The 71,930-nt window shown below is 44.1% G+C and overlaps 4 protein-coding genes across 4 annotated transcripts; 3 read left to right on the top strand and 1 right to left on the bottom strand.

Annotated features, from left to right (window-relative positions):
• Positions 1–2,588: 2,588 nt before the first annotated feature.
• LOC120380033 (olfactory receptor 12-like) lies at positions 2,589–3,536 on the top strand. The gene has a single exon (XM_039497537.1). It carries the CDS (start codon positions 2,589–2,591, stop codon positions 3,534–3,536), a length of 948 nt encoding a protein of 315 aa, XP_039353471.1.
• A 13,769-nt stretch (positions 3,537–17,305) lies between these two features.
• LOC120380652 (olfactory receptor 14A16-like) lies at positions 17,306–18,262 on the top strand. The gene has a single exon (XM_039498568.1). The coding sequence runs from the start codon at positions 17,306–17,308 to the stop codon at positions 18,260–18,262; it is 957 nt and encodes a 318-aa protein (XP_039354502.1).
• A 16,603-nt stretch (positions 18,263–34,865) lies between these two features.
• LOC120380034 (olfactory receptor 5V1-like) lies at positions 34,866–35,801 on the bottom strand. Its single transcript, XM_039497538.1, has one exon. It carries the CDS (start codon positions 35,796–35,798, stop codon positions 34,866–34,868), a length of 933 nt encoding a protein of 310 aa, XP_039353472.1. The 5' UTR covers positions 35,799–35,801.
• A 22,900-nt stretch (positions 35,802–58,701) lies between these two features.
• Positions 58,702–59,649, top strand: LOC120380035 (olfactory receptor 12-like). The gene has a single exon (XM_039497539.1). It carries the CDS (start codon positions 58,702–58,704, stop codon positions 59,647–59,649), a length of 948 nt encoding a protein of 315 aa, XP_039353473.1.
• Positions 59,650–71,930: the final 12,281 nt, after the last annotated feature.

The raw sequence follows: 71,930 nt of genomic DNA on the forward strand, positions 1-71,930 counted from the left end.
ACATGTTATGTTCTGTCTCTATGTTGAAATGTAAGGCTCATTTTGTCAAGAGTTTGTGGCCCATAGTCCTTCTCAAAGCTTCTTTTACATCCTGGTTCCTAAGGCTGTAGATGAAGGGATTCAACATGGGGGTGACAAAGGTGTAAAACAAGGACACCACTTTTCTTCGGTACAGAGAAGATAGCCTAGTGGACTGGGCATACATCAAAGCATGGGCCCATAAAATAAAGTCACAACCATCATGTGGGAGGTGCAGATGGAGAAGGCTCTGCACCTGCCAGTGGAAGAGTGAATCCTGAGGATGGTGGAGATGACATAGACATAGGAGATGAGCACAATCATGGCAGTGGTCACTATGATGAGGCCGCAGAAGGTAAACAACACAAGATAATTGACGTACGTGTCACTGCAGGAGAGACTAATCAGTGGAGGGCTGTTACCGAAGAAATGATCCATCTCATTAGGGCCACAATAGTTCAGTGTAAAGGAGAAGCCTGTTTGCACGATGGCATGCACGCAGCCGCTGATATATGACCCCACCACCAGCTGAAGGCAAACCTAGCAAGTTAAAAATGTATGGATTGGATGAAGGAACTATAAGGCGGATAGAAAGCTGTCTAGATTGTCAGGCTCAACAGGTAGTGATCAACGGCTAAATGTCTAGTTGGCAGCTGGTATCAAGCGGAGTGCCACAGGGGTATGTCCTGGGGCTGGTTTTGCTCAACATCTTTATTAATGATCTGGATGATGGGATGACTTGCACCCTCAGCAAGTTCAAGGATGACACTAAGCTGCGGGGAGAGGTAGATGTGCTGGAGGGTAGGAATAGGGTCCAGAGTGACCTAGACAAATTGGAGGATTGGGCGAAAAGAAATCTGATGAGGTTCAACAAGGACAAGTGCAGAATCCTGTTGCAGCACCCTTACCTTGCTGGCAGCACAGAGCTCAGCTGGGCTGCCCAGCTGCTGGCCATGCTGCGGATCTTCGTGGTGGGGGAAGCGGGGGAGGGCCCGGGGAAGAGATCCTCGTGAGGCCAGGGGCCCCTGCAAGGCCTGGGCCAATTGCCCCACTTGCCCCCTCCCCTCCCCTCTGGCCAGCCCTGGAGCTTGCAGCAGGACCCACCCCCCCCACCAACACACCTTTCCGGGTCTCTCAAAAAGCGGCAGCAGGATGACTCTGGAGCTCAGCTGAGCTGCCCAGCTGATGCCGGTGGCTGGCCACGCTGCAGCTGGGGGGAAGCAGGGGAAGGGCCGGGGGAGCCTCAGCATCCCCAGCTGGGAATCCTGGGAGCAACAGGATGGTCTGGCCCGCGGACCGGAGTTCTTTGCCCACTCCCTGGCCCTTTAACCACCGGTTCTCCACGGAGGTCTAATTTTAGCAACCGGTTCTTGGGAACCTGTGGGAACTGGCTCCAGCTCACCACTGGGTCAGATACCAAATGGTTCAATTGGTTTTGCTTGCCAGGCTTTAGTCAAAATATTGAAAATTTCAGGGTATAGACTTTCTAAAAGTAGGGTGTGAATTGTTTCATCTGTTGCTTTCACACCTACTCTACCCCTCACCCAGACATTAGAAAAATTGGGAAATGCTTTGTAATATATGGAGATATACCTATCTCATAGAGCTGGAAAAGAACCTTAAAAGGCCATTAAGTCCAGCCCCCTGCCTTCATAACCAGGACTAAGTACTGATTTTGCCCCAGCCCCCTAAGTGACCCCCTCAAGGATTGAACTCACAACCCTAGGTTTAGCAAGCCAATGCTCAAACCACTGAGCTATCCCTCTGTAGGGCTCAAGATGCAACTTGGAAGAATTTTCTGGATATCTATAGGTTGTTGACCTAGTTTCCAGTGACCAGAGCCCAACAGCCCTCCCTCTGATGGAAAAGATTCAAATCTAGGGTGATTAGCCATGAATACACGTACTTGTAAGGTTAATTATCAAACAGTTGAAATGAACAATCCATTGTTATCAAGAAGGTTACACGGGAAAGAAGGTACTACTGAATGTGACTAAGGGTGGCAGAATCAGACACTTCACACACAAGCCAGCTAAAGTAGAAGTAACTTGTAGTCAAAAGCAAATACTGAGTCCTTACATTCATACTCAGACTTTCCTCATCAATACTCATGCAAAACTCCCATTGGATGTTCCTGAGTAAGGGTATTTTGTACAGAGGTTAAAGCTCTCAGCTAGAACCATTGCAATCTGTCAGGAGCAGAAATTATAATTAATTACATCATAGATAGATAGTCCTATCTCTACAACCCTTTTATAAATCAGTGGTGTTACTCATGGAGGATTTTGCCAACATCTTAATCAGCCAAGAAGAGTCATGAATCACAATTGTAGGAGAAAGTTGATTAATCTAGACTTCATAGTAATTTTTTCTAAAACAAACAAACAAAAAAACAAAAAAACAGAGGCCAGATTTTTAAAGATATTTAGGAACCTACTGGGAATTTCCAAAGCATCTAAGTGAATAACCCCAATTGAGTTGAAGAACATTTAGGAAAAGCTTCAATGTATCTTCTGTATTTGACCTTTTTAATTTTTACCTTGTTCTTTTTTCTAAAGGAAATGTCAGCCATGGAGCCAGTAAGAAAAGTAAACCACACAGGAGTGAAAGAATTCATCCTGCTGGGGTTTGGAAGAGGTCTGTGGTTCCAGATTGTCCCCTTTGTGATGTTCCTGGTGATTTACATCATAACCGTGCTGGGAAACACCATCCTGGTCCTCATCATTAGAGCTGACTCTCACCTTCATACCCCCATGTACTTCTTCCTCAAGAATCTGTCCTTCTTAGACTTCTGCTGCTCTTCCTCTGTTGCCCCCAGTGCCATGGTGAGCTTCCTAGCAGGGAGTAAAGCCATTTCCTACAATGGATGTGCCACCCAATTCTTCTTCATCACTGTCTTCCTCACCACCAAAGCATTTCTGCTTACAGTGATGGCGTATGATAGATACTCCGCCATCTGCAACCCACTCTTGTATCCCGTCACCATGTCCAAGTGGGTTTGCATTCAGCTGGTTGCAGGGTCATATATCTGCGGCTGTGTGAATTCAATGGTGCAAACAGGTTTCACCTTTACATTGAACCATTGTGGGTCTAATGAGATTGATAATTTCTTCTGTGATGGCCCTCCCTTGATTAGTCTCTCCTGTAGTGACACGTATGTCAATTATCTTGTGATGTTTACCTTCTGTGGCCTCATCATAGTGAGCACTGCCCTGATTGTGCTCATCTCCTATATCTATATCATCTCCACCATCCTCAGGATTCGCTCTGCTGAAGGCAGACACAGAGCCTTCTCCACCTGCACCTCCCATATGATGGTTGTGACTTTATTTTATGGGTCCACTGCTTTGATGTACGCCCAACCCAGTAAGCTAGCTTCTCTGTTCCCAAGGAAAGCGATGTCTGTGTTTTATACGCTTTTTGTTCCCATGTTGAATCCCTTCATCTACAGCCTTAGAAACAAGGAAGTGAAAGATTCTTTAAGAAGGATTGTGGGCAAGAAATGTTTGAAAAAATGAACAGTCTTTGAACATAGAGATGAAACACAGTGGGTCAAGGTATCGTGCACAGCAATGACAAATTCTGACCAAATATTTATTTTTTATTGGGCATAGTTTTTGTGCAAGTACAAACAGATTAATCATTGCAATCCACAGTATCTATCTATCTATCTATCTATCTATCTATCTATCTATCTATCTTTTTTCTGCAAAAATAACAGGAGTACTTGTGGCACCTTAGAGAATAACAAATTTATTTCAGCATGAGCTTTCGTGAGCTACAGCTCACTTCTTTGGATGCATAGAATGGAACACACAGACAGGAGATATTTATACATACAGAGAACATGAAAAGGTGGAATTATGCATACCAACAGGAAGAGTCTAATCAATTGAGATGAGCTATCATCAGCAGGAGGAAAAAAACTTTTGAAGTGATAATTAAGATGACCCATAGAAGGTGTGAGGAGAACTTAACATAGGGAAATAGATTCAATTAGTGTAAGGACCCAACTATTCCCAGTCTCTGTTTAAGCCTGAGTTAATTGTATCTAATTTGCATATTAATTCGAGTTCAGCAGTCTCTCTTTGGAGTCTGTTTTTGAAGTTTTTTTGTTGCAAAATTGCCACCTTCAAGTCTGTCACTTAGTGGTTAGAGAGGTTGAAGTGTTCTCCCACTGGTTTTTGAATGTTATGATTCCTGATGTCAGATTTGTGTCCATTTATTCTTTTGCGTAGAGACTGTCTGGTCTGGCCAATGTACATTGCAGAGGGGCATTCCTGGCACATGATGGCATATATCACGTTGGTAGATGTGCAGGTGAACGAGCCCCTGATGGCATGTCTGATGTGATTAGGTCCTATGATGGTGTCACTGGAATAGATACTGGAAAATACTGTTTATGTTGTATGGTGTGTGGTTGCTGGTGAGTATTTGCTTCAGGTTGGGAGGCTGTCTATAAGCGAGGACTGGCCTGTCTCCCAAGATCTGTGAATTTTGTCATTGATTACAAATGTAAGAAGAGTATCAGTTATTACAAACTATTATTCACACAGGTCAATTCCATATCTTACTATCAGAGACAACAGAAATTGGGCCAGTGTCCTAGATGTGGAGAGTCAGTCCTAGTGGTTGTAGCAGTGGCAGTTGGGCCTAGTGATCAGTAGGGAGGCAGCTGGGACAGGAACTGGGGCCAAAAGTAAGAGCTGGAGTCAGGAGTAAGTTTGGAACAAAGCAAGAATGGGCCTGGGAGCCAGGCTGGAACAGGAGCCGGGCTTGGAGCAGGGCTGGAGCAGGCTAAGGCCTGTGGAGTCTGTCACCACTAACAGGCAGGGGAGAGTCCCAAGCCATGAAGTTGGGCAGACTGAGCTGCTGTTCCTCCTGTGGGGCTTATATACCAGCCCAGCTCCTGGCTTGTGGATTGGCTGGAGCCTAGCACAGGAATGACTCCTCACCACATGGGGCTTCATGAGGCTCTAGTTCAGGAATGACTCCTCACCTCACAGCCAGGTTCCGGCCCCTTGGCCTAAGCCAAAGCCCACTGAAATCAATGGGAGTCTGTTCATTGACTGTACAGGGCCCTAGATGGAGCCTTCCCCTCCACCATGTTGTATGCAGTTTGAGTCTTTGTGAAACATAGACTATCACTTCTGACTATCCAGCCTACAGTAACAGATTGGGAGATAGAAGTGTTACCAGACGAATGGAGTCCTGTGTCTAAAGGGAAATGAGATTGGTGAGTTCATTGCATGCAGTTTCCTGCTTCTGAGGGACAGTTTCAAAAAGGGAGCTAGATGGGCTGATGCCAAGTGTCCCTGTCCCTGTGTTTTAGGTTCCTAGAACATCAGTGGGATTCACTGGGGCTCCCTATGCAATGAGTGGAGGGAGAAATAGGCACCTCAGAATGGGGTTCACTAAAACCAGCATGCTAAGCAGGGAGCTGCCTCACCAATGGGAGATGCCAAGAAGGGGAGTTTAGGGCCTCAATCCAGGATGTAGGGAAGCATCTCCCACTGCTTGGGATTCTCATCTGGGAACCCATTCCTGGAGTGAGGCACCCACACCATTTTTGCAAGAATCTGCAGAGGGGAAGCTCCCTAATAACTTTTAGCCCAGTGGTCAGGACACTCACCTGGTTCAAGTCCCTCTCTCCACCTGAGGTGGAAACAGGGATTTGAATGTAAATCTGCCATTCTGAGCTGAGGGTCTGACCCACTGAGCTTTGGGATAGTGTGGTGTGGGCCTCCCTCAATGTCTCTTGTTGAAACTGTCCCAGTTTGGATCAAATTATTAAAGAGACACTGAGCCAGAAAGAGAGAGAGAGTGCAAGCATGAGAATGACTCTATAGCTTGGTGGTTGGAGCAGATACCCGGGATCCAGTCAATTTCCTCCAATGACTCTTTAATTAGTTATCCAAAGTGGAACAGCTTCACCAGTAGTCCAACATTAGACTATCCCATAGCCCAGTGGCTAGGGATCTTACTTGAGAGATAACAGATTCCTGTTTAAAACCCTCCTCCCCACCAGGAGGCTAGGAGAGGGGACTTGGATTAGGGGGTCTCCCACATCCCAGGTGAGTACCTCAGACACTGGGATAAATATTATATAATGAGTGAACTCCTCCTCTTCCTGCTACCCTGTAGGCTGTTTTATTCGGAGTTAGGTGTGGTCTGAGAATGTTTCATGGATCAGGCCCTGCAGGGAAGTTAGGCAAAGGAATTCTTATCTTCTCCTGATTTGTGCATGTCTCTGGGGTTGAGGAATTCAGATGCCTAGAGCGAGGTAGCAGCCCACATGCTCAGGAGAAAAAAAACATAGACGGCTAGAGAGCATTGACTGCAAAAACTTAGGTACCAAGTGCTTTAGGGGCCTTCTGGGTTAGGCGGCAGCTGAGCAGGGTTTTGTGAATACTGGTGTTGCCTAATGCTGAGATTTAGACACCTAAATCCCTTTGTGAATCTATCCCTGTGGGTTCAACAAGAGATAAGATGTGACTGTGCAGCTTGAAAACCAATCTGTCCAGTCATTTTTTTCTTTCTCTTACATTCATATATTCCAAGGTCAGAAGGGAGAATTATAATAATCTTTTCTAACCTTCTGTAGAACTCAGGAGAGAGAAAATTCCCGTAATTCCTAAAGAAGATATTTAGAAAAATTTCCAGTCTTGTTTTTAAAAATTGACAGTGGAGAATCCACCATGATCCTTGGTAAATTGTTCCAATGGCTAATTACTCTCAGTATAAAAAAAACTATACGTTTTTTGCAGTCTGAGTTTGTATAGCTTCAACATCCACCCATTGCATCATGTTATATCTTTCTCTGCTATATTGAAGAGCCCATTATTGAATATTTGTTCCCCATGCAGATATTTTAGACTGTAATCAAGTCACTTCTTAACATTCTCTTTGTTAAATTAAATAATATAGTGTCAGATGCCCCATTAGGACATTTGCATAAGTGAAATAATAATAAGTCCTAATAGTACTCAGCGATCAACAAATAGTATTCAAAGAATAATTTAGTTAGCATAGTTTTGTGTTTACAGGTTGGCATCTGCTTATATTTATTCCTATTTCAAAAATAAGTCCTATGAGTAATTCACAGACTGTAGACAATGTGAGAAGTTTACATTGAAGTTTGAGACATCTTTGATAGGTTTTATTGCTCATCAGGTGGGGTTTGGGGGAGAATGAATATAGGTTTTTTACATCTTTGAGGAATACCCTGACCACTAGGTTTATGAGGCTTATGAGGGAACATCCTACCACTACCATCATAGTTTTCACCTCCTGTGGTTTTGGAAATATTTTATTTTGCTTTTGGCAAAATGCCTGAAAGTCTAAATAAAAATTTCCAGGTTGCTACAAAACCAACTTTGCTTTGACATTACCACTGTTTTGAGGTCAAAACATCTTTGACTTTTCAATCTCCAAGAAATGTTTTTAATGTTATTTTCAGTTTGGCCTTAGTTTAAATTTTACATTAAACATTAGTTTAATTTGTTTTAATAGCTAATGAACCAAAAAAGTTCACTATTCACCCAACTCTACCCATAATGACTTGGCCAGTCAGAATCCTACAGGTTAGATCTCTATTCTATTCTATTCTATTCTATTCTATTCTATTCAAGCACTAAAAAAAGACACCATTACCGTTGCTACTTGAAATGCCTGATAAAATTGGGTAGAAGGATGTTTTAATTGAGATGTTTATACCTCATTGACATACTAAGGTGTCCCCAGGTGTCTACTGAATCTCAGTATTGACATTTCAGGTCTCTGATTGTGTATTGGCTGCCGAGTTTGAAAGCCAACCAACTTTGGACTTTGATCTTTTTTTGTATTGTATCTCACCAAATGTTATCAGTCCTTTCAGTAGAGCTCTTAGACAATATATATTAAATGAGCCAAGAGGGACCCCAAAATACAATTACCTCCTCTTCTAATCATTGAGACCGCTTCCCATCTAGAATTGGCATGGAACCGAGAAGCCCTGAATTTTTTCTGAGGCTATCTTCTTCTTTGTGCTGGATATTCTTCCCCGCTGCCCAGGACTGCAGTGATGAGCTCTGAGGTTTGACTTCCCCATGTCATCCTTTGGAGGCAGCCGGTTCTGAGGTCACAGACATGGCAGGTCATGTAAGGGTATGGACTTTTGATTCAAATGGTGTGCACTGTGATAGCAGGGAGAGATATTGTTATTGTAAGGAGGGCAGATGCTCAGAGACCCCACTGATAAAGAAAAAACGATCTGGTCAGGGGGATAGTATTTAGCACTCACAGAGTGAATACTTCTCTAAAGAAGTCTACAGATGTTACCTGAAATTCCAGAGGAGTCTGAGTGAGTTAGGAGGAAGAACAGATCACAGACACATTGCTACCAGGGTCGTGTGAGGTCTTCCTGTGCCTGTCTCTCTCAGACCAGGTTTCTTCCATAGCAGGGCTTTTAGAGGCTCAAATCTGAGAGAGATGTCACAGGGGCAGGGTGGAAGTGTGAATGAAACTGAGAAAGAACCCAGGGAAATGTCCAGATGTGCAGATAAAACCAGAATGAGATTCTCACCGTGGGCGTCTTGTCTTTAGAACAGCTTACACTTTTTGATCTGTCTAGTAGCTTTAGTCTGGGATTTCAAAGCTCCCAAAATTTCAGTGGGAGCTGGGCACCTAACTCCTTTCATCTCTTTGGAAACTTCCCACCTAAAAGTGCCCAACATGTTCAAAAGCCACTTGTCTATCAGGGATCAAGATGCATCCCATGCTATCGCAGTGTGCATCTTTGTCCCTTTGATTGACTTCGGCATGGACAGAGATTTATGGGTCTCCTACAGCAGCTGACCTAGCAGCTGCAGTCACTTAGTTCAGCCAGTAATAAATAAAAATTGGGACTTGAATAGCAATGAAATGAACGTTAACATTTTTTCTCATTTCAAAAAAAAATCCCTGTGAAAAAAGTTTGAAACAAAAATATCAGTTTTTCCCTTTGAAAGATTTTCCTGGAAATAACGTCTTTTTTCAAGCAACTCTAAAGATTTTCTAAAATTTTAATGGAAATTGGGTGTCCATATCCTCTGGGTGCTAAGCACATCCATGGAAATCATTATGCATTCACAATTTTTAAATCCTGGTATTTAAAGTTCAGCAGCAGAATCCATAGGCAACGAAACACAGTGACCCAACTTTACCGAGGTGACCACCTGCTTTTGCGAGATCAGTCAGTGAGATGGAACCTCTTTGGTTGATGAGCTACTATAAGGGGGTCCAGCCCTGTCAAGGCATCCCCCCTACTCTGAAGTTTAGGGTATAGCTAGGGGGAGGGATAGCTCAGTGGTTTGAGTATTGGTCTGCTAAACCCAGCATTGTGAGTTCAATCCTTGAGGGGGCCACTTAGAGATCTCAGGCAAAAAATTGGTCCTGCAAGTGAGGGGGGCTGGACTTAATGACATAAGGTCCCTTCCAGTTCTAGGAGATTGGTAGATCTCATATTATTATTATTATATTTTATTATTATGAATAACCCCTAAGCTTATTTTTACCAGCTTAGGTAAAACAGTCACTGCCACCACCAAATGTTTCAAAAAAACATTTGAGGGAGAGCCATTTGGGAACTCTGCTTTCCCTCAAATATTTCCCCCGGCCTTATCCCCCTTTTCCTGGCAGGATTTGACTAATGTCCCTCCCCCAAGTCTCTATACCCTTTTTCCTGGGTAGACTCAAGAAAATTCCCCCCACCAATTCCTGGTGAGCCCAGATCCAAAATCCTTAGATCTTAAAACAAGGAAAAATCAATCAGGTTCTTAAAAGAAGACTTGTAATTAAAGGAAAAAAAAGGTGAAAGGAATACCTCTGTGAGCTAAGAAAAGATAATCCCACAGACAACAGATTCAAAACACAGAGGATTTCCCTCTGGGCAAAACTTTAAAGTTACACAGAAACCCAGTTTGATTCTCCCTCTATTTTGCAAAAGAAATTACAAATAGAAATAAAAGTAATTTAATACATTCCTTCTCTAATTACTCACTACCCTGTTAGGAGTGTGATGGTTCCTTCTCCTTGTCTGGCAAAAGCCCACACAGCACAGACCAAAGACTTTTCCCCTCCTCCCTCTTTGAAAGTATCTTATCTTCTTATTGGTCCTTCTGGTCAGGTGTCAGCTAGGTTATGCGAGCTTCTTAACCCTTTAAAGGTAAAAGAGGAATTAACCCTTAACTGTCTGTTTATGACACGCCCCCCAAATCATAGACAGTGCTGGACCACACTGGCTGTGATTTCTTCCTAGAACTTTAGGAGAAAACAGATTAATAAAACACATGCACCTTTACATATACTACTGATTATGTAAAAACTAACAATATTTTTCACATTTCAAGGACTACTTAACTATCAACTATTTAAACCAGTTGATTCTGGGAAACTAGCCACTTGGTTAGAAGCTCCTGAAATGCGTTGTATTTCAAAATCAAAATCTTGGAGAGCTAAACTCCACCGAAGAAGTTTTTTGTTATTTCCCCTGGCAATATGAAGCCACTTTAGTGCAACATGGTTGGTTTGTAGTTGGAAATGCCGTCCCCAAATGTATGACCGGTGAATTCACAGCTGTCATTCTCAGCAATCTCTGTAATTCATCCACTCATCAGGACCTCTCCATTGCATGGTACAGGGCAGCAAAAGGAAAGTGGGGTAGAGAGCTACAGCTCAGGAACCCCATGGTGCAATGACCCGAGATTTAAATCACTAGCACTGCCCTATCCCACCATGAGGCACACCAAACTTGAAAACAATCTGAGTGACCATTTGGATTTTAGGGCACTTACAAGAGTTAAGCTTTAAAGCACACAACATGGCTGGAATGGAAAGCCGTGGCCCTTTCTCTGTGCTGGTGCACATGGATGGCTCAAAGTGTACCTTTCCTTAAATACAGTTAGGGATCCAAAGCCTGAGTGAATAAACTGGGAAGATTGAGGCTTTTTTGACCCGTATCACATTAATGGTCTGAGCTCCAGCACTGTGCACAAAAAATGCCCTAGAAACTTTTTCTCTCTGCAAACCCCTTAGCTTAAATAACGTTTTTTAAAAATGCTTTTTCCCCCGGGACTTTTATCTGTGTGACTCTAGCTCAAATGACCCTAAATTTGGGTCACTCAGCCTACCCTGAACCCAGCTGAAGACCACCAAATGTGAAAGCATGAAGTTAAAAAAAGCATGTCAATGATAGTGTTCTTAGAATGGTCAACTTTTAAAGTTGACGCATACTGGCACTGCTGTACCACCATATTAATCAGTTCATTTACCAGCTGGATACACAGCTCGCAGATTTCTGCCTGTTATCCATAATCTTGGAATATTAAACCAGGATTTTAGTGTTAAAGAATGAGAACTCAGATGGAGGAATAAACATCAAACTAGGTTTCACAGTTCAGATATTCAGCTCATGTAAATTGGTCCATCTGCACAACAGTATGCCATTTTACACTATCTGGGGATCTGGGCTTGTCATAAACAGACAGTTAAGGATTAATTCCTCTTTTACCTGTAAAGGGTTAAGAAGTTCACATAGCCTAGCTGACACCTGACCAGAGGAACCAATGGGAGGAGAAGATGTTTTCAAAGAGGGAGGAGGGAAATCAGTCTTTTGTCTGTTCAGAAAAGTTTGTGCCAGAGTGAAGGATCCAGCAATCAGCCATCTAACATTTATTAAAAGTAGTACGTTTTTAGAGAAGGAATGTATTAGATTATGTTTATTTTCTTTTGCGACTTCGTTTTGCATAAGAGGGAGAATCAAATTGGGTTTCTTTGTGTAACTTTAAGGTTTTTGCACGGAGGGACATCCTTTGTGTTTTGCACCTGTTTCTGTGAGAGTAGCTTGCATGCTAATCTCACAGAGGTATTCCTTTCACCCTTTTTCTTTAATTAAAAGTCTTCTTTTAAGAACCTGATTGATTTTTCCTTGTTTTAAGATCCAAGGGTTTTTTGGATCTGGGGTCACCAGGAATTGGTGGGAGGTGAATCAGTCTCAATCCTGCCAGGAAAAGGGGGATAAAGACTGTGGAAATATTTTGGGGGAAGACAGAGTTTCCAAATGACTCTCCCATAAACGGCTGTTTAAACTATTTGGTGGTGGCAGCTACTAGATCTAAGCTGGTAAATAAGCTTAGGGGTTATTTCATGCAGGTCCCCACATCTGTACCCTAAAGTTTAGAGTGGGGGTGACACCTTGACAGGACTTTTATGTTTGTTTAGCATCTCTGACATACCAGCAACCGGTATGAATTTAACATTTTAAAATGTCATGCAACATTCCACCTGCAGCCTAATGAGCTCTCAGGGTTGTTTGAGGTAAGAAAAAAATGCAATTGCTGACAAAAGAAGCAAGCAAGAAAGAGAAGTTGGATCATTCATCCCCAGACAAACTGAAGATCAGCCAGAGAAAAGCTTAGCAACTCTGAATTCCTCCAAATTTCTGCCCTGGTGGGAATGAATCATGGCATAACCTTTAAAAGTTATGTTCTTGTAATTGATCCCATGGGACAAAGAACTAGAGAATGCACAAACGGGTTCAGTACTTGTGTCTCAACTTTGGTTTAAACTCACAGGCAAAGAATATGGATTTAAAACTGTGCAATAGGCGAGTTTCTCAGTTGGTTTAAATCAGCCATTGCTCCATCAGAAACAAAAGGGCAGATCCCCAGTTGTGAAAGACAGTGGAACTTTATCAATACACACCAGCTGAGGATCTGGTCCTTAGTTTTTAGTACGTGCTTCTGGGTTCATCTTAATAGCCTAATTCAACCAGCCAGGGCAGGCTGAGTTGATGGCTGTGTTCCTCTGATGGCTGCATCCCAAGAGCTGTTGATGCAATGCAAGGGAACAACATCTCTGCTCTGTCAGTGGTAATGATGTGGCATTAATGAAGGAACAGGCTATTCCAGGACAGCTGTGTTTCTGGTGCCACTCGGCTCTGAGCTATTCCAGGTCACATGATGGTACCATAAATATATGTTTTTATTCTGCCAACCCCTTGGGACACCCTTTGTGCCTCAGCCCTGCCTTGTTTTTAACCAAGGGTCCTTCCAGGGGTGCTACCACTGTGTGAGATCCAGGGCAGGTGCTGTTCCCCTCTTGGGGATTGGGCTCAGCTAGGGCCCGTTGTCAGGGTGGTTTGCTCCAGAGGTGAGAGCAGAGCTGGGTTCACAGCCCTGAAGACCATATTCATACATTTAGCCCCAGAGCAGGGACACACTGGGCTGTGACCATCTCTGGAGCCTGCACAAGCTGCGATCAGCTGTAGAGATAGGAGGGGCTTTCGGTTCCTCATCCTATTTAGTCCATCACTTCTCGGCCAGAAGGACAGCAGGGAGCATTCATCTGTGGAGTATCAGAGGGGTAGCCGTGTTAGTCTGGTTCTGTAGAAGCAGCAAAGAATCCTGTGGCACCTTATAGACTAACAGATGTTTTGCAGCATGAGCTTTCGTGGGTGAATACCCACTTCTTCGGATGCAAGTATTCACCCACGAAAGCTCATGCTGCAAAACATCTGTTAGTCTATAAGGTGCCACAGGATTCTTTGCTGCTTCTACATCTGTGGAGTGGATCCCTGTCTGCTGGGAACTGCAGAGAGACCCAGCAACTCCAGTGGAAGGACATGGAAAGGGCTGTGGGCTAAAACAGTGATGGGAGCATGAGAGACAGACAGATCAATAATGACAAAATAATCAGAACCCTGGAGGATCAAATGCTTCGCTAGCTGTGAGAAATTCCACACAAAACTGCATCATAAGTTTGCTTTTTCAACTGAATATGATGGTGTCTTAATATACAGGGCAGATTTAAGAATATAAATATGCATGGCAGTCAGAACTCTTGAAGACTTTTACTGTTATTTTAATCTGGCACCGGTCAGACTTATTTATTTGTATATTTTGTGGCAGCAAAAATAGACTTTTCATCGAAATTGAGAAAACCCAAACATTGTTTGTCATTCTGGGAAGTGAGAACAAGGCAATTTTAGGTAAGAGCTGTTGAAAACTGAAACGTTTTAGCCTCTGTTATCCTTGAAAAACAAAATGCATATGGAGAATAGCAGAGATTTTCCATGAACATGTGTTCAGTTCCAAACCCAATTTTCCTTTGAGATAACTAAAGCCAAAAAGTCTGATTGTCCTTAATTGGAAACTTAGATTTGTGCTAGGATGCAGAACATTAATATTGTCTATTCAGATTAAAATTTCACTCCCATTTCCGTCTGTCCCAGCCTCTATTACAGGGTTTCTCAAACAGGGATCGCCGCTTGTGTAGGGAAAGCCCCTGGCAGGCCGGGTCGGTGTGTTTACCTGCCCTGTCCGCAGGTCCGGCCGATCGCGGCTCCCACTGGTCGCGGATTGCTGCTCCAGGCCAATGGGGGCTGCTGAAGCAGTGGCCAGTAAGTCCCTCAGCCCACGTTGCTTCCAGCAGCTCCCATTGGCCCGGAGCAGTGATCCGCGGCCAGTGGGAGCTGTGATCGGCCGGACCTGCGGACTGGTTAGATAAACACACCGGCCCGCCAGGGGCTTTCCCTAAACAAGCGGCAATCCCTGTTTGAGAAACCCTGCTCTATTATTTCTGTTACAAAGGGGTAGTTGCAGGATGGTTAATCTGAGTGAGAAGCGAAGTTAAAGCCAGAATATATTTTAAACATACTAACAACTTGAAGCAAAAACACAGAGTCAAAGCTCCCAGCCAAAACCTTTCCATCTTGACTATGTCCTAGGACATACCCACTGTATTCTCTGTCCCACACTGCAGCCAGCTAAGCAGCAATGCTGCCGAGAGGTGCTCAGAACATACACACAGTACGACACTGGCCATCCACCCCACAGCTCCCTGTCCTGGAAGACAAGCCAGAGAAAGGGGTGTGGGGAATCAGTGGTACAGGGAGGGGAAGTGACTGGCTCAAGCTCACAGAGCAGGTCCATGGCAGAAACCAGAACAGAACCCAAGTCTCCTGCCTGTACAGACGTAAAGTTGCAGAGGGAAAGGATACAACACAGTAATGGAGGGATGCTGCTAGTCTGTCATCACCCAGAGATGGAACTGCAATGGGATTTGGAGCCATAAATAATAAGAACATAAGAACAGCCACACTGGCTCAGACCAATGCTCCATCTAGCCCAGTATCTTGTCCACGACAGTGGCTGGTGCCTGAAGCTTTAGAGGGAATGAACAGAACAGGGAAATTATCAAATGATCCATCCCGTGTTGCTCATTCCCAGCTTCTGGTAAATAGCCATTGATGGACCTATCTATTTGTTGTTTTTAACCTGGTTATACTTTCAGCCTTCACAAAATCTCCTGACAATGAGTTCAAAAAGTTGACTGCATTGTGTGAAGAAATTCTTCATTTTGTTTGTTTTAAGCCTACTGCCTATTAATTTCATTTGGTGACCCTTGGTCCTTCTGTTCTGTGAAGGGGTAAATGCCACTTCCCTATTCACTCTTTCCACAGCATGCATGATTTTATAGACATTTATCATATCCCCCCTTAGTCATCTCTTTTCTAACCTAAACAGTACCGGTCTCTTTATATCTCCTCACATGGAAGGTGTTCCATGCCCCTAATCATTTTTGTTGCTCTTCTCTATATCTTTTCAAATTCAAATATATCTTTTTTTTTTTAGTCAAACACAGCTGCACATAGTATTCAAGGTATAGGTGTACCATAGATTTATATACTGGCATTATATTTTCAGTTTTATTGTCTATCCCTTTCCTAATGGTTCCCTAACATCTTGTTAGCTTTTTTCGCTGCCACTAAACAACAAGCAGATGTTTTCAAAGAACGAACCACAATGACTCCAACATCTTGCTTGAGTAGTACTAACTAAATTAGACCCCATCATTTTATCTGTATAATTAGGATTATGTTTTCCAATATGCATTACTATGCATTTATCAATATTGAATTCCATCTGTCATTTGGTTGCCCATTCACCCAGTTTTTTGAGATCTCTTTTTGACTCTTCTCTGTCAGCTTCGGACTTAACAATCCTGGGTAATTTTGTATTGTCTGCAAATTTTGCCACCTCATTTATGAATTTGTTTAATAGCACACGTCTGAAGTGCAGATTCTTGAAGAGCCCAGCTATTTACCTCTCTCTGAATATTTATTGCTACCCTTTGTTCCCTATCTTTTAGCAAGTTACTAATCCATGAGAGAACCTTCCCTCTTATCCCATGACTACTTACTTTGCTTAAGAGCTGTAAGTTTGGGACTTTGGATTATGTTACAGTAGCTACCCTGCAGTCATCTGTTCCAGAGGCTGATTGAAGTGTTGGTTTGTTTACCACATTTAGTAGTTTTTCGCAATTTCATATTTGAGTTCCTTCAGATTCTTGGGTGACTACAATCTGGACCTGGAGACTCATTCCTGTTTGTTCCAAAACCTCCTCTATTGACACCTCAGTCTGGGACAGTTCCTCAAATTTGTCACTGAAAAATAATCGCTCTTGTGTGGGAATCTCCCTCACATCCTCTGCAGTGAAGACCAATGCAAATAATTCATTTAGTGTCTCTCCAACGGCCTTGTCTTCCCTGAGAGCTCCTTTTGCATCTTGACTATCCAGCGACCTCACTCATTGTTTGGCAAACTTCCTGTTTCCAAAATACTTAAGAAAAATTGTATCGTTTTTGTGTCTTTTATTAGTTGCTTTTCAATTCTTTTCTGCCCTGCCTAATTCTATTTTTACACTTCTCTTGCCACAAATCAATGTGTAAATAGGTAGCTGGCCATTTATGTGGTGTTGGGGTAGAATCATTACAGGTAAGCTGCCACGTAAGGGGCAAGGTGAGTCAATGTTGAATTTCTCTGGAAAGTGGGAATCACTATTTCAGCATTGCTATCAGTATTAGCCATGTTAGTATTTATATTTCATGCCCAAATTTAGAGCCTTCTGTTTCTCATAATAGGGTACCATATAGGCTAGAAATGTTGGATTTGAATTGTATTTTTTTCCAGCTTTCATACCACATTGGCCAGATCCTCAGATGGTGTAAACTTGCCCGCCTCCCTCAGCTTTAGAGGCGATAATCCAGTATTCACTGATGTGATAATGCATCTCATTAGTGCTCTGACTCACAGGGGTAAGGAGCATTGTCAACTCCTAGTCCTAGGAAGTGACAAGAACTGTGCACCTTTGCCATTCCCATCATGAGATATTATGGAGAGAGAACACATTCATTTTCTCTGTGAGTCTAATTTTGACAATTGCCCTTGTCCTTCCATCCACAGGCAGGACACAGTTTTTGGAGAGGGAAATGTCCAACCAAACCACTGTGACTGAGTTTCTTCTCCTGGGATTCTCTGACGTTCGGGAGCTGCAGATTTTGCACTTTGTGGTGTTTCTGGTGCTTTGCCTGGCAGCCCTGGTGGGGAATCTTCTCCTCATCACAGCTGTAGCCTTTGACCATCACCTTCACACCCCCATGTACTTCTTCCTGATGAATTTGTCCATTCTAGACATTGGCTCCATTTCTGTCCCAGTCATCAAATCTTTGGCCAACTCCCTCATGAACACCAGGTCAATTTCCTATTCTGGATGTGTCGCACAAGTCTTTTTCTTTACATTCTTTACTTCAACAGGTTTTGCCTTACTCACCATCATGGCATATGACCGATATGTCGCCATCTGCCAACCTTTGCACTATGAGAGAGTGAACAATAGGAGACCTTGCATCCAGATGGCAGCCAGTGCCTGGATGAGTATTTTCGTCTACTCTGTACTGCACACTGGGAACACATTTGCAATATCCTTCTGTGGAGGCAACACAGTGGATCAATTTTTCTGTGAAATCCCCCAGCTCCTCAAGCTCGCCTGCTCTGACTCATACCTCAGTGAAGCTGGGGCTATTGCCTTTAGTGTGTGCTTAGGCTTAAGTTTCTTTGTTTTTATAGTTGTGTCATATGTTCAGATCTTCACCAGGTTAATGAAAATCCCCTCTGAGCAGGGCCTGCATAAAGCTCTATCCACCTACCTCCCTCACCTCATTGTGGTCTCATTGTTCTTTTTCACTGTAGCCTTTGCCTACCTGAAACCCATCTACAGCTCAACATCAGGTCTGGATCTCATGATGGCTGTTCTCTATTCTGTGGTGCCTCCAATGATGAATCCGATCATCTACAGCATGAGGAACAAGGAGATCAAAGCTGCACTGAAGAAACTGATAGTGGGGAGGTTATTCACCAAAACCAAAATATCCATCTTTCATCTTTGATCATGATTTCTTTTAGTGTTTCTTTTCAAATATAACCAAATGAAAGCATGATCGTCTCCTTGAGATCATGATTTGAAATCTGCTTGTGCATAAAGGGGCATTTACACCAGTAAAAATGCAGAGTCAAGACAATGGATTAACTGTACCATTTACATCTGTATAAATAAGATCAGAATCTATCTATCTATCTATCTATCTATCTATCTATCCATCTTTTCTGTACTGCCACCCACCATCACACTATCTGAGCATCTTCCATCTAAAATGAATATCCATAATCAAGTTCCCAATGGACTTGATGAGGTCTCTGACCCTTTTCCTTTTGCGGGTATAAATGCTGCTTCTATACCATGGCTTTTGGTTAATTATTTGCTTGTGACAGAGTGTGGTATGATGGTGTCATGTTGTGAACTAGGTTGTAGTATATGTGGAAATATTGTCATGGTGACAGGTCAAGTCTGACCTGGCTCAATGGCAGCTATTGTGCTGCATTCTAATCAGCTGCCCTGCCTGGGAGAGGTCTTTGACACCTCATTGAAGGACCATCATTGAGAGCCCATCAAGACTAGAGTCTGGGGCCATTGATTTTTATTGTGTCTCCGCTACTTGCCCACCCCCAGAGAAAATGATTTTTCTATACAGGGGGCCCACAGGCATGGAAGTCGGAGATGAAACTTCAGAGTTTGAGCCCATGGCCCAGACATTGGGGCCTACTTAACAGTGCGATGCCCCTCTTGTGGCCGCATGGTGCTGTCCATGACCATGTGTAATAAAGACTTTCAGGAGCAAGCTGGCAGAAGGGGAATCTCTCCAACTTGAAACACGGATGAACCCTAGACTCACAGAATCAGTGATTTCAGATTCAGACTCGGGGAGGGGGTGTCTCAGAACTGTCTTGTTTTAAAGATCTGTCAGTCGAGGGCTTATGGCATAAAGTTTCCCTTTGCTACGCCCTTGTTCCTTGCCCTCCTGCCCTGTTCTTCTTAAAGAGGTTCAGCTAGAAGCCAAAAGCGACCACAGGCTCGGTGAAGCTCTGGTGGAGTGTGTGTGAGTGACTGGGGGCTTGGGAGAACTCAGACACTGGTTTTGAGCTCTAAGGAAGCTGGACAATGGCCTCCCACAGCCAATGTAAGGGGATCAGAGTGTTTCCTAGAGCCCCAGAGTGAAAAAAATAAAAAGACTCTACCTAGATGCAGTTACCTTGGAAGTACGTGTTTCTCATTGATTGGGTCCTCTTGCAAGAGACAGGTGACTGGACAGCTGGATAAAGGGCCACGTTCCAGCACCTGGCTTAGCTGCCTTTTGTGTTGTTTTATTTGATCAGTTGGTCAGTTTGGTTTAGTTCTTTTATTTTTGGGGAGTGGGGGGAGGGAAATGATTGTTACATGAAGGTGTAAATATTTGGTCTTGTCTTTGGGAGGTCAATGTGTGAACTCTTTGATGTTTCTTTTTTTTCTGAGTGAGCTGAAGGTTTGCTTTCCACAATAACCAAGGGTTGGCAAGGAGCATCTGCAGCTTTCTGGGTGGCCGAGTTCCTGCTGAAAGGATTATTTGGATGGTGCTGGGATTGTATTGAATTAGTAATGACGTGTTGGGGACCTCGAGCCTTTTGATTATTTTAAACCTAAAATAAAACTCCAGCCACACTCTAATGTATTCCTTTAGATGGAATAAATGGGCTGAAGGTGTTAACATAACCCAGTCACTGTCCAATGCTAAACAGTGTTAAACAAGTTCCGGAGCTTGGTGTCCAGAGACCACAGCCTGCTGCACATCATGGCAAACATACCATTAAAAATTCTGTTAACCTTTTATTAACGATCCAGACAGGAAGGGAAACCAGTTACAGTATTTGAAATGTAAAGTATTAAGTCAGGCTTTCATTTTAGCCACACCCCCTGTTCTCTTTCCCTTTAGCTGGAGGCAGTTTTTAGAAGGAAAACCCCAGCTGTTTGGCAGTCTCTTAGAGGTATCAGAGATGGTAATAACCATCCTTTTGGAGAGAAGAGAAGAAGTTAGTTGAGTTTGGCTGGAGCTGTCATTGTTGCTGTTGTTTTTACTGTCCACCTTGTTTGTCAATCTCTTCAATGGTATCAAAGATGGAAATAACTGTGGTTCCAGGTGGTGGTTGGGATTAATCTGTAGCCGGTAGGGGTGGCTATATCATCTGGGTCCTTCTCTCTTGCCCAGGGTCAGGATGACAAAGGCCTGGGGTCCCAGGAGACAGTAGGAGTGGCAGCCAGGATGGTGAAGCTCATTCCGGAAGCCTCCATCTGTTCTTCTTTTTGTTCTTTCTGTACTTTCCTCACAAAATTTATTTATTTCCTTTAAGACCCAGAAAGGGAGTGATGGATGGAATAGTGTGAGGTAGTGGGGACTTTCCCTTGTTATGTTGTGTGTGAGTCTTACTGTTTTGCATGAATTCTGTGCATGCCTCAGTTTCCCTGTGTATTGCACCAATGTCTAGGTGGTGAGAATAAGGGTGTGTTACTTTTTTGTGGGACTGCTCCAGCTGCCTTCAGGGATGCTATGGCCGCCCCTTCATAACCTGATACCCAGTTCAGGGATGCAACTAGGTGACTCTTGGCTCAGAGAGTGAGACAAAGCCTGGAGGAGGAGCAATGGGTAGGTCAGGGGCCAGGCAGCTGGAAGCGAGTCAGTGTCAGCTGGCTTGGGGTGCAGGGGGAGGACCAGAGTCCTGGCTCTGTGCTCCCCTCCCCCCAAGATGGCTTTGGCTGAAAGTCACTGATTTCTCTGATAACAAGTTTTGTCCAATGCTGTGTTCCTGTCAATTGATAAATCTTCTGTTTTACCAGCTGGCTGAGAGTAATATCTGACTGTGGAGTTGGGGTGCAGGGCCCTCTGGCTTCGCCAGGTACCCGCCTGGGCGGACTCACTGCGAAAGTGTGTGGTGTGAATGCTCTGAGGTCAGACCCAGGAAGTTCGAAGCTGTGTAAGCTTCTTGCCCTGGAGATTGTATGCTCAGAGAGGAGGCTCCCCCAGAGTCCTGACTGGCTTCAGATGGATGACTCCATGACAAATAGTCCATCCCCTCATTATTTTCTCCTCCAGTTAGGCTTAATATCCGGCATACCAATTTTGGCTCATTAAGGTTTCTTTTCAAAGAGAATTGGAGTTCGTTCTTTTATACAATGTTTTTCTATTTCTATCTTCAGAGGTAAAACTTCAATGCTCTCTGGCTGTTATTTTTTCAAATCCTGATGTAAAAGTGTGTTTGTAAACAGAGATGCTCAATCTTTGTTATGATGTACAAATTAATGTGGCTTTTTATTGAAATTAGAAAATAAAGTGAAAATTTTATCAGACATTTTCCAGAGTTTTGGAGGGATAAAAATAAGAAGTAGAAAATTGAATAAATTTACTCTTTGGGTTTTTCATTTCTTCCACTATTTCTCCTCCCATATTTCATTTTTCCTTAGAAAAAGGGAAGAATGTAAAAATAGAGAAAATGCGGAGAGGTAGTAAAAAAACAAACAAAAAAAACAACAAAAAACAACCCCCCCTTCCCGAAAACAAAAAAATATTTATTATAGTTAAAAAGGTGATCAATACTGTTTTTTTAATCAACAGAGTTATTTTCAAAACCTTTGAAATGAAAATGTTTTTTAAATTGTTTTGTAGATTTGTGAAATATTTTGTTCTTCACAATCAGTTTTATATTTCTGTTAAGAAGTTAAATTTGCTAGCACCTGTTAGTAAATATTAATACTTTTACTTCTTTCTTTCTGTGTAGTTGATTCATTTATATATTTGACTATTCTCTAGAATCTTTACCTTCAGCAAAGAGTATGTGTGACAAATCAGATAAACTCAGAATGTGTAGAACATCACAACATATGCTTCTTGAAGAATATTCTTGGGAACGAGGTTGCCTTTTTCCGACAACCTATATAATAATACTGGTATGGTAACTTAGTTTTGGGGAATGAAAACTTCACCTCCCTTCCAGATGCAGGAGAGACACAGATCCATCTTTTAGTCTGTCAACAAAGGGTGGCAATGTATTCTCTTATTTTATGTATTCTCCATAGTGCTGTATTAATCTCTGATTAATAATCTTAGATTAAATAATTCCAGATGAGCCCTTTATTTTGACAATCTTGAGTCATTAACTCAGAGATGCAACAAATTGCTGTTCCACTGTGAAAACAAATTAAGCAAAAAAGACCTACTCTTAATCAAAGGATCTGCAGTCTATTCTATTCTATTCTATTCTATTCTATTCTACTAGTACAGGTGTGTCTATTCTGTTCTACTCAGAGCAGAAACAGGGGGGGTCTATTCTATTCTACTCTAGTCCTAGTCTAGTCTAGCACATAACGGTCTAGCCTATTATATTATAAACTAGTACAGGTGAGTTTATTCTATTATATTCTATTCAACAAGTACAGGTGGGTCTCGTCTATTCTGTTCTAAAGAGGTAAAGGTGGATCTATTCCAAAGTTTTCCAAAGGGATTAAAAAAAATTCACAGGAAATTTCAAATTTCAGGTTTTTTTGTTTTGTTCTAATTGAAAATAAAAACAAATGTGAAATACTGAAATTTCTCGTGAAACAGAAATTTGGAGTGTCCACCAGCTCTATAAATAGACTCAGATTTTCAGACACACCTAGGGGGTCTGGATGCTCAACTTTCCTTAGCAATTAATGGAAATTGGGCATCAAAATTCCCTTGAAAAATGCCTTCCCTAGCCATAGTTTGAGAAAGTCCCAAACATTGGACAGCAGCCTTCTCCTCCTGTTCCCCTCCGTGCACCCTACCTAAGACCTTAGTATAATTGGAGTATCTGTGCCAACCCTTTTCCAGTACTCCATGAAGCAGCAACAATAACCCTGGTTTGAATTCTAGACATGATATTCGTCTTCCTGTTCATACATCATGTGTCCACTCACCTTCAATTATGGACATGTTCCCTGATGCCGTCCTCCTTCTGAGTGAAATCCAAGGCAGTGGTGAATCACTTACAAATCCCTGAATAGCTGAGGCCAAGTGTCATAAACTGGGCTGTTTGTATCCAACCCACTGAGCCAATGTAAAACCACTATTGAGCCCCACCCTCAGGTGATGTCAATCAATGTAGCTGAGTTGGCCTCATGGAGCTGTGCTGATGTTCAAGAGCTGATGAGCCAGTTCATTGATTTTGTTAGTGTTTGTTGGTGTTATTATTAACAGAGCTCCCATAAACTAACCTGATCTCCACCCTCTCAGCCTCCCTTTCTACACCAGGTGAGTTGAGCGTTTAAGAGAGAAGGGGCCCATACCATCTCTACCTCAATAACAGTCTCTCAATGGTGCCTGAAAGGGGGCATCTGGTCTTTTTAAAGCACCATAGAGGAACAGGAAATGGGGGAGGAAGCTGTTTCAGAGCTCAGTAGGCTCCTGCAGGAGACAGACCTTTGACCAAGGAGAGAATCATAGGAGATTAGAGTTGGAAGGGACCTCAAGAGTTCATCTAGTCCAACCCCCTGCTCAAAGCAGGACCAATCCCCAGACAGATTTTTACCCCAGTTCCCTAAATGGCCCCCTCAAGGATTGAACTCACAACCCTGGGTTTAGCAGGCCAATGCTCAAACCACTGAGCTATCCTTCCCGCCCCAAGAGCAGAAGCAGATCCTGGGAAGGGATGAAAAACTGTTCCCAACTTGGAAACATGAAGTTAGACAGAGAGAGAGAGACAACAGGGAGGAGAGGCTGTGTGCAGTTTGAGACTCAGCTGGAAGACTTTTTTGTGCTTATTCTGAATTTTATGTTAATAAGCCAGACCCCAAGGAGGGACACATGAGTCTTAGTGGATTTATTGAGGACCTCCATGGAGGTAAATGGAGGCAGGCACTGCACAGCTATCCCAAGCCACGATGGGGCACTCCAGAGGTCACTGCACTATTTATACACCCTTTTATCCAACTACCCTATCCACATAATTTGTGGATACTGATGTAGTAGAATTTTGTGCTGGGAGGATTTAGTTTCATCCAGGGAGGAGATGGAAAACTGGCACTCCCAGAGGGGCAGAGTTAAGGTTGCAAGAGGAAATCTGCCTTTAGTTTTTCCCTTAACTTCTTTCAAGGGCTGCTTGGGATTTTTCACGTGAGAGATTCTTTCCTTGAAAAATAAGATTTCATCAAAACTGACATTTCTTGCTGGACAGCTTGGAGCCTGGGGGTTGGGCAGACAACATGGGCATCTGGTCAGCGAGGAAGATGAGGAATCCAGCAGCTGTCAAATTGAAGTCAACCAGGAGCCTGCTTGGTGTCCAATGAAAATGTTAATTTAATCTACACATTCAATGAAAAGTTCCCATTCTGTCAAAACAGCATCTTCCAATGGAAAATTGTTCCATAGGCTAAGGTTTGGCCAGCTCCAATCATTATATTTTAACATATTTATCCCACTGATGGGGTGATGTTCAAGTTATTATCAAGGCCACTCAAGAGAAGAAATGAGAATCCAGCCGAGAGGTCTTCAGCTTTTCTGCTCAGCCCATTATGTGAGTAAGACTTTGGGTGCAACATTGCATACCAAGCTATAGCGTCTCGTCTCTTTCCATTAATGATCAATGGGAAATTTGGGTAAACAAGGAAAGAAGGGTTAGGCCCCCAGGACTTCATTGCTTTTAGTGATAAACTATTTATTGCTTCAGATTTACCAGAGCACTCATCCCAGATGAAGCCAACAGCTAACTGATTAGGACACAAGGGGACTTTCTATGGGGCCCTGGGATTTCACCTCTCAGTCTTTATCAAATAGAAGACTGAGAAGTGACTTGATTACAGCATAGATATTCCTTCATGTGGAGAAAGGACCTGGTACTAAAGGGCATTTTTATTTTAGAAGGATAAGAACCAGTGGCTGGAAGCTGAAGCCAGACAAATGCAAATTAGGAATAGGGCAGAAATGTTTAACCATGAGGGTTTGAAGGGGGACACTGACCCCACACTGGCTGGAAAGGGGTTAATGAGGGCCAGGAGCTCAGTCATCCCTACCCTGGTAGACGTATGAGAGGTCAAACCCTGGAGTGAGGAATTAACAGAGGAAAAGCCCAATACAGTAGGGGATGAGCAGGAGAAGGGATGGTTATCCGTGTGCTATCTTGAAGGAAGGCCTAGCTGGTGTCAGAGAAAAGCTATAGATTGCATGGAGCAAGGCTGGTCTGTGGCCAGGGGCTCTCTCTTCTGGATACCAGAGCCTCTTTGGGGCAGATAACCTTGGTGTGGGACTTGTATATTTGCTTTGTTCTCCATAACTAATCCTCTTTCCTTCTGGGTCCTGTGGAGGAGTGGGCCCAAGAAGGGCCTGTGAGAAAGGCCTAGGGAGAGGCCAAGTTAGAAAGTAACCCAGAGAGGAAGCAATGGGTGTGAATATACAGAGCTGAGCTGCTTACTACAGGGTCCCTGGGCTGTAACCCAGAGTAGGGAGCAGGCTGGGGTTCCCCTACCAGCCTCCCAGAGGATGGACATTCTTACGTCTTTGGTTTTACTTGTTAATATGTACAGGAAGCTGTGTGGTCTCATAGCACTGTGAGAACTTTAGTGATTATGTTTCTCAGCAGATGCCACGCCACTTTATAAAGGGAATACAATATTATTCTGATATTTTTCAGATGCAGAAATTGAGGCATGGAATGATGTGCTCAAGGTCACACTGGGTCCGGATTGGAGCCCAGCTCTCCTGACTCCGTCTTGGCCACTACATTAGACAATGCTGAACTGCACAGTGAAACTGGGGATAACTGAGGTACCAACCCAGCTAAAGGGTTTCATGTTAAAGCATCTACAGGGACTTTGATAAAGTTTGTAGGGCAAAGGTCCAAGCGCAGAAATCCCAGACAGCTGGTTTCTCTCTCTATAACCAGATTTAAACATCAACAAAAATAAAGTGACACCTAACTCTCCCACCCTCCCACCCCCAAAATGTATCTGTTTCATGTCATTCTCCACAGGCTACTATTACTGCTTTTTAAAAATTACTTTTCTTGATAGAACCCATGGCAGACACAGAACAGGGAAATCAAACATCCATTGTGGGTTTCATCCTCCCAGGCTTTGGCAATCTCCATGAACGGCAAATTCTTCTCTCCCCGCTGTTTCTAGTGGTCTACATTGTGACCATGGCTGGGAACATCCTCGTTGTACTAGTTGTGGCTGATAAGGACCTTCACACCCCCCATGTATTTCTTCCTGGGGAACTTGTCCTGCCTGGAGACCTGCTACACCTCCACCATCCTGCCCAGGGTGCTGGCCAGTCTCCTGACTGGGGACAGAACCATCTCTGTTAGTGGCTGCCTCATACAATTTGAAATCTTTGGTTCTCTGTTAGCTACAGAATGTTGTCTCTTATCAATGATGTCTTACGATAGGCATTTAGCCATATGCAAACCTCTGCATTATGCAGCCCACATGAATAGTAGATTGTCCTTCCAGCTAGCAGCTGGGTCTTGGCTAAGTGGGTCTGCAGTCAGCACCATCGTAACATATTGTTTATCACAATTGATTTTCTATGGCCCCAGTGAAATTGACCATTTCCATTGTGATTACACCCCGTTGGTAAAACTGTCCTGCGGTGACACCAACCGGATGGTTCATGTGATTTTCCTTCTCTCCTTCATATTCGTTCTTCCTCCATTTCTCTTAACCCTGACATCTTATGTGTGTATCATCTGCACTGTCCTGAGAATCCCTTCCAGCATGGGGAGGGAAAAGGATTTTCCACCTGCTCCTATCACCTCATCATTGTGACAATTTTCTATGGGACCCTGTTCATTGTCTACGAGCTTCCAGACACTGCTGCACTGAACAAAGTGTTCTCCATTCTTCTATAGACTCCTGACTCCCATGGCCGACCCCCTCATCTACAATCTGAAAAACAGAGAGGTCAAGGAGGCCCTGAAAAAAGCTCTTAGTAGGACTATGACTTTTATAACGAATCACTAAGTTTTTTCTAGGTATTTATTGTAAGTTGCAATTAAATATGTATAATAGGAGCTCTTCTGTGACAGTCCCCCATTGATTAAGCTTTCTTGCATCGACACCTCTCAGTATGAAATGCAGTTGTTTACAGCTATTATACTTGTCATCTTCACTCCATTTACTCACATCCTTGTGTCCTAAAGTAACTCCATTGGAGACAATGGGACTGATTCCCTCTTACTCACCCTGGAGCAAATCAGGAGTAAATCCGTTGGAATCAATGGGACTGATTCCTCCTCACTCACCCTGGTGTAAATCAGGAGTAACTCCAATGGAGTCGATGGGGCTGATTCCCTCTTACTCACCCTGATGTAAATCAGGTGTGACTCCACTGGAGTGAATGGGACTTGTGGCGGGTTCCCCCACCCAAGGTGCCACATGGAACTATGGTACCACTGAGCCCCCTGACCCACCAGCCTGGGCTCCATATCACACTGTACTGCTGTGAGAAGGTGACAAGTCCTCCACCCTGCACTTTAACCACCATACATACAGGTAGGGACACACCCAGCTGCAATTACATGCAGGCTCTCTGACCAGCAGGGGCGGCTCTAGGCACCAGCAAAGCAAGCAGCTGCTTGGGGCAGCCCATTTGCAGGGGCGGCAGCCCACAGGGATCCAGCCTGGGAGCTAAGAACCAACAGGGGGCCCTGGGAGCTGTAGTTCCTTGGTTAGCTCCCTGCCTATACAGCCAGCCCTGGAGCAGGGAAAGAACCACATTTCCCAGCATTCCCTTGGCCACTACCAACAGGAAACTGGGAGAGGGAGTATGGTAGCTGAAACATCATGCTGCAGCTTGAGCTCACTGCTAGAGCGGGATGGAACTGTGAATGGGGACAAGTGTGCCCAAGGAGTAGAAGGCTTTGGCCCAGATATCCCCTTCAGAAGACATCCCCAGACTGGCTTAGGGATACTGGTGTGACCTCCCCTTGCAGCCCCCAAAGAAGGAACTGGGGGGGACTAAATGGACAGTGCCCCTCTCTATCTGAAGCCTAGCAAGGGAGGTATGTGGATCCCACTAGAATTTAAAATGAAAAGAAAGGGAGGGGAGGCTCTACTGGAGCTAGGCAGCTTTTCGGACAGTACCAGGCACGTAGGAGGATTTCCACTTCTGAGCCATGGAAGCAGAAATTGACTTTTCCTTTCCAGATTTAGCTAATATTCAGAAAGGGAATCTAGCACCTGCCTTCCAGATTTGAACACCCTCAAAGATCAGGAGTGCTCAAGCTCAATTTGGGCAGCTGTTACTTCATTTTTCCCAAATCAAATATACTGATCCACTGGAATTTGCTGTGGAAAAAGTAGATAAAATTGAGCAAGAAATGTCTTGCTCAAAGACAAAAGCAGACTTCAACTCCCTCAGGGAACTGATGGGCAAGGTCCCCTGGGAGAATAACATGATGGGGAAAGGAGTCGAGGAAAGCTGGTTGTATTTTAAAGCAACCTTATTGAGGTTGCAGGAACAAACCATCCCGATGTGTAGGTAGAAAAGTAAATATGGCAGGCGACCAGCTTGGCTCAACAGTGAAATCCTTGCTCGTCTTAAACACAAAAAAACAGCTTACAAGAAGTGGAAGATTGGACAAATAACCAGGGAGGAGTATAAAAGTATTGCTCAGGCATGCAGGTGTGAAATTAGGAAGGCCAAATCACACTTGGAGTTGCGGCTAGCCGGAGATGTTAGGAGTAACAGGAAGGGTTTCTTCAGATATGTTAGCAACAAGAAGAAAGTCAAGGAAAGTGTGGGACCCTTGCTGAATGAGGGAGGGAACCTAGTGACAGAGGATGTGGAGAAAGCTAGTGTACTCAATGCTTTTTTTGCCTCTGTCTTCACAGACAAGGTCAGCTCCCAGACAGCTGCACTCTGCAGCACGGTATGGGGAGGAGGTGACCAGCTCTCTGTGGGGAAAGAAGTAGTTCGGGACTATTTAGAAAAGCTGGATGAGCACACGTCCATGGGGCCAGATGCGCTGCATCCGAGGGTGCTAAAGGAGTTGGCCGATGAGATTGCAGAGCCATTGGCCATTATCTTTGAAAAATCATGGCGATCAGGGAAGGTCCCAGATGACTGGAAAAAGGCTAATGTAGTGCCCATCTTTAAAAAAGGGAAGAAGGAAGATCCAGGGAACTACAGGCCAGTCAGTCTCACCTCAGTCCCTGGAAAAATCATGGAACAGGTCCTCAAGGAATCCATTCTGAACCACTTAAAGGAGGGGAAAGTGATCAGGAACAGTCAGCTTGGATTCACCAAGGGCAAGTCATGCCTGACTAACCTAATTGCCTTCTATGATGAGATAACCAGCTCTGTGGATGAGGGGAAAGCAGTGGATGTGCTATTTCTGGACTTTAGCAAAACTTTTGATACAGTCTCCCACAGTATTCTTGCCAGCAAGTGAAAGAATTATGGGCTGGATGAATGGACGGTAAGGTGGATAGAAAACTGGCTAGATGGTTGGGCTCAACGGGTAGTGATCAATGGTTCCATGTCTAGTTGGAAGCCGGTATCAAGTGGAGTGCCCCAAGGATCAGTGTTGGGGCCGGTTTTGTTCAATATCTTCATTAACGATCTGGAGGATGGTGTGGACTGCACCCTGAGCAAGTTTGCAGATGACACTAAACTGGGAGGAGTGGTTGATACGCTGGAGGGTAGGGATAGGATACAGAGGGACCTAGACAAATTAGAGGATTGGGCCAAAAGAAATATGATGAGGTTCAACAAGGACAAGTGCAGAGTCCTGCACTTAGGACGGAAGAATCCCATGCACTGCTACAGACTAGGGACCGAATGGCTGGGCAGCAGTTCTGCAGAAAAGGACCTAGGGGTTACGGTGGACGAAAAGCTGAATATGAGTCAACAGTGTGCCCTTGTTGCCAAGAAGGCTAATGGCATTTTGAGTTGTATAAGTAGGGGCATTTCCAGCAGATTGAGGGAAGTGATCATTCCCCTCTATTCAGCACTGGTGAGGCCTCATCTGGAGTACTGTGTCCAGTTTTGGGCCCCACACTACAAGAAGGATGTGGATAAATTGGAGAGAGTCCAGCGGAGGGCAACAAAAATGGTTAGGGGCTGGAACACATGACTTATGAGGAGAGGCTGAGGGAACTGGGATTGTTTAGCCTGCAGAAGAGAAGAATGAGGGGGGATTTGATAGCTGCTTTCAACTACCTGAAAGGGGGTTCCAAAGAGGATGGATCTAGACTGTTCTCAGTGGTAGAAGATGACAGAACAAGGAGTAATGGTCTCAAGTTGCAGAGGGGGAGGTTTAGGTTGGATATTAGGAAAAACTTTTTCACTAGTAGGGTGGTGAAGAACTGAAATGGGTTACCTAGGGAGGTGGTGGAATCTCCTTCCTTAGAGGTTTTTAAGGTCAGGCTTGACAAAGCCCTGGCTGGGATGACTTAGTTGGGTTTGGTCCTGCTTTGAGCAGGGGGTTGGACTAGATGACCTCCTGAGGTCCCTTCCAACCCTGAGATTCTATGATTCTATGAATGCTTCCCAGCGTTTTTTAGGGCTGGAATTGCTATTTTCAACAGCCATTGCCTTTTGTTTGTTTGTTTGTTTGTTTGAAAGGAAGACAGTGATATTGCATTGGCAAATTCCCCATAGAAACAAAGAGTGGAACAAAAGAAGAATAAAGGCATCTTGACTTTTCCTCATTTATGGAGGACAGTCTTACAATATACATCCAGATATCCTCCAATCACACAAGCTGAAAATTGTTCCACTTTACTGCAGCTCTGTACCCATATGGGAACCAATCCTGTCTCTGTTCCATGCACATCCAAAATTCTTGCTGAATGACCCACCCTGGGAGCAAGTCACCAGTGACCCAGGGCTGGGGCAGAAGGAGGGTGCAGGTGGGGGATGGGAGGTAAGAGCCCAGGGCTGGAGCAGCAGAGGTTGCGGGTGGAGTGGGCAGAGCCCAAGGCTGCAGTGGGGCACTGGTGGAGGGGAAGAGGGGTACTGAGAGCTGATGCAGCATGGAAGGGGGTGTGAGCCCAGGCCTGTGGTGCCAGGGGGTGTGGGTGGGGGGGAGAGCCTAGGGCTGGGGCAGCAGGGTGGTGCGGGAAGGGGGAGGCCCAGAGCTGGGGCAGCATGGGGTGCAGGTGGGGGGGGAGTCCAGGGCTGGGGCAGCAGGGGGGTGCAGGGGGGAGCCCAGGGCTGGGGTGAGAGCAGCCAAATTTTATTTTGCTTGGGGCGGCAAAAAACCTAGAGCCGGCCCTGTATTGATGTGAAGCCAGGACTACAAAGGAGCATCTAATCATCTAAGCAGGTTAGGCACCTAACTCCCACTGAATGACCATGGGATTTAGCCCCTGGCTCACTTAGGAGCATTGATAAATCCCAGTAGGTGCCTGTCTCTTTGTAATCCTGACCTATAGATAATGCAGAAGTTGGGCTGGAATCAGGGAACCCTGGGGGAGATCACAGGCTCTGTGCCTAGATCTTCTGAGAACAAGTCTCATTAATTTAATTGTTATTGCACTAGACAGCTTACAAAAATCTCACCCTAAGAGTCAGACCTAAGACAAGATTGCAGGCTTCATGGTTCTTCAACTGCTCACCACAAAATAGGTCAGACCCTTCCCCAGCACTTTGATCAATAGCAAAATATCTGATTCCCCAAATCCGAGTGAACCAAACACAGGGGTTATTCTCCCACAGTCTGGGGCTGTCAAAGGAAAGGCAATTAAGTCCCCACATTTTATTGAAATTCAATGTGAGCTAGATGTCTGGTTCAGACCAGCAAGTGATGCATGCTACAGAGGAAGGTAAAAAATTCCCAGGGTTTCTGGTAATCTGACCTGGTGAAAATTGCTTCCAGACCCCAAACATGGTGATCAGTTAAACCCCATTACTGAAGCATCTGTGTTCCTCATAATCCTTGAATATATGTATTTATTTTGGAGAAACACTTTGTCAAGAGGGACAGAAATGCAGGCCTGTGTCTCTAAGAGGGGACAGCTGAGGAGCTGGAAGCCCTTGTAGAATCATGGCAGGGAAAAAGAGGTGTATTTTGTGCTATGACATAGATGGTATAAGAAGTGGGATCTGAGCCTACACCGGAGGCCTTTGATCTTTAAATTCATGGAACATGTAAGAACTAGACAATGGTCCTTTCCTCAGGTCATAGCTGCAGGAGGTTGGTGTTGGCATAACTGGGTTGAGGAGGAATTTGTATTCACCTCTGCTGAAGTATTTCCCAGGAAATTCACTTCACCCGTATTGTCCAAAAGGACTATGCTTTCCTGTCACATCATTCAATATAGTCCTTAGATCACCCAGGCTCACAATAATACATCACCTTTACATTTAATACAATGGACTCCAGAGATACTTAAACTTAATTCAAGTTGTTTTCAAGGATATTGCAGGAAATTTTCATCTCTTTCCCAATCAATTATTAAACAACATTATCAATTGAAAGAAAAGAAAAGATAAAAAATAATATTAGCTAGACAAAAAGACTGGCAACCTGGTAAGTATTATTAGTGGTATTACTATTAAATCTATATTAACATAATATCATGCAAAGACATTAATATCATTAGGTTTGTGGCATTATGATTTATGTACTGATTGCATTTTCTTATTTCCTTAGCATTGACTACATGTTCCCTCTTCCCTGAAACACAGACATGGTGTTTAATCCTGTTGAGCTCAATGGCAAAGACTTACGGACTTCATGGGTGGGAAATCAGAGCCATGAAGTCAGCCCCTGCCCCACAAGAGCTCCCAATTGATAACACAGACCCTTAACAGACAAGATGTCTTATTTGGGGAAGCCCCAATGTAGTATCATTGTTGGGTTTGTCAGCACAATGCAATTGTAAACACTTATTGATATTAATGATGATTAAGGCTCCATGTTTGTCATGGAGGTCACGGATTCTGGCACCTTTTGTGACCTCCGTGACTTCTGCAGTGGCCTGTGTGGTTGACCCCAGAGTCCCCTGAGCAGCTCGGCAGCCTCTGGGCCAGTCACATCAGCTGCTGCTGAGGCAATCTTGGGCCCTCCCAGCCCTGAGCAGCAGGAGTTTGGGTAGGGGAGGGGCTCAGGGCTGGGGGTTGGTGTGTGTGGGATGTGTGGGGTATCTGGGGGGGGGATCCCTGGAAGGGCAACAGGAACTCAGCGCGTAGCTCCACGTGCTGCCTCTGCCTGTGTTTCCCAGCCTATGGGAGCTGCAGACCTGGGGCTTGGGGTGGAGCAGAGGCAGCACGTGAACCTAGGAGCTGGAGGTCGCCACTTCCCAGGAGCCAAGTAGGGAGGTCGCCGCTTCTCAGGAGCACCCCCATTATCCTCTCTCCAGTACCCCCAACTCCTGGCCCAGGTTTTATTTAGGGGTATATAGTAAAAGCCATGGACAGGACTGGCCGTGAATTTTTGTTTACTGCCCATGACCTGTCCATTACTTTTACTAAAAATACCTATGAGTAAAACATAGCCTTAATGATGATTGATTTTTGTGCTCCTGCATTGTGATGGGGGATCCACCCCAGACAAGATCTGAGCAGGTTGAAAATGTCCAATTGAACTTATAGGCTGTACTTGGAGGAGAGTCATGGCCACATAAAGTTTAATTGATGTTGAAGCCCAGCTGGTTAGGGCCAGGCTGGGCATGTACAAATCCATGAAGCTGAGAGCAAGAGGGGGCTGTAGGAGGAGCTCTGCAGCCATTCCCCATAGAGAAAGGAAGTTGGCTAGGGACAAGGGGGAGTTCTAGGGGGAGAGTGAGCCCCCAGGATCCTGTCCTGGACTATGTAGTTTGGTGAGAAGCTGAGAGGGGTGAAGTAGCCACTGTGAGTGGAGGAAGCTCAGACTGGTGAACCCAGAGGTGGGCCAGGAGATAGAGAGGTGAAGTAGGATCAATCCCAGGCTAACAGCAACAGGATCTGAGATTGAGCAGACTGTGGTTGCAGGTCGTAGGGTCCCTGGGCTGCGTCCCAGAGTAGTGGTGGGCCCAGATTTCCCTACCATCAATTAGGAAAGTGGTTCCAGACATAGGTGTGGACTGGAAGACTGCCTGACATGGCATACGGACAGCTTGTCCAGTGCGTCTTTGACATCCTAGAAGGGGAAAACTAAACAGTGACCTGACCATCATGACAGAGGTCCATGTTATGAAGAGGGAACTCCCAGAGAGAGAGAGAGAGAGAGGGGCCAAGGTGTAAGCATCCACCGGGAAGGAATCCCAGTCCGGGTGAGAGCTAATCCCCAAACCCAGCCACAAGGAAGTGGCCTAGTGGTGAGTGTACTCTGTTACTTACATATTTTGAATTTGATCTCTTATATCTATGTAAGTGACCCTTGGGAGGAAGTGCTTGTGGTGGTCATATGCATGGAATTAATATAATCTTTTAAAATCTGGTCCCTAAATTTCAAATCACTTCTGAAAATCCCATTGGTTGTTTTAATGCCTTTGGAAACATCACCCTGATTGACTCACCCAACGTCACACATGAAGGCTGTGGTGGTGTCAAGAACTGAACCCTCTTCTGCAATGAGCCAACCCAGTACCCCACCCAATGGGCCATGCTTTCCCTGCCCTCTATTACTGTTTCTAAAGGAGAAGGGACATGCTTGGAAATGCTGCCCTTGATGGAGTGGAAAATCTCAGCCTCTGTTTCCACTCATAAGTTTTTTAAAGGCCTCCTTCACCTCCTTGTTCCGCAAGCTGTAGATGAGGGGATTGACAAGGGGAGTGACCATAGTGTACAGAGCAGCCACAGCTTTGTCTCTGTCCAGATAAGCGGCGGGGGGCCGGACGTAGGTGTAGATCACGGTGCTATAAAAAAGCGTCACCACCATCACATGAGAGGAGCAGGTAGAGAAGGCCTTGCGCTTCCCTGCAGCAGACCGGATTTTCAGGACAGAAGAGACAATGTAGACATAGGAGAGGAGGGTGAGAAGAAAGCAGCCTATGCCCAGGAACACATCCGTCACCAGGGCCAAGGTTTGGTTGTAGCTTGTGTTGCTGCAAGACAGCTGCAGCAGTGGTGGTAGCTCACAGAAGAAGTGGTTGATAATGTTGGGCCCACAGAAGGACAAGCGGAGCAAGGAAAGAGTATGTGGCAGAGAGATTAGGAAGCCCGATGCCCATATGCCTACTGCCAGGCGGCAGCAGGTCTTCCAACTCATGACAAGGGAGTAGCGCAAGGGGTGGCAAATGGCCACATAGCGGTCGAAAGCCATGCCAGTCAGCAGCAACAGCTCCGTTGCCAGGAAGGCGGTGAAGAAGTACATCTGTGCCAGACAGCCTTGGAAAGAGATAACCTTCTTTTGGGCCAGCAAGTTCTTCAGCATCTGTGGCACGGTTGAGGTCACGCAGCCAATGTCCAGCAGGGAGAGGTTGACTAGGAAGAAGTACATGGGGGTGTGGAGTCCAGGCTGCGAACAGATGACTGTGATGATGGAGACGTTCCCAAGCAGGGCAGCGGCATAGGCAGATGCAAAGGCAACAAATAGTATCAGCTGCACCTGAGGGTGGTCAGAAAAACCCAGCAGAATAAACTCGGACACATCTGTTTGGTTCCTTGCATCTGCCATCCTGATAATCGTGATCCTACAAGGCTGGCCAATCGGCTTGAGTGCGTGATTGATTTCTGCCAATGGAAGTCCCTTTTTGGAAATTCCAGGGGTGTAATTTCCATCCAGACATTGCCAATTAACACAGTTGGATCCACATACGCATACCTTAGTTCACTGCATGGTTCCTTTTCCTGTAGAACTAAAATCAGAATCCTTTGTATTAAATAATTTGTTGTCCCTCATTGGAGTGTAGAATTTCTACAAAACACATCCCTGAGCTGGCTGTAAAAATCAATGCACTGACATTTCTCCTTACTGTTATACAATATTATAGGATTTTATAAGTGAATAGCAAGATTCTATAATATAATTTCACATTCCGATACCTGTTTCTATGCGATAATATTGATAGGTGTCCTGGGCTGGACATACATGTCCTTTTGTCTAAAAAGACTCATCTCTTCAAAAGAATCTAAGGAAGTGAGATGTGTAAGTACTACTTTATTTCAATGTGAGTTCAGAGCTTTAAGAGCCCTGTAAAAGGAAGATGGGGTGGTTGAGTAGCCATTGTAACAAACTACTAAAGGAAGTAGTGCAGTCTCCATCTCTGGATGACTTCAGATCCAGACTGGATGCCTTTCTGGAAGATATCCTTTAGCCACACAGCTTAATGCAGAGGCATAACTGGGTGGGATGTAAGGGCCTGTGATACACAGAAAGTCAAATTACATAATCTATTGATCCATTCTAGCCTTTACCTAGAGAGAGAGAGAGAGAGAGAGAGAGAGAAGTGTTATTTTCCCCTTCACACAACATAGGAGCTTGGGTCACCCAACGAAATTAGTAGGCAGCAGGTTTAAAAAAATCTTAAGAAAGTATTTCTTAACACAACTCACAAGTCAAACTGTGGAACTCATTGCCAGGGGATGTTATGAAGGCCAAAAGTATAACTGGGTTAAAAAAAGAATTAAGTAAATTCATGGAGGATAGGTCCCTCAATGGATGTTAGTCAGGAATGCACCCCTGTGCTCCGCGTGTCCCTAAACTGCCAACTTCCAGAAGAGGGAACAGGACCACAGGATCACATGAAATTGCCATGTTCTGTTCATTCCCTCTCAAACATCTGGCACCAGCGACTGTTGGAAGAGAAGATACAGGGCTAGATGGACCATTGTTGTGACTCATTGTGGTTGTTCTTATGTTCTTATTAATAGATTATCTATTTCCCTGGCACTGCACCATTATATGAAAGGGTATTCCCTGGTACATCCACACTGCGAGTGGCAGCAATTCTCAAGTTGACAGACTTGGTCTCACGAGGCTTGTGCTAGGGTGCTAAAATTAGCCATGTGCATGTTGCAGCTCAGACAGGAGCTTGGGGTCTGAAACCTGGTGAGGGAGGGAGGCGATTCAGGCTCTGAGATTTGCTCCGGGGGCTGCCGCTCACTGTGCAGAGCTGCAGGAGATGAGTCTGTTAGTGATTGTTATGACACAGCTTTTGGCAGCACTTAGCAATAGTATCAAGAGGGGAATCATCTTGGGTGCAGTTTGCAAAAGCCCTTAGGAGATGTAGTTGCACAAATCCCACTGACTTTCAATGGGATTTTGCTCCTAAGTCTTAAACTCTTTTGAGAAGCTGATCCCTTGGCCTTCAAGAAGGCAAGAAGTCAGGACCCTTGGGTTCTATTCTTGGTTCTCCCACTGCCCTGCTGTGTGACCATGGACAAGTCACTTCCCCTATCTGTGCCTCAGTTTCCCTGTAGAAGAATTAAGGTAATGGTGCTTTCCCATCTACCTAAAGTGCTTTATAATATGTGAATGCAGCTGCGCTGATTCCCTTCCCAGCCGAGCTATTCTTGCATTAAGCAACGGGGTCAGGCTGCTCCATGATGAGTGAAGCTAGTTCAAAATGGTTGATTATATTTTACTGGAAATTTTGACAAATTTTCCTTTTTGTTGACATTTGCTGTGAAAGAATTATTTTCTTCCCCCTTGTTTAAAAAAAAAACCTGAAAAAATTCTCTTTCCAAAAACTACCTTTGTTGAAAATACATTGGTTGTAGAAACCTGTTTTAAGTGAAAAATTTCAGCTGTCTGTTGAAAAAATATGTTTCAAAAACGGAATGTTACCTAAACCAGAAAAGCTTTGACCGACAAATTTTCAGTTTTTGCAGAAAATAAAATGTTCCTGAAAGAAAAAAAAAAGACGTTTTTGGTCCAAATTGTGTTAGATGCAAAATCGTGACCAGCTCTAGTGCTGAGGTTGAAACAGAGCCTGGCAGGAGCCAAAGAACCTAAGGGATTAAGGCATCACAATCACAAAGAATAGAAATGAGAATAGGGCACTTGACTTCCTTTGCTGTTTTTGAGAAGTCCAGCCTGCATTTCCAGCACAGAAAGGAAATCAGCCCTTCAAAAATTATACTTACATGGCTCAATATCATTAACAGCAGTTATTAAGAATATCAGCTACATACTAGTGATTAGCAATTGATAATCAATAACATAATCTGTTCAGTTTATATAACACTTTACATTTTCTCTGCCCCCTTTAGCACATTGCAGATGAGAATCAGCATCACAATCAAAGAAATCTCTGAAGTTCTTACTACAAACTGCTACAACCCTTATTCATGCAGATTATCCTCTAGGGCTTGATTTTGGAGGTGAATCATGAAAAAACAAATCTGTGACAGTTTTGACAAAAATGAACATTTTTCTTTTCTGCTGGAATTTGTCACTGGACACTTTTTGGTTTGCCAAAAACAAAACAAAACTTGACAATATTATGACAAAAACAATTATTTCTGCAAAAAAAATCCATTTAATTGAAAAGCCATTTTCCATTGAAAAATACATTGTTGATGGGGAAAAAATCAGTCATGCCCAGTTGTACTATGTAGGGATTATAATTCTTTCTTGTGTGGACACAGTTATAGCAAAATAAAGATGCAATATATCATTGCAGCTATGGGCTGTTATAAAGAGGACAGTGATCAGTTGTTCACATTCACTAAAGCTAGGACAAGAAGGAATCAGTTTATGCTGCAGAATGAAGATGTAGATTAGATATTAGGAAATATTTTCTAACTCTAAGGGTAGTTAAGTTCTGTAACAAGATATCTAGGGAGGTTGTGGAATCCCCATCATTGGAGGTTTTAAGAACAGATTAGACAAACACCCATCAGGGATGGTCTAAGTATATTTACTCCTGCCTCATTTCTATAATGCTATGAAAACAAAACCTTCGGAACATTTTCATTAAAACAGAACTGTGTTGAGGGAGTGGTGGGTATCACCTGGTGGTTAGTAAGCAGTCTGGGATGGGAGAAACCCAGCTTTGAGTCCCTCTTCTGCATGAATCACAGCAGAATTTTTTTCCAGCCACGGATTCCAATTCAAGCAGAGGACAGATTGAATATCAATTTTCCACATTCCCTAAGCACACAGCTACTGAATCTCTCTTTCTTTGTACCCTGCACCCAAAAAACTTCCAGATGAAAGTTTCATGGAGACTGATATGTCTTGGCAAAACAGCATATTGTTTCAAACCAGTTCTAGGAATAAGTTATAACTATGCCTACGCAAGGAGTTGGTACTGTATACCTATATTGATTAAAAAACATGGTCATAACTAAAATAGCTATACTGGTAGAAAGTCTGTGATAAACCAGCTCTTAGGCCTCAAGAAATATGGGATTCTCTTCAGCGTAGCTACGCACATAAGTAAGAAATGCAGGGCTAGTTTTCACTAATATTTAGGCAAAACTCCTTCTGATGCCAGTGAGATTTTTGCCTGAGAAAAGACTGCAGAAGTCGGGCCATTATCTCAGACCCTGGAAATCAAGATTTTGAACTCAGTGACCCCGGTGTGAATCTGGAGGGTCTCTTCAGAGCTATCGAAATCAGAACATGGAGCCAGCTTTTCAAAGCTATTTACCTATCATAGGTTCTTACCTGAGCCCCATAACCCTAGCACTTGAAAACCCCACAATCAAAAATGTATTGATCCTTGTGAGGCCTGGAGGAATTCCATATTTACATCTGTAGAAACAAAGGCCAATTTTCCAAAGGTATTTAGGCACCTAAAAATTCAGCTAGACACGCAGTAGGATTTTCAAGGGCATGGAAGCAGGTGCCTAAATCCTTTTGGTTTCAATGTAAATTAAACCATTATATACCTGGTTTAGCCACAATCACACAGGAAATCTGCAGCAGAACAGAGAATTGAAGACAGGTCACTCATAACCCCAACCATGCTGTAAGCACTGGGTCAATCTCCCTTCTTGAAAACAATTGCTTTTGAAATGCCCATTGGGTAAGTAGCTGCATCTTTAGGTGCTGAAATACCTTTGGAAACTCTGGACTCTGGCCCTTTAAGACCCTATCTAACTCTCTGCTCTGCTGTAATAAGATAACATCTTCAGTGCTCACACAGAAGCATTTACCTCAGTCATAAGTACTGTTTCCACTTGCTTCTTGTCCCCACGTTGCTTTTAAGAAGTGACACAGGGTGCGCTATACACATCTGCTAAAGGATGGAAAAACCCAACCCCCAAACACACACCAAGCCCATCTTTGCTCAAAGCAGAGTGTGGGTGAAGTGACTCATCAGCAGATCTATAATATAGAATACCCAGACACCTCACTCCCAAGGTCCATTCCCAACGGGCTGCAGCACAGAGATGATTAAAAATCAGGATCCGAAAATTTCGGTGGCATTTGGGCACTCAACTCCCTTGGGCTCCACTGAAAATCCCAGACATAGACAATTATTCTCAGCTTGTTAGTTTTCAAAGCAGATGCAAATATCTTCCAGGAAACCAATGAAGAAGTTTTGTGCTTTAATGGGGCTAAATGGAAAGGTATAGATCTCAGAGCAAAGAATGCTTACAGGATTGGGGATGCAATCCTGGGAAGCCGTGACTCTGCAAAAGGCCATAGAACTTTCCCTTAGAATCATGCCAAGCCACTGGGCTCAGTACAGACGTTGAGGGGAGGTACCTCTAATGAGCCTCCACCTTGCAACACAGTGCCCCTTACTGCTGTGATGGACCATCGGAGCCAGCACTAAGGCCAAGGGGATCTCTCTATTTCTCTCTCCCTCTCTCTCTCTCTCACACACATACACACAACCTGAGCTACCTAGACTGCTCACTGAAGTATTCTTGCTGGTTTCCCATCCAAAATCCAAGCAGACAAACCCTGCTTAACTTGTGAGATCTCAGAGACTCAAATGAAGGATGTGGTTCAGTTTTTCAACACAGTTTAAGGCATTTGGGTGCCCAGTTCACAAGAAAATTAATGAGATTTGGCTGCCCATATCCCCTTCTTTTCTTTAAAATCTGAGTCTCGACATACGGTTCCGGGTGCCATCATTTAAAATCCTTGATAAAGTTGAGTGATTCATTTATCACTGATGTAAGTGGCACTGGCTGACATTTTTGTCTCGACAAGTTTGTATGTGTCTGTGTGATGGAAAATAGCTTTTTAGCCAAAACAAAAATGTGGTGGAGGTGGTGGAATCTCCATCCATAGAGGTTTTTAAGGCCCAGCTGGACAAAGTCATAGCTGGGATGATTTAGATGGGCTTGTTCATGCTTTTAGCAGGGGGTTCAACTAGACGACCTCCTGAGGTCTCTTCCAACCCTAATCTTCTATAATTCTATGCTTTTATAAAAATCGTCTGAATTTACATTGAACAAACGATAATCCATTTTTTTGTAACTTTGTTTGGTTTTCAGTTAAAAATAACAACTTCAGTTTTTGTTTTACTTTCCAGTACAAATTGTTGATTTTCATAAAACTGATTCTTATTTGTTGCCAGAAATTATATCTGTATACTGAAAAACTCAGGGCAGGAGGAAACAGCTTTTACTTTTCTTTCTCCATTGAAAAATGCCGAAGATTTGGCCCAGGAAATTTGGATAACATTTTATTTCTTTCAAAATTCCTCACAAATGGCTTTGGTTTAGGGAAAAATTGAACTACGATTTGGGGAAATTTAAAAAAAATATATTTCAAAACACATTTTTAAAAAATCCTGTAAAATAATTGGTATCTTCCAACCAGATGTGATTGTAACGTCCCCAGGGAAGAGGTGATTGAGAGTTTAACTGTGATGACTAAAAAGAGGACAAAACCAGACACTGTGTTTTGTAGCCTGTGGGAAAGGAATAGGGTCACAGCTAGAGCTGGTGGAAAGCATTTAGTTTTAAAATAATTTCCTCAAAATTGGAACATTTAAACAAAAAAATTGATTTTTAAAAAAAAACATTTTTTCCCAACTAGCTCCAGTCACAATCTAACTCCCCTCACAACATAAAATGCCACCAGCAACAAATGGCACAAATTGTCTCCCTTGCTGGAATACTCAGCAGAGCAGCAATGGATTGAATGGGGTATGAAGAGTGAGCTTTTCTTTCCCTTCTCTAGGTCATCCTTATTGGTCACAGTCAGCATATATTGGTAGAGTAGCATAAAGAATTTTACATAGCTCCTGCTCATGGTGTATATGTTCCGTGGTGAAGAGAGGGATTCATTCTCCAAGGCTGTCAATCTAGCACCTTTCACAGACAATAAATTCAGACAAACCCAGCTACACTGTATAATGGGCACTAGGGGCAGCAGAGGGTGGGGGGGGGGACGGGGTGGCTATACTGTATAATGGGCACTCGGGGCCGCAGAGGGTGGGGGGGGGGAAGGGGCGGCTGTACTGTATAATGGGCACTAGGGGCAGCAGAGGGTGGGGGTGGGGAAGGGGTGGCTATACTGTATAATGGGCACTAGGGGAAGCTGAGGGTGGGGGTGGGGAAGGGGTGGCTATACTGTATAATGGGCACTAGGGGCAGCAGAGAGTGGGGTGGTGAAGGGGTGGCTATACTTTATAATGGATACTAGGAGGCAGCAGAGGTTGAGGGGGGGGTGTTAAATGTTAGGAGACTTAATATTAATTACCATTCAATGAGAAATTTTGGCATTTCCAAATTTTTGTTCATTATGAATTAGAACAAAATGTGGCCAAAATCAGCTGCTTCAGAGAAAGGACAATTATAGGCTAAACCATGAGGAAAATTGCATGCTAGTCCAGGAAGTCAGTGGGTGTCTCATGTCCTAAAGGATAACAGTCTCTATAAACGATAAAGATATTTTAGAGTTTTGTAAGTCTCTATGACTAAATAATCTCCCAAGCTACTGTTATGAACAGGTATGATTAGAGTGCCAACTAGAGAGAGAGAATGGTGATAGTAATAGGTAGAGAAAGAGCGAGATGGACAGACAAACGACCTATTCAACTAGATGTCCAACCAGATATCTCAAAACTCCTAGTTTTGTAGCTGGATAAAAAAAAATAAAAAATAAAAACAAAGAAACATCTTGTCGTAATTCTGTAGTTTTTGTTGTTGCTCCTGTTTTTTGTGCAAATTAAGAACAGCCCTGACATGTTATGTTCTGTCTCTATGTTGAAATGTAAGGCTCATTTTGTCAAGAGTTTGTGGCCCATAGTCCTTCTCAAAGCTTCTTTTACATCCTTGTTCCTAAGGCTGTAGATGAAGGGATTCAACATGGGGGTGACAAAGGTGTAAAACAAGGACACCACTTTTCTTGGGTACAGAGAAGACAGACTAGTGGGCTGGGCATACATCAAAGAATGGGCCCATAAAATAAAGTCACAACCATCATGTGGGAGGTGCAGATGGAGAAGACTCTGCACCTGCCAGTGGAAGAGTGAATCCTGAGGATGGTGGAGATGACATAGACATAGGAGATGAGCACAATCATGGCAGTGGTCACTATGATGAGGCCGCAGAAGGTAAACAACACAAGATAATTGACTTACGTGTCACTGCAGGAGAGACTAATCAGTGGAGGGCTGTTACCAAAGAAATGATCCATCTCATTAGGGCCACAATAGTTCAGTGTAAAGGTGAAGCCTGTTTGCACGATGGCATGCACGCAGCCGCTGATATATGACCCCACCACCAGCTGAAGGCAAACCTAGCAAGTTAACAATGTATGGATTGGATGAAGGAACTATAAGGTGGATAGAAAGCTGTCTAGATTGTCAGACTCAACAGGTAGTGATCAATGGCTAAATGTCTAGTTGGTAGCTGGTATCAAGCAGAGTGCCACAGGGGTATGTCCTGGGGCTGGTTTTGCTCAACATCTTTATTAATGATCTGGATGATGGGATGAATTGCACCCTCAGCAAGTTCAAGGATGACACTAAGCTGCGGGGAGAGGTAGATGTGCTGGAGGGTAGGGATAGGGTCCAGAGTGACCTAGACAAATTGGAGGATTGGGCGAAAAGCAATCTGATGAGGTTCAAGAAGGACAAGTGCAGAATCCTGCCCTTAGGACAGAAGAATCTGATGCACCGTTACAGGCTGGGGACAGGCTGCCTAAACAGCAGTTCTGCAGAAAAGGACCTGGGAATTACAGTGGATGAGAAGCTAGATATGAGTCAACAGTGTGCCCTTGTTGCAAAGAAGCCTAACGGCTTATTGGGCTGCAATAGGAGCATTGCCAGCAGATAGATGTGATCATTCCCCTCTATTCAGCACTGATGAGGCCACATCTGGAGTATTGTGTCCACTTTTGGGCCCCCCCCACTACAGAAAGGGTGTGGACAAATTGGAGAGAGTCCACTGGAGGGCAACAAAAATTATCAGGGGGCTGGGGCACATGACTTACTAGGAGACGCTGAGGGAGCCCAGCTTCTTTATTCTGCAAAAGAGAAGAGTGAGGGGGGATTTGGTATCAGCTTTCAACTACCTGAAGGGGGATTCCAAAGAGGATAGAGCTCAGCTGTTCTCAGTGGTGGCAGATGCCAGAACAAGGAGCAATGGTCTGAAGTTTCAGTGGGGGAGGTTTAGGTTGGATATTAGGAAACACTATTTCACTAGGAGGGTGGTGAAGAACTGGAATGTGTTACATAGGGAGGTGGTGAAATCCCCATCCCTAGAGGTTTTTAAGTCCCAACTTGACAAAACCCTGGCTGGGGTGATTTAATTGGTATTGGTCCTGCTTTGAGCAGAGGGTTGGACTTAATGACCTCCTGAGGTCTCTTCTAACCCTAATCTTCTATGATTCTTTGATTATATGATTTCATCAGGCCCTGTTGACTTGAATACATTTATCTTATGTAAGTATTCTTTGACCTGTTCTTTCCCTATTTTGACTTGTTTTCCTTCCCCCTTGCTTTTAGTATTAACCATCTGGTCACCATTAAGCTTTTCAGAGAAAACTGAAGAAAAACAGTTGCTAAATACCTCAGCATTCTCTATAGTATCAGTCATTGTCTCTCCTTTCCTGGTAAGCAGAGGACCTACACTTTCCTTTCTCCTTCTCTTACTCCTCATGTACTATTAGAGAACCTCTTCTTAGTGCCTTCTATGTCCCTTGTAAGGTGTGATTCATTTTGTACTTTAGCCTTTCTGATTTTGTCCTTCATGCTTGTGCTATCCTTTCGTACTCATCCTTAGCAATCTGTCTATATTTCTTGGATTCTTTTTTTCATTTTCACAACATTAAAACGCTCCTGAAGGAGCCATATCAGACTCTTACTATTCTTCCTGTCTTTCCTTTGGATCAGGATAATTTGCTCTTGCATCTTTAATAATGTATCTTCGAGAAACTGCCAGCTCTCATCAACTCTTTTTTCCCTTAGATTTTCTTCTCATGGGACTTTATCGATCAGTGTTCTGAGTTTGTTACTCTGCAATTTTGAGGTGCATTGCCCTTATTCTGCTGCTCTCCCTCCTTCCTTTCCTTAAAGTTATTATCTTTATCAGTTCTTGATCACTTTCATTCCAGTTACCTTTAATCTTCAAATTCTCAACCACTTCCTTCCTGTTCATCTGAATCAAGTCTGAAATGGATTCCCCCTGATTACTTCCTCCATTTTTTAAACAAAAGTTGTTCCCCAAACATTCCAAGAACTATACTGAATATTTTGGGTTTTGCCATATTCCTTTTCTAGCAGATGTCTTGGTAGTTAATGTCCCCCATGATTATCAGGTGTGGGTTTTGTTTTTGTTTTGATATTTGTTTATTTGTACTAGAAATGCCTCATCTACTGCCTTTTCCTAATTTGGGGGTCTACAGCAGACCCCTACCATGGCATTGCTCCTTTTTTCACCCTTTTATGTTCACCCAGAGACTTTCAACTGGTCTTCTCTCACCTACTTCTGGACCTCAGAACAAATATATATATTCTTGATGTATAATCCAACACCTCCTCCCCTTTTTCCTTTCCTGTCCTTCCTGATCCAGCTATAGCCCTCTGTACCAATATTCCATTCCTGAGATTTATCCCACCAAGTCTCTGCAATGCCATAGTAGTATCATGGTGTATAAGGAGAGAAATACAGGGTAATAAGAGATCTTTACTCTCTCAGAGAAAGGCATACCAAGAACCAATGGCTGCACATCAAAAGTAGGCAAACTGAAATTAGAAATAAGGCACAGATTTTTAACAGTGAGGGAGATTAACCACTGGAGTAAATTAACAAATTACGTGTTGGATTCTCTGTCTCCCAATGTTGTCAAATCAAGATTGGATTTCTTTCTGGAAGATATACTTTAGTCAAACACAAATTATTGGGCTCAGTAGAGGGGTAATTGGATGAAATTCTATGGCTGGTATTACAGAAGGTCAGGCTGGATTATCTAATAGTAATATAATCTATGAATCTACAAGTCCAGTGATTTTCTACCTTTTTTTTTATTTGGAAACAATTTTGAATGGAGGTGCAGACCTCTTTGGAAATCTTTGACATAGTTTGCAGACCTCCAGGTGTCTGCAGACCACAGACTGAAAACCATAGCCTATGGTAAGAGCAAACTTTGGCAGACTCCTTACAGCGGGTTTCAACCTTTTGTGGATTGGGTGGGGCTGGGGATGAAGGGCTGGGGTGCAGGAGGATGCTCTGGGCTGGGACCAAGGGGTTTGGAGGGCAGGAGGGGGATCAGAGCTGGGGCAGGAGATTGGGGGGTGGCAGCTCTGCATGCTGCCCCATCTGCAGGCACCACCCATGGTTCCCAGCCAATGGGAGCTGCAGGGGCTGTGCTTGGGGCAGGAGCAACATGCAGAGCCCCTTGACTACCCCTACATGTAGGAGCTGTAGGTGGGATATGCTGCTGCTTCCGGGAGCCATGTGAAGCCACGTCACATGTGGAGTGAGGCAACCCCCCGACCCCACTCCCTGGCTGGACCACTGGAGCAGGGCAAGCCCCATACACTGCTCTCCAGTAGGAGCTCGGGGGCTGTGTATAAATGGCTGAAGGGACAGATGTGGGCCCCAGGCCATAGTTCTCCCACCCCTACTCTGGACCCTATCCTTACTCTCCATTGTATCTACGTCTTCCCCTAGCTTAGTGTCATCCGTGAACTTGCTGAGAGTGCAATCCCTCCCATCATCCCATCAACCAGACATTAATGAAGATGTTGAATAAAACCAGCCCCAGGACTGACCCCTGGAGCACTCTGCTTGATACCTGCTGCCAACTAGACATTGAGCCATTCATGACCAATCTTCGCATTTACACTGTAGTCAGAATCTGCTTCACTGAATCCAGTGGAGTTACTCCTAGTTTACACCAGGATGAATGCAAGGAGAATCAGACCGTCAATCTGTAGCTTCCCTTGCAATAAGAACATAAGAATGGTTGTACTGGGTCAGTCAAAAGGTCCATCTAGTCCAGTCTCCTGTCTTCCAACAGTCACCAACGCCAGGTGCCCCAGAGAGAATGAACAGAACAGGTAATCATCAAGTGATCCATTCCCTGTCACCCATTCCCAGCTTCTGGCAAACAGAGGCTAGGGACACATCCCTGCCCATCCTGGCTAATAGCCATTGATGGATGTATCCTTCAGGAATTTATCTAGTTCTTTTTTGAACCTTTTTATAGTATTGGCCTTCACAACATCCTCTGGTAAAGAGTTCCACAGGTTGACTGTGCGTTGTGTGAAGAAATACTTCATTTATTTTGTTTTAAACCTGCTGTCAATTAATGTCATTTGGTGAACCCTAGTTCTTGTGTTATGAGGAGTAAATAACACTTCCTGATTTACTTTCTCCACACCAGTTGTGATTTTGTAGACCTTAATCATATTCCCCCTTAATCATCTCTTTTCCAAGCTGAAAAGCCCCAGGCTTATTAATCTCTTATCATATGGAAGCTGTTCCATTCCCCTAATCATTTTTGTTGCCCTTTCCTGAAACTTTTCCAATTCCGATATATCTTTTTTTTTAGATGGGGTGACCACATCTGCACACAGTATTCAAAATATGGGTATACTTTGGATTTATATAGAGGAAAAATGATATTTTCTCGTGATCTATCCCTTTCTCAATGATTCCCAACAGTATTTTATCTTAAGATCTCTTTCTTGAGTGGTAGCAGCTAATATAGACCCCATCATTTTATATGAATAGCTTGGATTTTGTTTTCCAATATGCATTGCTTTGCATTTATCAACACTGGATTTCATCTGCCATTTTCTTGCCCAGTAACCCAGTTTTGTGACATCCCTTTGTAACTCATCACAGTCTGCTTTGGGCTTTACTATCTTGAGTAGTTTTGTATCATCTGCAAATTTTCCCTCCTCAATGTTTACCCATTTTTCCAGATCTTTTCTGAATATTTTGAATAATACTAGTCCCAAGACAGACCCCTGAGGGACACCACTAATTATCTCTCTCCATTCTGAAAACTGACCATTTTTTCCTACCCTTTGTTTCCTGTCTTTTAACCACAAGACGGCCTTGCCTCTTATCCCATAATGCTGCTTGAGAACTTACTAGCATTTATTTTAAAGATATTTACTTTGTATATTTTGACATGAGAACTGGGGTACCACTCTGCCCCCTTAACTCTCCAACTGGGGCTGTATCTTACAATGCTTTGCTAATGACATGCAGCAAACCCCTCTGGGACCTCTTATCACTCAGCACAACAGGAAATTGAGCCCCACACCCAGCTAGACTGCACGAAGACACCCAAAGCCTCCCATGAATCACACAGAGAAAAAAACCAGACAATTCCCCCAGCTCCCCAGCCTTATATCTCAAAGCTGCACCATCTTGCCCTTGTCAGAAACCTGAGCAGTGTAAATGTATTACGCTGTCCACCCCTCCCTCAATGTGGAGAGGACACACACCGGCTTTTGTCACCTGAGCTGATGTTTTCCAAGCACTTCAAGGAAAACACACTGTTTTAGGTAAAGTATCAAAAGCAGGTGGCTGCTGGCGTGACTCTGTGGTCTCTGGTGGTGGGGGATGCAACTCCGCGTGCTACCCCTACCCCCAGCATCATCGCCGCAGCTCCCATTGGCTAGTTCCCGGGCAATGGGAGCTGTGGAGGGCGGTGCTTGTGGGTGCTGGCAAACCTCCTAATAGCTCATTAGTATTATGGTAGCACCTATAAGGTCTGAACTCCCTGTACTGCTTGGAATTTTTTATCCAACTCTTTTTTTTTTGTTTGGAAAATGACTTTTCAGAAATTTTTACACAAAAAAAATCCGTTTTCATTTAAAATCTTTGGCTTAGAAACCCTAATATTTTAAATTAAAAATTGAAAATATTTAGCTTTTGGTTGACGAAAATTTAAAAAAAAATCCCTTTTGTTTTCAGCAACAACTCCCTTCCCCCCCCAAAAAACGTAAAAGAAAAATGTAGATTAAAATTTTCATAAAAAGTGAAATAGAAAAATTCATTTTCTAACCAAATCTACCTTATGCTTTTTTAATATCCCAACCTAATTCTTTCTTTCTTCATCTCCATTTATTTAGATGGACAATGAACTATACAGTTTAACTAGTGTGGTAAATTGGGTCCCCCGTTGCCGCCCACATCTCATGTGGCAGGCTAAATGAGGGATTTCCTTTGAGGGCGAAGGTTTGATTCCCCTTCACAGAGTAGTTGATTAAGTGTGTAAAACATGCAGTTGACAAATTCCACCTCTTCCGTTTATTCGAAGTGATCAGCAGCAACTGGGGAAATGTTATAAGCAGAGTATGCAGACCTGAGTCCATGATGCCTTTTGTAACTAGCAGCGTCTTGGTGTGAAGACACTTCCAGCAATCCTCAGAGTTGGTGGATCCAAGTGGCTGGGTACACAGCGGCTAGCTCAGTGGAAGGTAGAGAGAAGAAACCATCACACAGTTTCTAGCTGATTGCACAGTGGAGATCAAGGTAAAGCCAACATTTTCATACTTCTGCAGACGGCTACATTTCAGCACCCCACCGTGTATCCATCCTATAACCCCGTGACTAGGTCTTGACTCCTGACTTCTGCCAGCATGGCTTTGCTATTCAGGGGTGTGAAGAGGTGAAAGCATTAATGGACATAGCTGTGCTCCCCACCATTCCGACCCCCTGAAAAATCCACCTCTTCCAGACTGTTAGTGATAGTAATGTAGTATTTAGGCCTGTTTATTATCTTGAGATAGAATTTGGGGGGTTGTTTGCCATTGACACTCTTATATCCTTACTAACATGGGTGAAAAAAGAACAAAGACACTGTGGGTTGCATCAGGCTGCAGCCAGATGGGGTTTATAGCACAATGAGAAAAGATAAGGAAAAGAATTAAAGTGTTGCTGGGTATGGAGGGTGTTTAATATACAAGTGTACACATGAAGGCTGCCCGACTCCTCAAATAACCAGTTGTGGGCAGGGGGGGGCAAGAGGGATGGGGGGAGGTATAAGAAACACTAAAATCCACAGAAACGGTGAACCTGGCCAAAACACAAACTACCTACCTCCCCCTCTCATGGGGTGCAAAAGAGGTGGTACCAAAACCCCCAGACTCAAGACCTTCCAAAATGAATTGTAAGGGGTGGGACCAGGGGTGAGCAGTACAGGTATAATTCAGCCTATTAGGAAAGAGGAAGCAAGGAGAAAGTGCTACTCATGTACAGAGCTGTGGTTGTGCTTGGTAACCCCAATAAGCATTGCATTGCCTGCCCTTTGTGCTTTCCACCATTGCATTGCCTGGCATTGTGCTTTCCACCTGCAGGACAAGAACCAGGGAAGGGCAGGGGAGCCCTAACACAGACCCTCCTGTCAAACTCCTCCCTACACATGCTGTCCATGCAGGCTCTGTCAGGCAGGATAACTGGAGTGGGCTCAGTGGAGCTGTGCTGAAGGGCCTGGGTTGGGAGTGGAGTGAAAAGATGCAGTTGGAGGGCGGGGGCAATGCCTCTACATGCCACCTATCTCTTCACCTGGGTGTGACATCACAACATCACAGGTGTTGCTTTCATGCAGTGGCTCTGTTGCTGGTACCGGGTGGACAATTCATGGTAGGGAAAGTGTTCCCCAGGAAATGCTGCCTGTAAGCGGTGGTTGCTCTTACAAGGTGTTGTTGCAAACAATCATCAACTGTATAGTTTATCTAGCTCAGAGGGGCTGGAATAAACTGTATCAATGAAGATGCATCTGTAGCTTGCTGTCCTGTGCAATCCTGTATCAATGTGTCTGCTTCCTTACTGTCTATAGTCATGGCTTCTTTCTTGAATATGTTTAGTTAACAATAGGGTTAGCTCTTAGAGCTCCCCCATCTATCTATCTATCTATCTATCTATCTATCTATCTATCTATCTATCTAATCTAGTGAATTTCTCACTGTCTGAAATATATCCAGGGGTTCTTATGCTTGTATTAGACCTGGATGGAATCCTTTTAATGAAAAATTTCAAAACAGAAAGAAATAATTTTTATTCTATAAGTTTTAAGCAGGAAACATTTTTTCATTCACTTGGAATTAATTGCACCACATGCTTATCTATTGCTTTGAGGTTTTTTATACTCCTTTTCTCTGGTTTTCTCTCCCTTTTCCACTGCCATTGCAAAAGGAAAAAATAGAAAGAAGTTGGAGAAAGAAGGAAGAGGACAGAAAAAAATCCACAAAAATTAACATACATCCATACATACAGTGACGCTTTAAGTATTTATTCAGAGTGGAACTGCACCAATGAGAGAGATTGAGGGAGCCGACATGAGAACATCCCATAATCCGGCAGTTAGAGGTAGTAGAGCTCTGTTCAGGTCCCTTCTTCCCCTCAGGGGAATTTGAACAAGTGGTCTCCCACATCCGAAGTGATATACCCAGCCCACTTGGCTAAGAGCAATGAAAGAGGGAAATTCTTCCCCTCTCCACCACCTCTTGCAAGAAATACCTTAGGCACCAGACTCCAGGGGAGGGCTCACAGCTGAGAATCCCAAAGAGAGATAGGTGCAGAACTCCCTGAAAGGAGTGGGGCTTAACACACCCCTTCTTCCTTGCACACCCCACACCCCGCCTCCCATTGGCTAGCTTAGGCAAGGAGACATCCAGCTAGCTCCAAATGAATGCCATGGAACTACATTGTTATATACCAGCTGAGAATCTGTTTTTTTTTCAGTATATCAGATGCCTTGGCAACTGCTGGAAAACGGTAAACAAGATGATACTTGTGTCACGTTGTGGCTACTGGGGGGAAGATCTAGAAAGGCAACTTAATCTTAGACTGGGCTAGAGGGAGACACTCTGCTCTGGAGTGACTCAAGGTAACTCCACTGAAGTAAATGTAGCTGTACTTTTGTAAAGCTTGTGTCAGGGACAGAAGAACAAGGCCCATTCTCTGCATTTGCAAGAGGCCATGAACTTAGTGACTAGAGCGTATGAAAAAACTTGTGTTTTTTGATCTGGTCATGAAATGAAAACATTTTGGGCCCCATCCTGTAGGTTTATCTGAAGCAAATCTCCAATTATCTTCAATAGGGATTTTGGTGGCATAAGGCTTGTAGGTTTGGTGAATGCTCACCATCTGGAAAGTGATCAGGAACAGTCAGCATGGATTTACCAAGTGCAAGTCATGCCTGACTAACCCACTTGCCTTCTATGATGAGATAACTGGCTCTGTGAATGAGGGGAAAGCAGTGGACGTGTTATTCCTGGACTTTAGCAAAGCTTTTGATATGGTCTCCCCCAGTATTCTTGCCAGCAAGTTAAAGAAGTATGAGCTGAATGAATGGACTATAAGGTGGATAGAAAGCTGGCTAGATCATCGGACTCAACAGGTAGTGATCAATGACTCCATGTCTAGTTGGCAGCCAGTATCAAGTGGAGTGCCCCAAGGGTTGGTCCTGGGACTGGTTTTGTTCAATATCTTCATTAATGAGCTTGAGGATAGCATGGATTGCACCCTCAGCAAGTTTTCAGAAGACACTAAACTGGGAAGAGTGGTAGATACTCTGGGGGGTAGGGATAGGATACAGCGGGACCTAGACAAATTAGAAGATTGAGCCAAAAGAAATCTGATGAGGTTCAACAAGGTTCAGAGTCCTGCACTTAGGACAGAAGAATCCCATGCACTGCTACAGACTAGGGACTGAGCGGGTAGGCAGCAGCACTGCAGAAAAGGACCAGGGGATTACAGTGGATGAGAAGATAGATATGATTCAACAGTGTGCCCTTGTTGCAAAGAAGGCTAATGGCTTCTTGGGCTGCATTAGTAGGAGCATTGCCAGCAGATTGAGGGAAGTGATTATTCCCCTCTATTCAGCATTGGTGAGGCCACATCTGGAGTATTGAGTCCACTTTTGGGCCCCCCACTACAGAAAGAATGTGGACAAACTGGAGAGAGTCCACTGGAGGGCAACAAAAATGACTAGGGGGCTGGAGCACATGACTTATGAGGAGAGGCTGAGGGAACTGGGATTGTTTAGTCTGCAGAAGAGAAGAATGAGGGGGGATTTGATAGCTGCTTTCAACTACCTGAAAAGGGATTCCAAAGAGGATGGATCTAGACTGTTCTCAGTGGTAGCAGATGACAGAACAAGGAGTAATGGTCTCTAGTTGCACTGGGGAGGTTTAGGTTGGATATTAGGAAAAACCTTTTCACTAGGAGGGTGGTGAAGCACTGGAATGGGTTACCTAGGGAGGTGGTGGAATCTCCTTCCTTAGAGGTTTCTAAGGCCCAGCTTGACAAAGCCCTGGCTGGGATGATTTAGTTGGGAATTGGTCCTGCTTTGAGCAGGGGGTTGTACTAGATGACCTCCTGAGGTCCCTTCCAATTCTGATATTCTATGATTCTATTGACAGGTTTCAGAGTAGCAGCCGTCTTAGTCTGTATCCGCAAAAAGAACAGGAGTACTTGTGGCACCTTAGAGACTAACAAATTTATTTGAGCATAAGCTTTCGTGGGCCACAACCCACTTCATCAGATGCATAGAATGGAACATGATTCTAGGATTCTATGATTTAACCTGGAGGTCCCAAGACAATAATTACTGAGTTCCTTTCCCTTGCAAACCTGGATAATGAAACTCAGAATGCACCACATGTTTAAATAAAGATCTAATTATGAAGTGACATATATTCTCTCTGATTCCAGAATGCAAAAATGTAAGGCTACTCATAATCAGAAGCACCTAGGGCCAGATCCTCAAAAGTACTTTGGAATCAAATTCCCAATGATTTCAATGAGTAGTAGATACCTAAGTATGTTTGGAGATCTGGACCTCACTCCATTGATTAGCATTATTGACTGCAGTGGAGCTACTCATTAAGTGATTGTTGTGCACTGGGGTTCACAATCTGGCCTTTAGTTCAGTGGGCTCTTTTTATGTTTCTGTGGTTTTAATTTTCTAATTAAGATTGAGAACAATCATGCTGCTGTTACAGTCACAATGTTTACCACTGATTATAACGAGAGAACATCTACTGCCCCTTGAAACAAAATGCTGACATCTATGTCTGTTCCACTTTCTGAACTTCATTCTATCAGCCATAACAATCATCATCAAATTGGTGCATTTCTAGCGGCGTCCTGCAGGGATTGGTTCTTGACGCTATGGTATTTAACATTTGTATTAATGACCTGGAAGAAAATGTCAAATCATCACTGATAAAGTCTGCAGATAACACAGAAATTGGGGAAGTGGTAAATAATGAAGAGGACACTGATACAAAGGGATCACTTGATAAGCTGTGTGCAGGCAAACAATATGAATTTTAATGTGGCTAAATGTATACATGTAGGAACAAAGAATGTAGGCCACACTTAGACGGTGGGGGGCTCTATCCTGAGAAGTAGTAACTATGAAAAATGGATGCAATGGATAATTAGCTCAACATGAATTCCTGGTGTGACACTGTGCAATGCAATCCTTGGCTGCAGAAACAGGGGAATCTTGAGTAAGAGTAGAGAGTTTATTTTACCTGTGTATTTGGCACAGTGACCGCTGCTGCAATCCTGTGTCCAGTTCTGGTGTCCACAATTCAAGAAGGAAGCTGATAAATTGGAGAGGGTTCAGAGAAGAGCCAGGAGAATGATTAAAGGATTAGAAAACCTGTCCTATGGTGACAGAGTCAAGGAGCTCAATCAATTTAGCTTAACAGAGAGAGGGCTGAAGGATGACTGAATTACATTCTATAAGTACCTGCACAGGGAACAAATATTTAATAATGGCTCTCCAGTCCAGCAGAAAAAGGTATAGCATGTTCCAATAGCTTGAAGTTGAAGTTAGAAAAATTAAGACTACAAATAAGGCATACAATGTGAACAGTTGACAGTAATTAATCACTTAATAAAGTTAAACTTAATAAAGTTAATGGTGGAGTCTCCATCACTGACCATTTTAAATCAAGATGTGATGTTTTTGAAGAAAAAAAAATCTGCTCTAGGAATTATTTCAGGGCGCTTTTCTGGCCTGGGTTTTACAGAGGTTAGACTAGGTGATCACCACAATGGTTCCGTCCAGCCTTGGAATTCAGGAATCTATAAAAGAGATAGTGGGTCTGATTCTGATCTCTTGGCTTGATCCAAAGCCCACTGAAGGCGAGCAGTTTCTTTCCATTGTTTGAAAAGGTCATCAGATCAGACTCTCACTTCTATGGTGTAAATGAAGAGTAATGCCCTTAATATGAGGATGAAGATAGATAGATAGATAGATAGATAGATAGAATTTAAAGACTTCAAGGTGTGGCATATGACTCTGAGTGCTCTTGCCATCTGCTGGGGATCAATGATTTATTTTAAAATGCTTTCTTTCCCCTGCTGTGGCATTAAACAATATCACGAACAACAGGGACAACTGACCAGCTAAGGGTGGAAACACAGAAAATGACTCTGCATAGGTAGTTTCTGTCTAAAACATGCAGTGATCTCACTGGATAACCTTGAATAATATTTGCTGTCTAAGCTGTTTTACAAACAGTCATTTCAGGTGACAATTGTGATAATAGTAGGCAAAATAAATTTCGGACAGAAGTTTGATTCAGATGTTGCAGTCCCTTGAAGAAAAATCTCTTCAAAAGGGAGCCCAGCACTGTCACCTGTGGACAGGGGCAGCTCCAGGCCCCAGCATGCCGAGCACGTGCTTGGGGTGGCATGCCACGGGGGCGCTCTGTCGGTCACCGGGAGGGCGGCAGGCAGGGCTCCGGTGGAACTCCCGCAGACGTGCCTGCAGAGGGTCCGCTGGTCCCGCGGCTTCGGTGGAGCCGCAGGAGCAGCAGACCCTCCGCAGGCACACCTGCGGGAGGTCCACCGGAGCCGTGGGACCGGCGACCGGCAGAGCGCCCCCCGCAGCATGCCGTCGTGCTTGTGGCGGCGAAATATCTAGAGCCGCCCCTGCCTGTGGATGAAATGGGGGAAAAGGGAGCCTGCAGCTGTGGAAGGACTCCATTGCTCAGGGAGCTCTCTGCCACTGTCTATTGGAGAGCAAAGGGAATTGACTAGATAGACCTGGCCTCATTTGCATTTCACTTACATGACAGTGTGGAGCATTTTGTTTAAAGTGAAGTTCAGTTTTGAGCTGGGGGGATAAAGTGCAATTGGGAGCTAAAAGGGACAGGACATCAGCATCGAACATGCCTGAGGTTGCCCTCACAAAGATATCTGTCAGGCACAGTGCAGCAAGGGAGTCTGGACAAAGTAGAAGAAGGAAAAAAAAGAGTTTAAAGGCAGCTACTTGTGCCTCTTGAGTTGTGAGGCCTTTCTCAAGAGCCCTAAGCACCACTGATCCCTTCCCAAGAGCCAAGCTGAGACTGTTGTGCGGCACAGAACAGTGGCAGGTGCATTGATGGTGATGGGTGGAACAAATCAGCAATGGCAGCAGCTCCAAAGGGAGGGGTGGGGCAGAGAGGCAGCACCAGCAGCTTCTTGGAGGCAGTGGATGGCTCAGGCAATGGATGACAAAGGTGGCAGTTTTAAGGGGACAAAGGGCAGCAGAGCTGGTCACCTTGCACTGAAGCCACAGAGAAAAAACAGCAGCCAGCCCAAGGGACACTGGTGCAGGCCTCCTTGCCCAGCAAGGAAAGCTGAAATCACTCCAGCTGGGTTAGGAAACAGAACATCCCACGCATCCCTGACCAGCTACAATCCTCGGACTTCTCCAGTCCTGGACAACAAATTGTGAGGGCAGAGCTGGGGAACAGGGAATTGGCCAGAACACAAGCTAAAGGAGGATTGAAGTTGGATCTACTTTTGAGATACGCAGGGGGAGTTTCACATTATAGAACTTTTTAATTTATGAATTGCTGGTTTCCCCAAATCCAGTCTGTTGCCTTCCTTCTACCTATCCACCCCAAATAAAGTTCTCTCTGTTGTAACCCCTGTATTTGGGACTTGCCAGGTGGAAGACTTGCCCATCAAGGGGGTCCGGGTGATGTATATCATTTCCTAGTACAACCAGTTCTCCTCGGAGGTCTAATTTTAGCAACTGGTTCTTGGGAACCTGTGGGAACAGGCTTCAGCTCACCACTGGGTAAGATACCAAATGGTTCAATTGGTTTTGCTTGCCAGGCTTTAGTCAAAATATTGAAAATTTCAGGGTATAGACTTTCTAAAAGTACGGTGTGAATTGTTTTATCTGTTGTTTTCAAACCTACTCTACCTCTCACCCAGACATTAGGAAATTGGGAAATGCTTTGTAATATATGGAGATATACCAAGCTCATAGAGCTGGAAAGGACCCTGAAAGGTCATCTAGTCCAGCCCCCTGCCTTCATAACCAGGACTAAGTATTGATTTTGCCCCAGATCCCTCAGTGACCCCCTCAAGAATTGAACTCATAACCTTGGATTTAACAGGCCAATGCTCAAACCACTGAGCTATCCCTCTATAGGACTCTAGATGCATCTTGGGAGAATTTTCTGGATATCTGTAGGTTGTTGACCTAGCTTCCAGTGACCAGAGCCCAACGGCCCTCCCTCTGATGGAAAAGACTCAAATCTAGGGTGATTAGCCATGAATACACGTACTTGTAAGGTTTATTATCAAACAGTTGAAATGAACAATCCATTGTTATCAAGAAGGTTACACAGGAAAGAAGGTACTACTGAATGTGACTAAGGGTGGCAGAATCAGACACTTCACACACAAGCCAGCCAAAGTAGAAGTAACTTGTAGTCAAAAGCAAATACTGAGTCCTTACATTCATACTCAGACTTTTCTCAGCAATACTCATGCAAAACTCCCATTGGATGTTCCTGAGTAAGGGTATTTTTGTACAGAGGTTAAAGCTCTCAGCTAGAACCATTGCAATCTGTCAGGAGCAGAAATGATAATTAATTAAATCATAGATAGATAGTCTTATTTCTACAACCCTTTTATAAATCAGTGGTGTTACTCATGGAGGATTTTACCAACATCTTAATCAGCCAAGCAGAGTCATGAATCACAATTGTAGGAGAAAGCTGATTAATCTAGACTTCATAGTAATTTTTTCTAAAACAAACAAACAAACAAAAAAACAAAAAAACAGAGGTCAGATTTTTAAAGATATTTAGGAACCTACTGGGAATTTCCAAAGCATCTAAGTGAATAACCCCAATTGAGTTGAAGAACATTTAGGAAAAGCTTCAATGTATCTTCTGTATTTGACCTTTTTAATTTTTACCTTGTTCTTTTTTCGAAAGGAAATGTCAGCCATGGAGCCAGTAAGAAAAGTAAACCACACAGGAGTGCAAGAATTCATCCTGCTGGGGTTTGGAAGAGGTCTGTGGTTCCAGATTGTCCCCTTTGTGATGTTCCTGGTGATTTACATCATAACCATGCTGGGAAACACCATCCTGGTCCTCATCATTAGAGCTGACTCTCACCTTCATACCCCCATGTACTTCTTCCTCAAGAATCTGTCCTTCTTAGACTTCTGCTGCTCTTCCTCTGTTGCCCCCAGAGCCATGGTGAGCTTCCTAGCAGGGAATAAAGCCATTTCCTACAATGGATGTGCCACCCAATTCTTCTTCATCACTGTCTTCCTCACCAGCGAAGCATTTCTGCTTGCAGTGATGGCGTATGATAGATACTCCGCCATCTGCAACCCACTCTTGTATCCCGTCACCATGTCCAAGTGGGTTTGCATTCAGCTGGTTGCAGGGTCATATATCTGCGGCTGTGTGAATTCAATGGTGCAAACAGGTTTCACCTTTACATTGAACCATTGTGGGTCTAATGAGATTGATAATTTCTTCTGTGATGGCCCTCCCTTGATTAGTCTCTCCTGTAGTGACACGTATGTCAATTATCTTGTGATGTTTACCTTCTGTGGCCTCATCATAGTGAGCACTGCCCTGATTGTGCTCATCTCCTATATCTATATCATCTCCACCATCCTCAGGATTCGCTCTGCTGAAGGCAGACACAGAGCCTTCTCCACCTGCACCTCCCATATGATGGTTGTGACTTTATTTTATGGGTCCACTGCTTTGATGTACGCCCAACCCAGTAAGCTAGCTTCTCTGTTCCCAAGGAAAGCGATGTCTGTGTTTTATACGCTTTTTGTTCCCATGTTGAATCCCTTCATCTACAGCCTTAGAAACAAGGAAGTGAAAGATTCTTTAAGAAGGATTGTGGGCAAGAAATGTTTGAAAAAATGAACAGTCTTTGAACACAGAGATGAAACACGGTGGGTCAAGGTATCGTGCACAGCAATGACAAATTCTGACCAAATATTTATTTTTTATTGGGTATAGTTTTTGTGCAAGTGCAAACAAATTAATCATTGCAATCCACAGTATCTATCTATCTATCTATCTATCTATCTATCTATCTTTTTTCTGCAAAAAGAACAGGAGTACTTGTGGCACCTTAGAGACTAACAAATTTATTTCAGCATGAGCTTTCGTGAGCTACAGCTCACTTCTTCGAATGCATAGAATGGAACACACAGATAGGAGATATTTATACATACAGAGAACATGAAAAGGTGGAAGTATGCATACCAACAGGAAGAATCTAATCAATTGAGATGAGCTCTTATCAGCAGGAGAAAAAATACTTTTGAAGTGATAATTAAGATGACCCATAGAAGGTGTGAGGAGAACTTAACATAGGGAAATAGATTCAATTAGTGTAATGACCAGGGGCGGCTCCAGACCCCAGCACGCCAAGCGAGTGCTTTGGGCGGCATGCCGCGGGGGGCGCTCTGCCGGTCCCGGGAGGGTGGCAGGCGTCTCCGGTGGACCTCCCGCAGGCGTGCCTGTGGAGGGTCCGCTGGTCCCGCGGCTCCGGTGGAGCATCCGCAGGCACACCTGCGGGAGGTCCACTGGAGCCGCGGGACCAGCGGACCCTCCGCAGGCATGTCCGCGGGACCGGCGACCGACAGAGCGCCCTCCATGGCGTGCCGCCATGTTTGGGGTGGCGAAATGGCTAGAGCTGCCCCTGGTAATGACCCAACCATTCCCAGTCTCTGTTTAAGCCTGAGTTAATTGTATCTAATTTGCATATTAATTCGAGTTCAGTAGTCTCTCTTTGGAGTCTGTTTTTGAAGTTTTTTTGTTGCAAAATTGCCACTTTCAAGTCTGTCACTGAGTGGTCAGAGAGGTTGAAGTGTTCTCCCACTGGTTTTTGAATGTTATGATTCCTGATGTCAGATTTGTGTCCATTTATTCTTTTGCGTAGAGACTGTCCAGTTTGGCCAATGTACATTGCAGAAGGGCATTGCTGGCACATGATGGCATATATCACGTTGGTAGATGTGCAGGTGAACGAGCCCCTGATGGAGTGGCTGATGTGATTAGGTCCTATGAAGGTGTCACTTGAATAGATATATGGACAGAGCTGGCATCGGGCTTTGTTGCAAGGATAGGTTCCTGGGTTACTGTTTATGTTGTATGGTGTGCGGTTGCTGGTGAGTATTTGCTTCAGGTTGGGAGGCTGTCTATAAGCAAGAACTAGCCTGTCTCCCAAGATCTGTGAATTTTGTCATTGATTACAAATGAAAGAAGAGTATCAGTTATTACAAACTATTATTCACACAGGTCAATTCCATATCTTACTATCAGGGTAGGTCTATACTCACCGTCCAGGTCGACGCAGTGAGTTCAACTTCACGAATCAAGACATGATAGTTTGAACTCCCCACGCGCTCCGGTCGACTCCGGAACTCCAGCACCACGAACGGCGGTGGCGGAGTCGACCTTGGAGCCGCGGAGTTCGACCCCGCCGCGTCTGTATGGGTAAGTCAGTCGAGCTAGGGTACTTCGAGTTCAGCTACGCTATTCGCGTAGCTGAACTTGTGTACCCTAGTTCGACCCCCCCCCCCCTTAGTGTAGACCAGGGACCTCAGAGACAACAGAAATTGGGCCAGTGTCCTAGATGCGGAGGGTCAGTCCTAGTGGTTGTAGCAGTTGCAGTTGGGCCTAGTGATCAGTAGGGAGGCAGCTGGGACAGGAACTGGAGCCAAAAGTCAGAGCTGGAGTCAGGAGTAGGTTTGGAACAAAGCAAGAATGGGCCTGGGAGCCAGGCTGGAACAGGATCCGGGCTCGGAGCAGAGCTGGAGTCGGAGCAGGGCTGGAGCAGGCTAAGGCCTGTGGAGTCTGTCACCACTAACAGGCAGGGGAGAGTCCCAAGCCATGAAGCTGGGCAGACTGAGCTGCTGTTCCTCCTGTGGGGCTTATATACCTGTCCATAGAGCCACCAGCCCATGGTGGGGGTTCTCTATTCTGTGTTGCCACCAATGATGAATTCAATCATCTATAGCATAAGAAACAAGGAGATCAAAGGTGCACTGAGTAAATGGATAGATTGGAGGTTACTCACTAAGAATAAAATTTCCATATTTCTCCTTCAGTAGCAATTTCATTCTGTGTTTCCTTATGAATATAATCAGCTGATGACATTATTGCCTCCATGTGAAAATACTGTGCCAACCTTTTATGCAGAATTGGATATTTACCCTTGTAAAAGTCCAGAAAAACATGACTCAAGATAAAATGATTTACTATAGGTTTACACCAATCTAAGTAAGACTGGAATCTATCAATCATATACTGCTATCCATCACCATGCTATCGGAGCATCTTGCCCATAAAATCAGTAGCCATAGCGGAATCCCTACTGAGGTCTCTGGCTCTTCTTGTTTTTGGGGATAAAAACTCAGATTGAGGTATCAATGTATTTGTTATTTGTACTTTGTTTGTTTGCCAGATTTTTAGCTTATTTTTGTTTAGCTGGTTTGTTGGTGATTTGATTTGTTTCTTTGTTCCAGGAGGTCTTGGAGGTGCAAAGGGAAGATGGTGAGCATTTGGTTAGGCAGGATTTTCAATGTTTGGGCTCTTTGGGGGCTCATATGTTATCTCTTTGATGGGGTTTTCTGAGTGAGCTGAAGATTTGCTCCCCACAATGATAAAAGGGGGCAAAAGAGGTTTCTGAATGGCTTTGTTCCCACTGAAATGATTGTGTACTGTTGGGGTATTATTGGATTATTGATGGTCAGTTAGGGACAAAAGAACCTCAGCTGGGCCTCTTTTTTATTATTTTAACCTAAATGAATATGTAAAAACTGTGTCATTCTTGCTATAGTGGAGAGGCTGATTTGGAGAGAAACTTTTTCCAGAGTTTCCTAAGGAAAACCTGATTCAAATAATGAGGCCAAATTTGGATTCCATGGAAATCACTGCAGTTTAGAACCTCACTTCAACGATATCAAGTTTTTGCTAATAGCCTCTACACACAAGGATCCAGATTTGGCTGACAGCACCTAGAGAAAGTGAGTGTGACAGCGAGGTAAGGGTCAGATTTCCCAACTCAGCTAAACCAGCCCCAATGCAGAGATGACCCATTGACATCACCAGTTTAATACTGAAGAGGTTCTGGCCCAAAGTCTCTGTGCTGCACTCAGTAGTGACATGAACATCAGTGTAAGTTTCTTGTCTTGGGTCATTTTGTTTTAACCGTGATGTAAGTAGACAAGTGCCATCACATGCACTGAGCTGGTGTTCCATACACCATCCTATGTCAATCTACTCACCTCCAAGTTGAGAGGAGGTCTCAGAAGTTGGCCTGTTACTTATATTGGAACACCATCTTTGTGCATGGCTGTGTACGCTACATGTATGACAGACAAAAACAGAGTATGCGATTAGATAGACAGACAGACAGGACCATTCCTTGTCCTAACACCCAACCTAATTTAGTCATAATGACAGATTTCTATTTGATTGTGAATTCTGTCAACTAGCTAGCTAGATAATGAATAATCTATGGAGATGATTGTGCAAATTATTGTGCTTTTTTCTGTTAATGATTGTCTAAGTCCAGATAATAATTTTCTTTTAAGTACTCATTAAACATTATTTAGCAAAGATTTTTTATGACTACATCTTACTCCATCACTCATTTAAAAACAGTTCATCCTAAAGTATGCGGGGTTTGAACTTTGAGCTGTTTTGACTGGATACATTTTTAACATGCTCTGGTTTGCTTCTCTGAATGAATGACAGTGTCACTCTCGGGATCCCTGAAAATCAAGGGGACAATCATCAGCTGGTTTAAAGTGTCATAGTTCCAATAGATCTCAGAGCATTTACACCAGCTGAGGATCTACGCCAAACACCCATGATTCTGAAACAAAACTCACTTCCTTTGAATATTCTGTACAGAAGCCTGATTCCACAGCTGCTTCAGCACATTCTTAACTTTAATCATATGAGTGGCAACACTGAAGGTTTAAAGGTAAAGTCATGCTTAAGTCCCTGTTGGATATGGGGTAGGGACCCTGGCACTGTCTCCATTTCTTTCCTTTCCCAGTCAAATAAAGCCCTACAACTGGTACATGGGAATTACTCTCCCCTTCTGCGGACTGTGGGCGGGGCTATCAAGCAGGCCAGGGCTTTATAAAGCAGTGCACAAGCGACCAGGGGCTTTGCGAAAAGGGGCTGCTAACAGGGAGTTTCGCAAGGGAGTTTGGAAGAGGAGTGAGAAGGGGGCAAGGGCCCCTTGCTGTTTTTTAAAACTATAAACTAAACTACATTCAAAACTTCTTGATTTAAACAAAACCCTTTCATTAACTAGGAGACCATGCAGGTAGAAGCCCAGCGGCAAAGTGAGGACTATCCAGTTTATTGTGCTGAGTGGAGCCTGTGGGCGGGTGGCATATGTGTGCATTCAGTGCAAGGAGCTCCTGTCCCTCAGAGACCGCATACGGCCTTTGAAGGCCAGAGTGTCGGAACTGGAGGAGCTAAGGGAGGCAGAGAGGTATGTTGATGAGGCTTTCTGGGACACTGAAGAATTGTCCCACCTCCGGTCAGACAGCCCCTGCGCTGTTGAGGAGCAAGAATGGCCCAGGGAAGCAGAGCAATCAATGGGAGCAGAGGGAAACCCTCTCCATAGTTGGGACCCTCCTTCCAGATGGTGCTGGGGTTGCCTCTCGCACTGAGGTTACCTCTCCAGGTGAGGGAACTCCAGTCACTAGGAAAAGGCAGGTGTTAGTAATGGGAGATTCGATCATTAGAAACATAGATAGCTGGGTTTGTGATGACCGGGAGAACCATATGGTGACTTGCCTGCCTGGTGCGAAGATTGTGGATCTCTCGAGGCATCTAGATAGACTTATGTGTACTGCTGAGGAGGAGCTGGTGGTTGTGGTACATATAGGTACCAATGACATAGGAAAAGGTAGGAGAGATGTCCTGGAGGCCAAATTTAGGCTGCTAGGGAAGAGACTGAAATCCAGGACCTCAATGGTGGCATTCTCAGAAATGCTCCCAGTTCCACGCACAGGGCCAGGTAGGCAGGCAGAGCTTCAGAGTCTCAATGCATGGATGAGATGATGGTGTAGAGAGGAGGGGTTTAGATCCATTAGGAATTGGGGAAACTTTTGGGATGGGGGAGTCTATGCAGGAAGGATGGGCTCCATCTAAACCAAAATGGAACCAGTCTGCTGGCACTTAACATTAAAAAGGTTGCAGAGCAGTTTTTAAACTAGGATATGGGGAAAGCCGACTGCTGCAGAGGAGTCGTGGATCAGACAGAGACTTCTCTTAGAGGAGAGTCTATTGATAAAGATTCTCTAAGTTATAGTCAGGAGCAGAGGATGGAAGAGGATAATGTAAGGGCCAGATCAGATGAGAAACATTCACATAAAGAATCGGACAAATAAACAGAGACAAGTTTTTAAAGTGCTTGTACACAAATGCTAGAAGTCTAAATAATAAGATGGGTGAACTAGAGTGCCTCGTGATAAAGGAGGATATTGATATAATAGACATCACAGAAACCTGGTGGACTGAGGACAATCAATGGGACACAATCATTCCAGGGTGCAAAATATATTGGAAGGACAGAACAGGTCAGGCTGGGGGTGGAGGAGGGAAGGGGATTGGCACTATATGTGAAAGAAAAAGTAGAATCAAATGAAGTAAAAATCTTAAGTGAATCCATATGTTCCATAGAATCTCTGTGGATAGTAATTTCATGCTCTAATAAGAATATAAAATTAGGGATCTATTATCGACCTCCTGACTAGGACAGTGATAGTGATGATGAAATGCTAAGGGAAATTAGAGAGGCTATCAAAATTAAGAACTCAATAATAGTGGCGGATTTCAATTATCCCCATATTGACTGGGAACATGACACCTCGGGACGAAATGCAGAGACAAAATTTCTCGATACTTTAAATGACTGCTTCTTGGAGCAGCTGGTATGGGAACCCACAAGGGGAGAGGCAATTCTTGATTTAGTCATGAGTGGAGCACAGGATCTGCTCCAAGAGGTAACTATAACAGGATCAGTTGGAAATAGTGGGAAGAACATCTCAACAGCCCAACACTGTGGCATTTAATTTTAAAAAGGGGAACTATGCAAAAATGAGGAGGTTAGTTAAACAGAAATTAAAAGGTACAGTGACTAAAGTGAAATCCCTGCAAGCTGCATGGGTGATTTTTAAAGACACCATAATAGAGGCCGAACTTAAATTATACCCCAAATTAAAAAAAAAAACAATAAAAGAACTAAAAAAGAGCCACCGTGGCTCAACAAGCATGTTAAAGAAGCAGTGAGAGATAAAAAGACTTCCTTTAAAAAGTGTAAGTCACATCCTAGTCAGGTAAATAGAAAGGAGAATAAACACTGCCAAATTAAGTGTAAAAATGTAATAAGAAAAGCCAAAGGGGAGTTTGAAGAACAGGTAGCCAAAACCTCCAAAGGTAATAACAACATGTTTTTAAGTACATCAGAAGCAGGAAGCCTGCTAAACAATGAGTGGGGGCCCTCGATGATCGAGCTACAAAAGGAGCACTTAAAGACGATAAAGTCATTGCGGAGAAACTAAATGGATTCTTTGCTTCCCCCTCGTGGGTCTCAGGTTACAAAGGGGCAGCCATAGTATCCATGCAGGCAGCTGAGCAGCCCCGCAAAAGTCACACACCTTTATTCTCACCACCTAGACATTGGTGCAATACACAGCGAAACTGAGGCTAGAGCTCAAACTATTGATGCAATGAGCAGGGCTTTGGAGCGGAGCCCGCATCTGGAGCGCGGAGCAGTTCCGGAGCAGTGGAACTGAAGGTTTTTGCCTGGAGCTGGAGCAGAGCCAGAGCACAGCTCCAAAGCCCTGGCGATGAGGGTCAAAAACATCTCAGTGTGTTGAGTTTATTTACTGTCTTTCGGGGAGCCAAATTCTATTGAAGAAAATGTTTGCTTTCTACAGTCCACATGCACCAATACAGAAAAACAGCCATATTAAATGCTTTAAAGCTTAAACCTTGTATGTTCTCTAAAATTCAAACAGTCATTCAGATTGCTTTGAAGTTTGGTGTGCCTCAAAGGGTTGCAGGGTAGTGTTAGTGATTCAAATCTGGGGTCAGTTGACCAAGGGTTTCCTAAGTTATAGCCCCCCCACTTCCTCACAAAAAAAAGTTTCTATAGGTATTAAATGGAGAGGTACTAATGAGCGGATGCATCACAGACCTTGTTGAGATTGATGGGTGTGAATTCACCCTTCAATTAATGTAATTGAGGAGAGGTTAATCCCAAACTCCCCTACAAAGGGCCTGGTATGCAGCAAGCTGCTATGGGCAGAGTCCAGGCACCAAAGCACAGTGTTGAGGGAAGGAATGGTTCCCCCACAGAGGGCTAGGGACTCTCCTCTAGGAAGAAGGGGCCCTTTCTGCCACTCTACTATGTCTCCAGCTGGCTCTCATCTCTTCGCACCCTACTCATGCCTCAGCAGCTCCATCAAGCCAAGGGAGCTGAGCCAGGGGCCACTCTTGCTCCTGGCCCTGAGGAATAGGATGGTCATAGAATCATAGAATCTCAGGGTTGGAAGGGACCTCAGGAGGTCATCTAGTACAACCCCCTGCTCAAAGCAGGACCAACCCAACTAAATCATCCCAGCCAGGGCTTTGTCAAGCTGGGCCTTAGAAACCTCTAAGGAAGGAGATTCCACCACCTCCCTAGTTAATTCCTTCCAGTGCTTCACCACCCTACTAGTGAAAAAGTTTTTCCTAATGTCCAACCTAAACCTCCCACTCTGCAACTTGTCATCTTCTACCACTGAGAACAGTCTAGATCCATCCTCCTTGGAACCCCCTTTCAGGTAGTTGAAAGCAGCTATCAAATCCCCCCTCATTCTTCTCTTCTGCAAGCTAAACAATCCCAGTTCCCTCAGACTCTCCTCATAAGTCATGTGCTCCAGCCCCCTAATCATTTTTGTTGCCCTCCGCTGGACTCTCTCCAATTTATAGTGATTGTAGTGTGGGGCCCAAAACTGGACACAGTACTCCAAATGAGGCCTCACCAGTGCTGAATAGAGGGGAATGATCACATCCCTCGATCTGCTGGAAATGCCCCTACTTATACAACCCAAAATGCCATTAGCCTTCTTGGCAACAAGGGTACACTGTTGACTCATATTCAGCTTTTCATCCACCGTAACCCCTAGGTCCTTTTCTGCAGAACTGCTGCCCAGCCATTCGGTCCCTAGTCTGTAGCAGTCATGGAGCTGGGTATGGGTGTTGCCCTTTCCTTCTTTTAGCGAATTGAGGTTCTGGGTCCTTACTAAAGGTCTGGTTTGCAGAGGAGTTGAGGGTGTGCAGACGGCACCAACTGGAGTTGGAGTTTTGGTGGTTGTGGCCTCTCTGAAATTCAGGCCCTTAGTTCATCCTGCGCATGGAGTTGAAGTCTTCTCTACCCGCAGCCCCTGCTGTGACTCATTCACCTCATTGCTCCCAGGACATGAAATGGCCAGGGCCACCCAGAGGATTCAGGGGGCAATTTTGGGGGCCCCTTCCATAAAAAAAAGTTGCAAAACTATAGAATATTATATTCTCATGGGGGGCCCTGTGGGGCCCGGGGCCTGGAGCCAATTGCCCCATTTGCCTCCCCCTCTGGGCAGCTCTGCAAATGGCAATGGGATGGAAGTGACTTTCTGGGGCCTAGAGGAGACAGGCCCTGGGTCCCATCTGAGGCCAATCCAGTCCCCTTCAGCTTGGCAGCTTCCCCTAGGATGAAGAGGGTTAGGACTAGCCCAGCCTGGCTGATGGACAGCAGGGGGTCATTGATGCCTGCCAGAATGATCTTCTCTGTCCCCTGGAGAAGATCTGCCCAAAGTCCACGGCACGAGCCTTTGGCAGATTGCACACAGTCATGCTCCAGATCCTGGGGCTGGGATGTTATCACCCTATTTTGCCCCCAGTGGAGGTCTCAGGTCCCACTGCCCACCCCACTGACATTGCCACCCGCATTTGTAGGGCACTGTGATGCAGCCCAGGGTAGGAGCTCACCATGTCCCTGATCCAACCCCCAGGGCAGGGCTATTCTGCTTCCTGACTCACAGTGGTGCTGGGAAACCCCCACACCCTCTCTGTGCTTCTACAGGGACCAGGGAATCCATCTGGGATCTGGTCAGGCAATAACTGGGCATGTCTTTCCCAGCCCACTGACCCCGTGGCTCCCCTCTCAGACACTCAGGGATCAGCCAGGGAGAACCACAATCCTGCATTAAATCACCCACCCAAGGGATTCCCTTTGCCTCATGTAGCAATGGATCCCTGTAACACACAAAAACCACAGCCAATAGTGAGGTCCACCCAGGCCCCTCAGGTTCTCTTAAGTACCAACCATAGAGCACCAGGCCAACTTGGGGAGGGAGAACTTCTAAACCCTGTGAGACCCAGGAGAAGGAGAACTGGCTGTTTCCTAAGGAGACCTTGAGATAAAGGAGGGCCCTTGGGAAATCAACCCAAGCCGACTGCTGCAGAGGAGCATGTGGATCAGACACAGACTTCTCTTAAGGGAGAGTCTGATGATAGAGAATCTCCAGGTTATAGTCAGGAGCAGAGGACGGAAGAGGATAATGTAAGGACCGGATAATAAGATGAGTGAACTAGAGTGCCTTGTGATAAAGGAGGATATTGATATAATAGGCATCACAGAAACCTGGTGGACTAAGAGCAATCAATGGGACACAATCATTCCGGGGTACAAAATATATCGGAACGACAGAACAGGTCATGCAGGGGAAGGAATGGCACTATATGTGAAAGAAAATGTAGATTCAAATGAAGTAAAAATCGTAAGCGAATCCACATGTTCCATAGAATCTCTATGGATAGAAATTTCATGCTCTAATAAAAATATAACATTAGGGATCTATTATCAACCACCTGACCAGGACAGTAATAGTGATGATGAAATGCTAAGGGAAGTTAAGAACCCAATAATAGTGGGGGATTTCAATTATCCCCATATTGACTGGGAACACTTCACTTCAGGACAAAATGCAGAGATAAAATTTCTTGATACTTTAAATGACTGCTTCATGGAGCAGCTGGTACGGGAACCCACAAGGGGAGAGACAACTCTAGATTTAATCCTGAGTGGAGCGCAGGAGCTGGTCCAAGAGGTAACTATAGCAGGACCGCTTGGAAATAGTGACCATAATACAATAGCATTCAACATCCCTGTGGTGGGAAGAACACCTCAACAGCCCAACACTGTGGCATTTAATTTCAAAAGAGGGAACTATACAAAAATGAGGGGGTTAGTTAAACAAAAGTTAAAAGGTACAGTGACTAAAGTGAAATTCCTGCAAGTTGCATGGGCCCTTTTTAAAGACACCATAATAGAGGCCCAACTTCAATGTATACCCCAAATTAAGAAACACAGTAAAAGAACTAAAAAAGAGCCACCGTGGCTTAACAACTATGTAAAAGAAGCAGTGAGAGATAAAAAGACTTCCTTTAAAAAGTGGAAGTCAAATCCTAGTGAGGCAAATAGAAAGGAGCACAAATACTGCCAACTTAAGTGCAAGAGTGTAATAAGAAAAGCCAAAGAGAAGTTTGAAGAACGGCTAGCCAAAAACTTCAAAGGTAATAACAAAATGTTTTTAAGTACATCAGAAGCAGGAAGCCTGCTAAACAACCAGTGGGGCCCCTTGACGATCGAAATACAAAAGGAGCACTTAAAGACGATAAAGTCATTGCGGAGAAACTCAATGGATTCTTTGCTTCAGTCTTCATGGATGAGGATGTTAGGGAGATTCCCAAAGCTGAGCTGGCTTTTGTAGGTGACAAATCTGAGGAACTGTCACAGATTGAAGTGTCACTAGAGGAGGTTTTGGAATTAATTGATAAACTCAACATTAACAAGTCACCGGGACCAGATTGCATTCACCCAAGAGTTCTGAAAGAACTCAAATGTGAAGCTGCGGATCTATTAACTAAGGTTTGTAACCTGTCCTTTAAATCGGCTTTGGTACCCAATGACTGGAAGTTAGCTAATGTAACGCCAATATTTAAAAAGGGCTCTAGAGGTGATCCCGGCAATTACAGACCGATAAGTCTAACGTCGGTACCGGGCAAATTAGTCGAAAAATAGTTAAGAATAAAATTGTCAGACACATAGAAAAACATAAACTGTTGAGCAATAGTCAACATGGTTTCTGTAAAGGGAAATCGTGTCTTACCAATCTATTGGAGTTCTTTGAAGGGGTCAACAAACATGTGGACAAGGGGGATCCGATGGACATAGTGTACTTAGATTTCCAGAAAGCCTTTGACAAGGTCCCTCACCAAGGCTCTTACGTAAATTAATCTGAAGGGAAGGTCCTTTCAGGCAAGAAAGGGTAGGAATTAATGGTCAATTCTCAGAATGGAGAGGGGTAACTAGTGGTGTTCCCCAAGGGTCAGTCCTAGGACCAATCCTATTCAATTTATTCATAAATGATCTGGAGAAAGGGGTAAACAGTGAGGTGGCAAAGTTTGCAGATGATACTAAACTACTCAAGATAGTTAAGACCAAAGCAGATTGTGAAGAACTTCAAAAAGATCTCACAAAACTAAGTGATTGGGCAACAAAATGGCAAATGAAATGTAATGTGGATAAATGTAAAGTAATGCACATTGGAAAAAATAACCCCAACTATACATACAATATGATGGGGGCTAATTTAGCTACAACGAGTCAGGAAAAAGATCTTGGAGTCATCGTGGATAGTTCTCTGAAGATGTCCACGCAGTGTGCAGAGGCGGTCAAAAAAGCAAACAGGATGTTAGGAATCATTAAAAAGGGGATAGAGAATAAGACTGAGAATATATTATTGGCCTTATATAAATCCATGGTACGCCCACATCTCGAATACTGTGTACAGATGTGGTCTCCTCACCTCAAAAAAGATATTCTAGCACTAGAAAAGGTTCAGAAAAGGGCATCTAAAATGATTAGGGGTTTGGAGAGGGTCCCATACGAGGAAAGATTAAAGAGGCTAGGACTCTTCAGCTTGGAAAAGAGAAGACTAAGGGGGGATATGATAGAGGTATATAAAATCATGAGTGATGTGGAGAAAGTGGATAAGGAAAAGTTATTTACTTATTCCCATAATACAAGAACTAGGGGTCACCAAATGAAATTAATAGGCAGCAGGTTTAAAACAAAT

This window comes from Mauremys reevesii, linkage group 13 (assembly GCF_016161935.1).
Source record: "Mauremys reevesii isolate NIE-2019 linkage group 13, ASM1616193v1, whole genome shotgun sequence".
NCBI classification, from domain to species: Eukaryota; Metazoa; Chordata; order Testudines; family Geoemydidae; genus Mauremys; species Mauremys reevesii.

Bases quoted from the DNA above. Each gene is read 5' to 3' on its own strand.
- LOC120380034 (XM_039497538.1), bottom strand. From the start codon at position 35,798: ATGGCAGATGCAAGGAACCAAACAGATGTGTCCGAGTTTATTCTGCTG.
- LOC120380033 (XM_039497537.1), top strand. From the start codon at position 2,589: ATGGAGCCAGTAAGAAAAGTAAACCACACAGGAGTGAAAGAATTCATC.
- LOC120380652 (XM_039498568.1), top strand. From the start codon at position 17,306: ATGTCCAACCAAACCACTGTGACTGAGTTTCTTCTCCTGGGATTCTCT.
- LOC120380035 (XM_039497539.1), top strand. From the start codon at position 58,702: ATGGAGCCAGTAAGAAAAGTAAACCACACAGGAGTGCAAGAATTCATC.